This window comes from Corapipo altera, unplaced genomic scaffold (genome assembly GCF_003945725.1).
Source record: "Corapipo altera isolate COAL_440 unplaced genomic scaffold, ASM394572v1 50, whole genome shotgun sequence".
NCBI lineage: Eukaryota > Metazoa > Chordata > Aves > Passeriformes > Pipridae > Corapipo > Corapipo altera.
This window is the reverse complement of record NW_020884889.1, coordinates 7,155,104-7,226,826: the sequence shown is the minus strand read 5'-3', so window position 1 is coordinate 7,226,826 and position 71,723 is coordinate 7,155,104. Positions and strand designations below refer to the sequence as shown.

The window sequence follows — 71,723 nt, the reverse complement described above, 5'->3', positions numbered from 1 at the left end:
CCTATGAGGACCTCAATGACAGAGAATCAGAGAAGAGCAGAGGCCTGTCCATCCTCATTCCTACCCTATCCCTGCAACATTTTATAAAGCTAGGTCTGGTCCAACTCACATACTGTTTAATTTCATTTAATTTAACCTGGAAAAGTCTGATGCCTGATTCCCTGTACTATCTTTCAACATCTTGTGCACTGTCCGGGATATATTAAAAAGCCATATTAGCAGCTTACCCGAGTTACACACAGTAAATACCCAGTGGACTCCCTGAGCAAAAGTACACATGGAACAAGACTGAGGATTTGGATCATTGACAGATCTATAGTTGAAGAGCAATAAAACCCTCCCAGCTTGCTTCCTTCTGCTTCTTCCTTCTTTTTATACTTCTCCTCTTCTAAATGAAAGAGGACATCTTATAGGCTTGTAAAATTTTCCCTCCTCTGGGAAATTGCTAATTATCAGAGTTGCCACAAAAAAGAACAAGTTCTGCAGAAAGAGAGCAACATACCACAGTAGAGTGCTCCAGACTGCAGTTGAATTTTTTTTTTTTTTCTGAGCAAAACCCTGTTATTTCTGAAAGTCACACCTGCTAGAACATAGCGTCCCACATGTGAAGCTGTGATGGGCTTCTGTGCACTTCAGCTATGAGAAAGTTGGGGTATATAAGTAATGTAAATTCTTCATAAACACTGCCTTATAAAAATCTATTTTACACTGTGCTTTGTTCTTTTATGCAGCATTTTCTAGAATGTGCTTGAGAATATTAATTTTCCCTAATTTCTTGTCCTTACTGGGACAAAATATTTACACCACCCCACATCGAGCTCGGTAGCTCTCACAAAGAATAGTGTTTAATACACTGCTGCTGTTAATTTTCTGACATACCTAATTATATAGTTGAATATGTCAACATTAAGTTACGTCTCCATGACAGGCATTGATGTGGCTGTTATGTAACAAAGGAATACTCAACCCACCTTAAACCAAAGCTCAGGCACCAGCAGCCATTGATGAGCCACATGGGCTGCAAACCCAATCAGAATAATATTTATTGAGTCAGAGTCACTAGCCTGTGCCAAACTCTGGTTTTAACAACCAGAATGCTACTGGTTGTCAAGCCAGCTCATGACGACCTTGTCCAGTGTGTCAGCCTGCAGAGCACTGATCACAGCCCCCAGTCATCTCTGGCAAATGAGCACTGGTGGGCTTGGCCACAGAAGGATATGGTTTCATCACCACCCTTCTGTCTGCTTCTTTCTTCTCCTTGAGATGTTTCCACCTTCCTGGTAAGGACTGGAGAAAGGGATGGTGACCTAGTTTATAACTCAGCTGGCCCAGCTCACAGCTTAAAGCACTGGTGGAGATGTGCTGGTGCTAAAATGCTGGATTATGAACTCTGGTACAGACACACAACCTTTTGTGCTACTTTTATGTGAGTGTCAAAAACAACCACAGAAAATACTGGGAGAAGCACTGATCATATATAAAACTAGTGCTAACTGTGCTGGAGCTGGCCTGCCAGAGCCCGTGCTACTGCAAGAGAGGAATTGGAAGAAATACAAACCATAAACCAGAAACCTTTCTATTAATAAAACATCCCAGTGTAAAAAATCAGTTAAAAATCAATATTAAGTCTTGAGTAAATCAGAGAAAGTAGACCAATAATAAACATTAAAGACCTATGTATTAGTCCATATCTAACACAAAGTTACTTCTCCAAGTTTTTTTTCTGCATGCTACAACAGATTTCCTGCATGATCTTGGGCAAGATGCATAATTTGTCTCTGCTGTGATGTTAGAAATACCTCCCTACCTTACAACAGCTTATGTTGCGAGTCACTGAGTGTGAAAGGATGCTTGCTATATAGGATTATATCAGGTCCTGAAGAAGGGAGAAGACCTGCAAAAAGCAGATGAAAATGGGATGAGTTCAGTTGTCCTTGGAGTCAGCAGGAGCTGAGGGCATGGCAGACACTCTGGTGTTCTCAGCTCAGTCTCTTGCTAAGGAAGCATTTCCCTAACCAGCATCCAGGGAGCAGGTTTAGCAGAGGGGCAAGTATTTACACTCGTTATACTCCATGGACAAATTGATTAATTGCAAAAAAATGTTGTTTGAGTAGAAAATATTTCAATGGAGTCAGGACTGATTCTTCTCCCAAAGAATGAGTTTCTGGTAAGGTGTTGGGAAATGTCTAAGAAAACGTCTGGAAGAAGAGAAGGGGTGAGCATTAGCAGGTGACTGGGCACGTTACTCCTTACGGTGTTGCATACATTCCATTGAGTAAGACACAATGGGAAACACTGGAGAGTGCCAGCATTTGAGAAGACACCAGTACTTTGAATTCATCTGATGGCTAAATCAAGTGATATTTTTTTATGAGTGGGTTTTATACCCTTTAAAATTATTTCCAGCTGTTAGCAGTGTAATAACTATGGGTAGATCAGAACAAACAGCACTGACCATTTCTGTGGACAGACTAGAATCTTCTACCTGCAGCTGAGTTCCCTTCCCTGGCTGTTACCTTTATTGCCTTATGTATAGCAGAGAATCAACACTTCAGCTTTGCAGCACTCTTTGTCATGTCCAGGTAATTAAAAGAATGCCACTGCACCTGGTTGAACTATAAAAATGTCCTTATAAAAGTCTCAGCAGCATTTAATATTTTATTCATTGCTATGTTGTTGTGTTTTGCCTGCAGTAAAACAGCCTCATGGAAAGGAAGACAGTACCACTGAAGGCTAACAAACACTCTCTCTTCAACATGTTATGTTAGCTTTGTGCCTTTTTTCTCCTTCCAGTTTTGAATCCTTGTTTTTAACAATCTTTCTCATTTCAAGAAAGAAAAAAAAAACCAAACCCAACATTTCTTTTGCTAGAAGCAGGGAACCAGAACAGTCTGTGTTGGAGCTTTCATTTCTTTTCCATATGTGGAAAAGACTGTCTGAAAACTTTATTTCCCAGGGAAATATATTCCATGTTTTCATCTTGTAATGCCTGAATAATTGCCTTGCATATAACATTATCTCTCCTGTTAGTGACTGAGGAACCAGAAGGAAAAATAAAACTAAGTTTAATATATACAAAATAACATTGATAGTTTTATTACAGAAGGTGTAGGAAGCCAAACCACACAAGCACAGACATAGCTATTAAAGGAAAACTAGAAAGTTGTTGACACCAGCTGCTCAGAAATAAATTTTCAGGTCCCCCAAAGCCATGTGATTGGCCTACAGATTTTCAGTTTTCAAAATACAGGTCCAGTGTGTTCTTATTTGTCTTCACTTTTTGATATGCTGGGAAATCACATGAAACCAGCTTTATTTTACATATGTGGAGGCTGAAAACTTTTTGTTTAATAGAGATTCTTGAGTGCTACGACTCCAGTGTCTACAGATTTCAGAAAATCATCACCAAGACCACATGACCAGCAGTAATGTGCAACTTCAGTCTATTTTTCTATCAAAAAACCTGATGTTCCATCCATGCAATTCCCTGTGGGCATGCTATTTTTTTCCATCCAGAGACCTTGTCTCAGAAAAAAGAGCTCTGTCTAGGATTTGCAGACATCTTGTTGCACAAAGGGAAGCCAAAGCAAGTTGGGACATCATGAAATTCCCACTATGTTCTGTGTATGCTCAATTGCCCATAAGTGCATATGCAGTATGTCTGACTCATCCCCAAATCCTGGATGTGAGTATAGGAGCCCCAGGTGGAGATTGTGCCAACAGTGCAATAAGCAACATGACTAACATCTATCATATGTATTTTGTTTTCTCATCCTTTTTTCAAGGGAAGGACCTCCTGTCTTGGCAGGTACCATTAGAGCTCTCTTTGCATCTAAGAACACAAACTCTAGGAATTGCACCTCCCGTGGGAAGCAGGAGGTGGTGATGTTTGCAATGGCCATGAACCCCTGAGGCAGTTCATTATTTACTTTGGGATGTGTCCCATCCCCTGCCCAGACAAGCTGCATTGTCATTTTGCAGAATCCTGTTTACCCAAGGGAAGTGGCTGCCAGTGAGGTGTTTAGTCTGAAGCTCTGGATGAGGGGTTGTGCCAAGTCCAGCCATTTGAGCATCTTGCTGTAATGTCCAAAATTTACAACAAGGAAAAAAAAAAGGAGAGAAGGCTTAGAGGAAAAAAATTCAGAATGGTATTCAGTCTAACTGTACTGAGCTGTGTGAAGGTCAACAGATGAAATGAATATGCCAAACCCAAGCCAAATCAGTGGCACAGTCAACCATAGGCTGAAAGTGCAGAATCAGGGAACAGTCCACACCACTGTGACTTTCATCCAACACCAACCCATTGATACAATTTTTAAAAGCCTCAGCAAACACAACCTATACTTTCTCAAGTGGTTTGACATATCCAAACATGAAGTGATTGTGCTGATGTGAAAAGCAATCCTCATTCTAGATAGAAAGCAAAAAATCACTCATTCAGTTTTCCTAAGTACATTCAGTGACAGCACCAGTGTTGCCAATTCTGGCCATTAAGTCTTATAATATTTCCTGTTTTTCTGAAAACAAGAAATTATGTGCATCTCATGACAAATGAATGCCCTGAATTTCTAGCCTTAATGATTGCAAAGCAGGGCTTGAAGACCTGAATGGGTGTGCCTCACAACCTTAGAAAACCCAAAGGCAAATTGAAAAGATGCATTTTATTGTTTTTGATCATCCTTATGATTTTAAGTCATGCATGACTTTTCTTGGAGGCCTGACTCACAGCTTTTAAATGTTCATGTGGGGCTGCAGTGCCTCACAAAGAATGAAGGGCAACTGTAAGAAATGCACCCAGGTGACAGGTATGGGGCAACCAAGCAAATATGAAGCATTTTGTATTTCTCAGCAATTTTTGTTTCATGTTGGCAAACATGAGGAGTCTGACACTCCTGATGTTTTATGGGAACAGAAAAAGCTGAGGAAGAGCAAGGGGAGGGTAAGAAGGATTCCTGCCTAACTCAAAAAAATAGGTGAAAGTTGATCCTGAGAAAAAAATAAACTGAATCTAACTGCTACCGCTGTGTTAATGAAGGGTTAGGAGGGCAGAGAGGGAAGGCATGTGTTTATATCGCAGAGCTGGTAATAAGGGATTGTTCTTCTCACCCTGGTTCTGCCACTGACTCATTCAGCAGGGTTAGGCCTACATCAGTTCTCACTTCAGAGCAGATTAGACTTAACTACAGGCCCAGCTGCTGTCACATTTACTCGTGTTGAGTAACACTTTCTTCCCTGGTGACACTATTTGTGACAGAAGAAAATCCATAGTTCACAGAAGGTGAATGACTGAGCCCCATTGTAGTTACAGAAAAGAAGCATCTCCAGCACAGAGGTGCTCTAAGGCTTGGCTGATTAGGTCTATGCCTAAAGCACCTCTTCATTAGTTGAACCATATGTAGATATTGGGATCTGCATCTCTCCAGGCTTTCCTTTAGGAACAAACAAGCAGGAACTAAGGAAGATTTGCGAGCTGAAGTTTGCTCAGTTGGCAATCCACCCACTCATCTGAGTAGCTGGCAAGGTGATGAAGGGCCACCTCTACCCTCTTCCATGCTTAACTCTGAATCAACAACACAGAGGCTGAAGATCACAATATATTTGTGGAGTTGCTTCTAAAAATCCTTGTCCTTAAGTCTAAGATGCTCTGTTCCAGGACTGAGCTGGGTTTGGAGCCCAGCACAGACCCCATTTGTAGAACCTGAGCCTTGAGCACATAAGGCACATCAAGATCCAAACTCTTTAGCAATCACTGACAGCATGAGAGTGAGTCTCAGTAAACCCTTCCAGGAAGGTTTTTTCATCTTAAACAAATGTTTGGTTGAAAAATAAAGTTTTAACAATCTGCCAGTTGCACAGATCCCCAGGCAACATTTGTTCAGGAATTATTTGGTTAATACTGATGAGTATTATCAACATTAATATATATGTTATTTAGAGGTGCCAATTAATATGATATATCTGCTTTTGTCAATACTGGCACTGTGCCATGCCTCATCCCCCCTTGGAGGCATCCTTTGTAGAGTGGCTGCAGATCTGTTAATAAGCACTAAATTAGAAACTAAATTTTACAGAAACTACATCCATTTTAATTGTATTATTGTGGCTATATTGTCTAAATATCAGAAGTGAATTTTTTTCTTGATTCCTCCTCACATTTCAAATAAACTACTCATTTGTGGTCTTATGGAGGCCTGTGCGTTTTTACTTTTGATTTGAATTGTTTCACGTTTATGTTTGCTCAGTGATCTCGAAGAAAACATTGCCTTGCTACATTTTCCAACTCCCAAGTTATCTACTTCACCTTTATTGTCATTAGTCCAGTACACAAAAATCAGGCTGGACAGCTAAAGATCACATGGTATTAAATGCACACTTCAGGACTTATAGCTGCTGTAAACCCCCCACCTTTTTGCTCACTGGCTCAAGAACATGTTCCCCTTTTACTACACACCCATAACTTACAGCAATATAAAACCACATCACTGTTTTTCCTGATAATTTTGCCACCCTGCTATTTTACAAGCCAGTTGGTTGGTCTGTGAGTACATGCACCAGGTACTGTATCTTGATGAGGGAATTGGATTATCGCCAAATAAAACAGTCAGACTATTATTATGGCTAATACACCAGAAGTGTTTGCAATGGGTTTTTAAATAATCCTCTACATTTATATTGCACTATTCATCCTGAAGAGATCCAAGGTGCTGTGGAGGCTGATAATGGGTCTTTCTGCTCATTGCTAAAACATGACTGCTGCTAAGCTGGAGAAATAGTGACCATCCTGCACAAACAACATTAGCGAGCACAGCAGGTAATGAAGCAAACAATAATATTGCCATTTGAAATTGCAAGGTAATTGCTTGATTTGGAATTTGATGAGGACATAAGAGCTGATACGCTGTTGCTTGTAAAAATACGCTCCTAAGTATTTTGTGGTCGTTTCATCACTTTTGAGCGATGATGGTGCTTCCAGCATTAGGCTCCCTGTCACCACACTCAGTGCAGTATTTCCACCTGAGCTCAGGGACAAGGCTGTGACCTGGGCAAGGTTCATTTGTGAAAGGTTCATTTCTAGCAGCGTATGAGTTCCTCTAAAATATTTCCTAAGCAGCCCAGTGACTTGCGAAGCCCAGCTCCCCTTGGCTCAGGACCTGAGCACACACAGCTTTACTCACTACAGCCCAAACACGTGACACGTGTGGGAAGGTGGATGACAGGCAGCCTTCTGCCAGGGGTGCGTAGGTGCTTTGCTGATGTCTGAGTTGTAATGCAGATAATACCATTCTGTTTAACAGACAGCTAATCTTTCCTAAGTGTAGTAGGAGGATATACAACATTCTACTGGACTTAGATGATGCATCATCGGTGCATTCCCACAGTCTGCTCTAACTTCTGCTTTTAGGGCTGCCTCTACCAGGTATACTTGAAGGTTAAGAAGATCAGAATTGAACATAGGGACGGTGAGAAATTCTTCTATTATGTCACTTTTTAAAATTCACTTTGCTGCTACATGTAGTTATGAAAGGACTCAATTATTACCTGAAACAGCAAATAGTTCCTCACAGACTGTCCATATCATGCATCCTGTATAACCTATCATTATATGAATGGAACTGTACCACAAGGGAAGACAACTGACCAGACCTTTCCTTGAAAAATTATTGCCAAAGGCAGATGAAAAGTATCAAACCAGCATACACCTTGCTTATAGGGAAGATAAGGGAAAAAAATCACTTTAGAAGTAATGGTTTGTGTCCAAATTTGGTTCTAACACCAAATATTTTTGCAAATTAAAGATTACCTGGACTCTACAGTTGAGTGCAATTTTTGAAGCCAGGAGCCCAACTCAGACAAGAGTTTCCCAACCAGTGTCTTGAGACCTAGGGTAAAAAAGATGCATCCCTGGCAGTGGGATCCAAAGCCTGTGCCATGAATCCATTACAGTGAGCACTGATGTCCCAGGACATCTTTATCCTAACACCAGTCTCCTCTCCCTTCACTCTCAGTACTGGGAACTGAGATACTTGCACTGCAGTGCTGTTTTCTCTCTGGCTCCCGTGTATCAAGCACCGTAAGTCAAACAGCTTTAGATGGTGCTTGTTTTTTGTACTTAACTGCAATCATTAGGCAAATTATTTACAAGGGTGCACAGGGATTTAGCAGTAGGATTCCCATTAATATGGTCAGACATACATGGCTAAATTCTTGGCACAAAAATTTCCCTGCACAGTATTGCCTTAATAATCTCTTTAACTTCAATAGTTTGTTCTGTCTATATAGAGATGCTATAGACAAACTGAAGGTAAAGCTTCCCAGATTTTAATCACTCAAAAGTCAATATTCCCTTTCTTCAGGCTCCTTAAGCCAGAAGAAACCCTGTGAAGTTGCGTGACAAAAGGACAATATGCCAAATTAAAAGCACTGTAATAGCTGAAACCAATTGCTATCGATCAGTCCTCTGGAGGCTGATAACTCAACTGCTCTCTGAAAATAAATTTTTACAAATTCCTTAGGAGTCAACACTGATGCAATCACTTACTCACAGTAACAAGGGATAGCCTGTGCTGACTCAGTGTTATTCTTCATTTAAATATGTCAGAAGGTATCAAAATACCAAACTTTAATAAAAGAGAGGATGGAGACTAGAGACATCAACAGTAGTTTGTGTAATGTTAATCATGACAGCATATTTAGTCACCATAACCTAACTCAAATAAGTATACAAACACAGTCATAAAGACACCACCAGTGAAGGTATTTAGCTTTAATGGTGAAGTTGTTATCAATCATTTTGGTTGTTTAACCACTGATCCCCCTGCAAAACATGCCAGTAGTACAGAACAAATTTTGGGGATTTGATGAGGGGTCAGGGCCTCAGGGTAGAAAGATGGTTTACAACATTATTGCACCAACATTCAAATAGCTTCAGGGCCAACGCAAGAACCAAGAGGGAATGCTTCTGGGAGAAGGAACCACAACAGTTGTTCCAAGGCATGTGTGAATCGGAGTGCCCATTCTGGATTGTTACATCTCTGCAAAACCACTAAAATGGAATAAAAGGATAAAACTGTGGGGGACTTGTAGCTGGCAGAGCCTGTCTCAGCTCGGAGTTATGAGCTACACACAGAAGGTACTAACTGAAATTCTATGGTTTGTGTTACCAAAGAGGGCAGACTGGATGACCCATTTCTAGCAGCTGTACATTTATCAGAAGGAAGGAACCTATTTTGACTTCTTTGGCATCCAGTTGCAACCTCCCTATTGCAAACACAAAGCAGAGGCAAAGCATTACCAAGTCATGACTGCAACACCTACCTGGGGAAATGACTACACGGCAGCTGACCTAGAGCATAACCCATTTTTACAGCCAGCAGCTAAGAGATAAATACTGTACCTTTGCTTGTAAACTGAGCTCATTTGGTCTGGGCTCAGTGAAAACCAATAATCCTGCAGCTTGGAAGGATTATTGGTTGACGTTTTTACCAAGTCATTTTTCACAGCAGAACACAACTTTCCCTGTATTATTGAAGTTGTAAATGTTTGTCTCAGCATTCTTTTCTTGATAATATCACCACGAATTAGGGAATATGTTTGCTAAAACTGAACCCTATTCAAGAGTGTGAGCTTCTGGGCACAGAAGCTGGCTTTGTTAGCCAGCCCTGCTTTCTCAGGGTTCATAACTCTTCAGAATCGAGACAGTAGCTGTACAGGTTGGATCCTGCAGCTCCATTACTACCTCCCTCCATGCAGGAGGATGCACCATCAGCAAACCTTACACAAGTGCATGTGAGGCTGCAGGACTGGGCTGTAAATCCACAGAAAGGAAGAAAGAGCACAGGACTGCATGGATGTTTTAGGATGAAAACAATGTCTCAAAGAGGAACAATAACTAGAGATCCCCAATGCACCTAAAACGCCTCCTGATTTCACAAGAGGCCATGGCTAATGGAGGGAACGTTGTTTGGCAAGGAATTGATGCAATAAACCCCCAGTCATTTTCTTTGTTGGGTATCCAGCTGGACACCATGAACAGAAAACCTGACTACATCATGTGAGTGTGTTGTGTTTTTACCTTCCAGGGGAGATTAGTTTCCATTAGATTACAAGTTAATTAACAATAAATGTAGTTTATTGTTATTACAATTGTTTCCAATTTGCAAAACATTACATACCAGCAGAACAATCTCTTTATTTTAAGATGAGATTTTTACCCTCATATGAAATCTATAATTTTAAACTATTTTTGAGAGCTACACAACAAATTAATTTAGTACACTAAATTCTAAAGAATCTGACCATGACTGAATAGAAATCTGACCACAAATTGACTATCCAGAAAAAGTGATTAGCAAATAACAAAGGACAAAATAAAAAAGAAATGCTGTTCTACACCAATTTCCAATTTATACAAAATTAAGTCCTATCTAAGTGGTTAAAAAGGAAGAATGTTTTCAGGAGCAAGTACCTTGGATCACAGATCGATGCACAAGAAAACAAATTGCCTCAGAGTGTGGTAACACAGTTTAATAGAATAATTTTACAGCTTGCAAGCCATATTGTGAAAGAAAAGTGATTTTAAAAGATGAACTTGATAAAACTGCCTTTCAGATTGCCTCACAAGCACTCAATCTTTGGTGACTTAACCAAAACACATGTTCAACGAATTACGAGTTCTACATCTCTGGCATCTCTAAGGCGGATCTTGCTGCTATCTACAGTGTCATGTGGGAGAAAAATGGGATTCAAAAGGTATGCACACACATACATATAAAAGCCAAAAGCAGCCTCTACATTAGACTATGTATTAAAATTATCACCTAGACCTGGCCAAGAATAAGGTCCCAGCATGCATAAATAAACAGCTCCACTGACTTCCAACAAAGGATGGAAAACAAATATTAGGGCTCTGACTCACACACAGATGGCAAATGACTGGAGTGATGAGCCTTTGAGTCAGCTCCTACCTGCTTCAGCTCCATTTAGCTTGTGGCTACAGAATTGTCACCATCAATAGCCTGGGCTAAAACACCTCAGCAAGGTCCAGCCCAGCTGAAGCACCACTACAGAACTCTCTTTCCCTAACACACTTCCTTGGGAAAGCTGCTAAATACAGGCAACTGACAGAGACCTGAATGTAATTCTCAAATTTCCTCTGGTTTAGAAGTGGGGAACTGGGTCACAGAGAGACAAACAGTTTTCTCAAGGACAGGTAGGTATAACTAGAAAGCTAAAGTTGTGTTTGCAGAATCAGCAAATCTTTGGGAGAAGCCCATTCAATAGTAGAGGAAGCCAAAATTCTGTGACTTGAAGGGGTCTGCTAGGCTGAAGGAACACCAAGTCTTACACTGGCTATAATGACTCCATGTTTTGTGGTTTGCCACCTTTTGTAGCAAACACTGGTCCCTGCCAATACATCCAGATACCAATTGAGTTGTGCTCAAGTGAGACAACAACTCTCAATCCCCTGTAGGCAGCCAAAAAAATGAACTCCCTCTGGAAATGCAGTAGCCATTTATTAGCTCACGAGTATAAAGGAGAGATGTAAAGCAAATTAGTTACATTTGATGGGGGCTTTTTGGATCTGGATTCTGAGTTACAGAAGAGATTGGGAATGACTGTTTATTGTCAAGCCTCCAAAAGGAGATTGAGGGCAAAGGAGAAACAAGGATGTTGCTATTATTTACGTTGCTTGAGCACTGTCCATTGGAAATACATTTCTCATTGAGTGATTAACAGTCATCCAGCACAAAGAGCAAATAAAAACCTTGTCTAATTCAGTCAATCCCATTCTCTCTGCCCTTACTGCATTAAATCACATGAAACTGGCTGGTTTTTTTACTGTCACTTCTTAATATCATTACTCTGCTGTGATGTCATGTTTCAAAATCGGGAATAATTAAAAAAACACAAGAGATCTTTAACTAAAGTTCTTTGCTCTTGAAAATCGATAACTTTAGGCTTCATTTAGCTCCCTGTAGATAGATTCACATCCCTGCACAGATGAAGTTACCAAAATCAATAGAGCTTTGCAGAGGCACAGGGGGTCAGTCTGTGCAGAGCTCCTCTGACTTCATGAGCAAAGCACTCACTGCTGGGTCCAAGCTTCCATCTGCATTTGGGTTTAAAAAGGTTTCTCAGCTCTAGAACACACTGTAAAAGCCCTTGATTAAGTCATTATGATGCATAATTCCCTGGCATGCCAAGAATCTAGTCCCAAATTGATACAAAGGCAAGTCTGCTAAGGATGAATGGGTATTCTGGGGTTTTATTGTGAAAACTCAGAATTACATACCCTGAACTGCTGGTATGGAGTTTGCTCACTGTTAGAATGCCTCACGGATTAAATGCAATCACCCTCACTGTTGCCTAATGAAAGACTATCACAGTCCCACTCCTGCTGTTTTGTGAGGCTAGTGGGTTTTGTGTTGGCTCAGTGCTTCTCCCCACGCTCAGTGAGTTGGGGCAGGACACTCCTCCTGGCTTGGATGGGTGAATTCCCAGCACGGGACAATCTCCCAGTTGGGGCATTTCAGCGTTGCTTTATTGCCTACAACAGCCTGCCCAAATAAGTAAATGCCTTGCATTGAGGTTATTTGAAAGAGTCTAAAAGAATTGAGCTTTCTGAAAGAGCATTTTAGGGCCTGAGCAGGCCCTGGTATCAGCATCATTACTAAGATGCCTCCAGGCTTAATTCCCTCGATGAACCTGGGCTCTGTACCCAGCCATGGCAATGAAGATGGACAAATGCAATTCAAAGCACGGAGCACTGCAAAGGTCCATCATTAAAAAATGAGCTCAAAAGCAAATTTCTTTTTGCTTTGGTTAAAGATTGGCGGCAGGTCTGGATAACTAGTCATGGTAGCATCAGCTTCCTTCACACTTAGTTAACAGGACATCATTTCACTTAAAAAGATTGAGGGGACAGTATTACATGCTCAGACAGCACAGCGATGAATGCGCTATAAGTACCTGGGGAGACAGATTAGTTTGCTATTTCTGCTCACAGCCTTCTCCTAGGAGCACAGAAATGCCATCTCAGCATGCTTTTTCTGAGGATTAGAAAATCATAATAAACACAAGGATATACCATGGGAGTTACAGCTAATTTCTTGCTATAATTTGCAGCAATTTACACATAATCATTTGAAAAGACTGCACAGTGTCAACAGCCGAGTGTCTGCTGAAATGGTGCAAATCGAGAGAATGAGAAATGCAGTTAGGGCTGAAGAAACCTCCAGAAGAGTCATTTGGGATATTAGGTTCACAAGTTCTTCCTTGCAGTTGAATAATGCAGGAGATTTTATTTTACCATATGGAGCCCAGTTTCTTAGGCTATAGGTGGATGGAATGAGCTTCATACCAACTGCTTTTAGACTTCAGAAAAGTCCTACCAAACAGCAATGTAGTCGCTGTATTTCTCTTTCTTTTACATGAAGGGCTTTTTTTAATTATTAAAAAAAAAAGGAGCTTCAAACAGTAGGCACTAGCACCACAACATTTTCATGCACACACACATTTGAGAAGGTAATAAAACTGTAGTAAAACTATTGAATTAGGGTTCAGAAATATGTTTTAATATCAATATTTATTTTGTGCATATGAAAACTACTGAAATAACACTACACATTCACTTCTTTAATCATAATTTCTATTCAAAGATCTGGATTGATTATAGAAGAGGAAAACATCTATACACTGTACATTTGTATTTTTGTCCATTTTATAACTTAAAATAATTCAAAACAATTTGAAAGGGGAATAAAAACAAATGTGCCCCCAAACTGGAACTCTGCATGTAAAACAAAGATGAGTTATGAACCTCCACGAAGAGAGATTTATAGCAGAAATACTAGTGTCGCTACAAACTTCTTTCACAGGCTCATCAACAGAGGGGATATGGAAAAAGGGGGGTGTGTGTGAAATGATTTATTAAAAGAATACATTATCTTCTAAAGGAAAGATGTTTAATCTATGAATCACTAACACTTGACCCAGGGCAAAGGTCACTAGTAGTACCAGGAGCAGATGCAGCTTTGACTTAAATAAGGGAGAAGTACAGGGGCAGATGCAGAGCTGATTTAAAAGGGAGAAGCATGGAAGCAAGCACACTCCTGGGAGGGCTGATGTAGAGGACAGGAAAGCTCCAAGGCACCCAGGTAACTTGTAAATGGTAAAGTGAGCTTGAATTTTAAAGTGATTTATTTCAAAAACATGAGATACATAAATTTCTATTGGAAAATCGAATAGCAAAGAATTTAAAAGCACGCCTAACTTTAAACTGTTAGTAGTTTTAATTAATAGCTACTTTTTTTTTTTTCCAGAAGGCACCAAAAGGAACTGGGCACCTATATTTTATTCATGCTCAGTGGAAACTCTTTACCTAAATCTTGCTCATGTTTTGGAACTGTCATCCAGTGGGACTCTCTGTATGCTAAGTAAGCCTCAGATATGTCACTGAAATGCTGTCTCACCACATTTTGAGTATCACCACCATTCAAAGTAGGCTTAGGTGTTGAATGCCTGTCTCTCCTGGCAGCATTATGCCTTTGGAAGACACAGCTCTGAAACAAAGCTGCAGATCAATCACAAATGGACTGTGCAAGTGTTCATGTTGCACCTGCTATAGGAGGATGAAGCAACACTCCAGACCACCCTCGACTTGTGGGTTCAAGAGACACACAAAGTTTTGGTTATCATCTTCAGGCACAAGTTCTTGACTTCTTATTTCATGAATACTCACAAGCACATTTTTTTCCCTCCTTCTGGGAGCAAGTACTTCAGCCAGGAAGCTGACTTCAGTGTTTCTGCTGGCATCTGCAAGATCTTGCTAAGCTTCTACCAAGACTTTACTTGTTCATGCTCCATTGTTTGGGAAGCTTAGGGACCCTTATGTTTCTATGGCTCACTGCTGACAACTATGACTATTTGTTCAAATTCTCCTAATTCCAGATAAACATTTGGAAAGGCTTATGAGAATGCAGAACATGTGTCTGCACATATGCACATGATGACACGTGCATAGTGGAGCAGAGTGTTTGGCTGCCTCCTTGACTCATAATGATGACAGAACCTGGGATCCAGAAGAAAACAGGTTCTGACTTGGAATCAGTTACCAGCGGAAGTGACGAGGCAGCAGCTGAGCCCTGAGTAACACAGCAAAACCTGGCCATTCCTACAGTCCCCTCGTGTCTCTGGAGTGCTACAGAGGAGTCACAAGGGGAATTCTCATGCTTGAGCAATGGAGAACCACAGTGTGCATCTCTGCTTGATCCATCCTCCCAGCCTTTGCTGTGGGGCATTTTGGGAGCAGACAGACCTTATGTCATAATATTCAGCCCTCAGTTATTCGACAGCACCGCAGTTCAACAGTAAGTTGGAGTGGCAACTTGCTATAGTGTATGTTGGGGACCACTTTGGCTTTCCAGTTATCCCAGAATGTCTCAGTTGGCTCAGAAGATGCAAAACCAGCTGCATCCTCCCATTCTTCCTGGAGCTTGTCTTCAGTGCATCTCTGACACACAGATTGTAAACTGGGTCAAAGTCTCCCTTTCAATTGGCACAGAATTTGAGATCCAGGATCCTGATACTTTGTTTCTATCCTAGAAACATTAGGAGAAGGTCTAAAGGGTTTTTAAATGAACTACTCCCAAAACTTCTTATGGAGATGATCTTTCCAAACTTTGGACAGGAGGCTTTGGTGCTTCCCAGCTGACAGAATTCATAGACTCACAATCAGAATGGCCTGGGTTGGATGAACCTTAAAGATCATCCAGTTCCAACCCTCCTGCCATTGGCAGGGACACCTTCCACTAGACCAGGTTGTTCAGAGCAACTTAATCTGGCCTGGAACATTTCCAGGGATGGAGCATCCACAGTTTCTCTGGGAAACTGTGCCTCACCACACTCATAGGGAAGAATTTTTTCCTCATATCTAATCTAAACCTACACTCATTCAGTTTGAAGCCATTCTCCCTTGTCCTGTCACTCCAGGTCCTTGCAAATAGTCCCTCTTCATCTTTCTTGTTGGCTCCCTTCAGGCACTGGAAAGCTGCAATTAGGTCACCCCAAAGCCTTCTCTTTGCCAGGCTGAGCAATCCAAATTCTCTCAGCCTTTCCTCATAAGAAACGTGCTCCATCTATTTAATCAACTTGGTGGCCTCCTCTGGACTTGCTCCAAAAGGTCCATGCCCTTCCTGTGCTGGGGATGCCAGGGCTGGATGCAGCACTGCACGTGGGGTCTCACCAGAGCGGAGCAGAGGGGGAGAATCCCCTGCCTCCATCTGCTGCCCACACTGCTTTGGATGCAGCCCAGGACACGGTTGGCTTTCTCCTGGAAACACAGTATCATTTATTAATTTAGATCATTAACGGGGCTGAGTCCCAATCCTACCGTACTTCAGCTCGTTGCTGCACACAGAACCCCAGAGCACAGGATGGAAGGTGGTGGGGAGCTCCAGGGATGCGCCGCTCCCTCCCTGCTGCAGCGCGGCCGGCTGCGACTAGATGTCAGCACTCCACTGGGCTACCGCGCCTCTGCGAGCACCAGCGAGCCCGGGGCTCAGGGCTGCCGCTTAGTCCCGTTCACAGCAAAATACACGGGAAATAAAAGCCACCAAAGCCTCACGAAGTCTCATATCAGGGTTGTGCAGGACAGCTGGAAAGCTACACGTGAACTGAGCCGTTCTTCTGCAATAAAATCCAATACTGCACAAAAAAAAAATTCACCCCCATTTGGACATCAAAAAGGAAAGAAAAGCAGAAAAAAACCCCTGCAATAATTTTCTCAGGGCCTCAGACTGTTCCTCCAGACAAAGATCACAGTTCCCACAATCACCTGGAACTGGAACAACTCTGGGAAGGCAGATGCAGCATGAATAGCTCAACAAAGCTTTTGTCATTTGGCTTGGTTTTGTCTCGAATGCGATGAGATAACATCGTCTCTCACAAGTCAATTTTATGAGGATCTGTCAACTCAGTCCCCATCTGTTCTGGAAAAATAAGCCTTTTTCAGGTTAGGATAGAATGTATAGTCAAATCCACAGGGCACAGATTTAAATTAAAGCCCCTTCCTATTGCCAAGTAGTGAGGGGAGGGTTTGCATTTGAGCTTCCATGTCAACCTGGTTTCTATTTCAAGCCTTTTATTAACACTTAACACTTAAAGTATATTCAGCAAAGAGGAGCAGTGCAGTGTCTGAGAATGCAGTCTATGCAGCACTGGGGAGACAGAGCAGTTAGGAAGAAAAGTAGAGTTTCATTAAATTAGAGGTATTCACGTCTACAAAATATGAGTAAAGTCTGGTAGAAGAAAGGAAGGCACTGCCTAATGTAGAAAATGAGAATCAGAGCATTCGAGTGGCCATGATACAGGCAAGAGATCCCAAAGCTGATTTCTTAGAGTGTTCAGAGTTGACCATTATTGCTCAGGGATATGGGGCTGCACACTCTGGTCTGACTTTTTGTGTGTATAAATATATAAACTGTCACTGCTACTGAACATCCAACACTTGGAACTGCACCCTCCGCTGTATGCTACTGAAAAGGAAATGTGTCTAACACTGAAGGAGAGAGACCTGGGGCATTTTCAACAGCTCCATCCTGAGCTCTGGTCACCAGTGTCATAGCTGGCTGTTAGATGCCTGTTTAGAGCTGCCACCCTCTTCTGGGAGCTGAGCCCTGAGCTTTACCTCACAGTGCTTGAAGAGATCAAGAGACTCTAAGTAGCAGCATTGGCACCAAAATTGCCAAGGTATCAACACTGATTTCTTTCAATAATGGTGACATATTCATAGTCTTATTTCATCACCTCCTCAGAATTCTAAATGCTCCACTAATGAAGAAATACCTGCTTCTGCCTGTGCGCTGCCACTGTTGACAGTGAAGAAAACAAAACTGGTCTCCTTAGATATTGTTCACTGTTCTCATATTCAATTATTACTTATATTCTCAAAGAGTACAAAAAGCTTTTCATTAATCAATTACTAAGAAAGTCAGGAGTGATCTGTAACTTCACAAACTGTGCTGTATAGAAAGAAGATTCTTGTCACGTCTGCTTGAGTACCTCTCTCAGCCCTGTTTGCAACTATCTGACGAGGGGAACTGGCTGTGTAGAGCAGTGCCCCAGAAATTCCTGCCCAGTTGGGAAGAGTTAGGGACTGTCACATCTTTTTTTTGTTTATTTGTTTGCTTTCCTCATAAAATGTTGGCAGTTCGCTGAAATCACTGAACATAACAAAGGCAAAGTCAGCCTAACAGCTCTGCCAAAGCAGCAGCTGCAGGTATTGGATAGAGGACACCTCTGAACTTTCAAAATGAGCTTTGGTAAGAACGTGCATGCTTGAAAGAGTGGAGATCAAGCTTTCCATTCCCAGCCCGTTCGCAGTCCTGGCATCACATCCTTCCCTGGAGGCAATATCTAACATGAGAGTTTTCCAGCTCGCACTGCTCTCCTAAAACCACTCCCTTCCAAAAGTGAACACAGAACCAAGCCTTCTCTTTCTTTGCTTCCAGCAGAAAGTAAGGGAGCTATTTTCCTGCATCAGTGAAGTGATTGATGCTGTTCTGTGCTGGTGACAGCTTGAGGTTTCAAACCCCGCTGTGCATGGAAGACTGTACTGTGTCATTCTCGGCCAGACTCACCACATATAGAAGAAAAAGCCTGATGAGGAAACGGAAACTACTCTGGTCTACCCAATGGGTTTCTGCAAAAACTGATGTCAGAGGAGCAGCACACGCATTTTGTGGGGCTATCTAGGATTAGCAAGGTATTGACACCAGAGCTGTATCACAGTCCGGACATACTCTGCCCCAGTGTAATTTGGTGCCAGTGATACCCTGACAGCTGAGACTGGAGCCCTGTGCTGGCCACCAGGCATGTGGCTTTGCTCCTCTTCCATAGATCTGAGCATTAGGGAGTGCCCAGTACTGGAAACAGGCTCACAACCACTCCTGGGGCAAAGTAAAGCTGTTTGTGTGGGGGGCTGGAAGTACCTTTTGCTTTCAGAGAAGGAAGAGGAGTGAATGAGAGTTGGGGAAGAAGTAGAGGGATAAAGAAAAGGGGGTGGAAAAAGACAGGGGTCTCCAGACATCAAACTTCAAACTACTTGCTGCTCTGAAGCCTTTGCAATGTCTACAGACACATACTGACCCTTTAGCAAGATCAGGCTGCCTCAGCAGAAAGGTTTGTAATGAAAAAGCTGGCTAGATACCCCTGTCTCTTCTCCCAAAAATAATGGCTTGACAGAAAATTTGAATCTAAGAACAACTGTAGATATCATGATACTTCTTTTTTACCTGTCCTGAAAGATTCAGGTGGACTCAGGTGGATTCACACATCACTGGCTTGGCCCTATGTTTTCCATCCCATGTTCCAACATGCTGACTGCATTAGCATTGTCTTTTATACTAATAATGTCTTTTACAGCAGAACTCCCCATAGGGGAAAGAAATCTTTGAAGCTACCCATTCAAATCTTCAAAGAAGGACCTTGAAGAGCACTCACAGAGAGAGTGTGGGAAAGTCTGGAATAGAGGATAATGCCATAAAGCTTTCCCCTTTGTCCATCCAACCCTGTACCACTGTTGTACTACCACTTTTTGCAGTTATGTAAAACACCTTAAGTGATGAAGAAAGTTTATCCATTCTTCAATACTGATGGAAATGTCTACCAGTTTCTTCAAAAAGTTGTGACCAGAAATAACCCACAAACCTGCAATACAGATTGCAGCCTTAACCCTAGCAGAGAGGACATTGGAGTGGGGGAAGATGGGGGTGCTGGAAGGGAGCTGCATGGTCCAACAGCATGCACTTTTTAGGCATTTTTTAAAAGCCAAACTCCTAACCTCTGCTAGTGGTACATAGCAAAAGTCCCTAAGAAATGCCAATTTATACTACTAAAGAATCTGGTAAAATCTGGTAGATTTTAGTTGTGGAATCACACTATTTAGAGAAACAGTAAATCACTCAAGAAGACATATTTTATGCCCTTTGAGCAGACACTTTTTCTTTCATTTCCTCTGTGACATATTCCCCAACCCACACCATTAAGTCATACCTCTTACAGGAAATTCTGTGGTAAAAGCAGAAAGATTCCATCAAAAGCAGACGATAAAAAGTCGTCTGCATGTCCTGTGGCTGCTTATTACCAACCCTGATTAAGAGCTGTGCACTGCTCTCTGCATTTCCCATTGAATGGAAACTGCTGAGTTCTATTACGTTTATTACTTAGCCCAAGATTATCTGCAATATGTGCTCCAGGAATCACACCTCGGACCAGCCCAAACCAGGGTTGCTCATGTCTTGCGAAGCATTGCATCTTCTCTGCAAGATCAAACCGAGGAGGCTCTCAGACCACTCTTGGACAGGATTGATATCACCTCTGTAGCTGTTGCCAAGAGAATTTTCAATGGTGTCATGGAAGAAAAGTTTGCTGATGGAAATACTAACTGGGGACGAATTATGACCATATTCACATTTGGAGGTCTTCTCACCAAGAAGCTTCAGGAGCATGGAGTTCAGCTAACTGCAGAGGAGAAGGAGCAGATCTCCTATTTCATCACAGAGTACATCATAAACCACAAAGCTGAGTGGATAGATGCGAACGGTGGCTGGGTGAGTTTCTCATTTTCCACCAAAGTCTTGATTAGGAGATTGCATTTAATTAAGGGAAAATATTTTTATAGCCACTGTCAGAAACATTTTATTCGGGGCTTCATTTGGTAGTTCACCGTTTTATGTCTGGAATGTCTCATTGAGACTTACGGTGAGAGCTTCACTTCTGCTTTAAAAAGAAAAAAGCTAAAAGAAAACTTGCTCTTTAAAAGGCACTTTCTGATCTTTCATCATAGGATCATACCATAATTCAAGCTGAGAGGGACCTTAGAAAATCATTTGGTCCAGCCTTCTGCTCAAAGCACGTTAAACTAGGGAAACTATGAAATTTCCATTATTAAATCTAAAATTAAGTGGCATCCTAAGGTCAGTGTGGCAATAGAGGAGTCGGTCCAAAAATACTGGGGTTCAGTTACAGGGAAGAGTGAACAGGTGTGTTCCTCACAAATCAAGTCAGTACTTTTGCTATGGATTTCAACAAAGCCATTATTTAATCCCCCAAATCAGTTTTACTTAGAACCAAGGTCCAGTTAAGTACAATTGGGGTTAAATCTTTATTGTTTGGAGTGAAATAATCCTAGAACTTCCATTTATCAATGGTCAGTGCTGAGAAAAACACTTGTCAATAAGTGGATTATTTTGCCCAGCTGCTGAAATTACCTTCTGCCAGTGGAGGGAAGGGCCCTTTTGCTTTTGCAGAGTTTCATCAGACCAGTACTTTTTTCTTTTGCAGTTAGGGGAATCTGAGAATCTATGACACAAGTGTCAGTTATTTCCTTGGTACTTTTTTCCTTTTCTTATATGTAAATGTCACTTTCTCTTTCCACCTCCTCTCATCCCACTTCTCTTCTATCTCCTGTTTGCTATTAATTTTTCCCCCGGATTTATTTTCTAGTGTCTTGCTTTTCCTTTTGTTTTTCTGCTTGTTTTAATCCTTCTCTGTCTGTAGCTGTAAAAAAGAAGTGATAGTGGCTCAGGGCCCCTTGGTGCACCAGATTTATCGTGCAGGCTTCTCTTTCCATCTCTTTCAAATAAAGTCAATTTTATTCAAGAGAAGTATCAACTTCTGGCAACATTCTGTCATAATAGGTGGCTCATCATAGTAGAATAAAGAGGCTTAAAGGAAGATATTTCTAAGTATATTACTACATCAGAAACATAGTACTTGTATCTCCCTGGAAGATGTGGGCTCAGGTGATAGAGTTCATGTCAGTTTTCTATTTACACAGGGAGGGCACAGTCTTGACTTAGAGATAAAACAAACTTTCAGTGAGGTGCAGCTATTTTCAGCTATAGTTTTTAAAGCCTTATTAATCTTTTGGAGGTAGAGCTCTGAAAATCTGTCCCTCTACTCATAATGCTGTAGCACCCTGTTAATCTGACACTAGCACAGGGTGGTGGGGTTTTCCTACATGTTTTTAAGCTGTCCCTAACTGCTTTTTCTTTTCCACAGGAAAATGGCTTCCTAACAAAGTTTGAAAGAAGATCACTACTATCTCTCTCCAAAATTACAGCCCTGTTCATAGCTGTTTTCTCCTTGCTCAGAGAGTACTACTGAAGTAAAAGGACCTGCCATTTATGTGTAATCTAGGTATTGCCACAACCTTCACTTCTCAGCCTTCCTCCAAGACATATCAACAAGAAAATAATTCCCTTCCATAATTTGTTTTTAATTTATTTGTATTTATTTTGACTAAATACAATGTTTAACATGCTATCCTAATTACCAAACCTGAAGATGAGATGCCTCCTAAGAGGAATCCACACAACATCATGCAGCAATTCAAGTCTACCTTTCCAGGCAGGATTGAGATAATTTTCCACATCCAGACAGCTCTTGGAATCTCTCTTGAATCTCCATGAAAGGACATTGTTTTAGCGAAATACAATCCAATGGGTTAAGAAACAAGTTTTTATGTCATTTGTTTTGTAAATGAAATACTACTGTAATGCATTTTATTGCAATCCTTGTATAAGCCAAAGGGGGAGATTTTTATGAAGAAAAAAGGAATGCAAATTCCAATATAAAAGTGGTTAGAAGTTACTGACACAGACTAAGCAATTTCTACGGGAAGAACTATTTGTGGAAGCTAGCAACTTAAAAATGTGCACTCACTTACTGTTACTGCAATGGTATGTGTTTCTGTGCTGTATTTTTTAATTGCCCATAGCTACAGTGAATGTTCTTTCATATCTGTGTGATGTAATCATCTTGCTGAACTTTTTTAAAAATAGGCAATTATAAAATATTTTTAAAGTGAGAAAATTATGTAAATACACTAATATTTTTAAAAAATATATTAAAATATGCATTTTAAAGCCTTAGGATTGGTCTCATTTTTTACCTGAGTAAAATAACTCTTAGAAGAGCTATCATAATGCTACTGGAAAATCCCATAGTATGTGGGTTTGACCTGACATTCATGGATGTCAAGACTTTAATTTTCTCCAGTCCTTCTGGTAGCTTGTATAAGAAACAGACATCTCATGGCAAAATAAATGAATTGGATCAGCTCTGATGACAGTAATTAGTGTTTTATGTTGCAAAACTCCACAAATTCAAAGCAGTATGTAAGAGACTTCCTGGCTTTTACAGACTGGGGCAGTTACTGTTTTGACTCCAAGTCCACTTGCTTTCAAAGGTGAAACAGTAGTTCTTCAAGAACTCATTCTAGAAGTGTTTATTTCAGCTGTAGTGACTGTCCTAGACTAGGGTACTAAGGCTGGGTCTAAACACCCTTCTTTTGTAGACATGTTGGGAGGTGAATCAAACTGAGCCAGCAGTTGCCTGTGGCACACAACAGCACTATTCTCTGACACAAATCCTCTAGAAAATCCAGGCTTTATGACACTGAGAGAACGAAGCAGCCTCCTTCTGGTGAAGGGCTCTCCATCTTTCATTCTTCCAGCAATAAATTTTGCATCTTTCATCTCAACGTAAGGCATTTTTTGCAGTAAGAAGAATCATTTAGTGGAACAACCTCCCCAGGGACATGGTAGCGTCCCCACCACTGGCAGTTTTCAAGATATAACTGAACAGAGCCCTAGACAGTTTCATCTAGGCTCCCCTTCCCAGGAAAGGTTGGACCAGACAATCTTTCAAGGTCCCTTCCAGTCTAGGCTGTTCTGTGACTCTGTGGTCCAACCTGGTGGGTTTAACCACAGAATACAAGCACATGTTAATGTTTGTTAGAACCTCTGTTGCTCCTTCTCTCCCTCCCCACTGAAAATAAGAAAGATTATTTAGCATGTATAGCGGGACTTGTGAGATAAAGTTTGTTGCTGTTGAAGAAAAGACGGCAGCATTCTGAGGGCAAGGGGCAGCTAAAGGAAAATGCTCACCTCCAGAACACCTATGGAAGTTCCTGTCAGAAATGACATTTCAGAGCATGTTATGACATATATTTATTTATTTTCAGTCTAAGCCTTCATGATAAGAACAGAAATTCTTACTCAGTTTCTTTTTGTGCACTATTGCAAATGCAGATCATAGTGGCTAACACCAGTCTATTAATACCCCACCCACTTCCTTTTACACTGATCTAGTAACCTACTTCATACTCAGGAGTACAGTTCTTTATTTAAATATAAAGGGCCAACCATGCCTTTTCCAAATCCAGATGATACAATTATTTTACACTTGTCTTCATGGCAAGACCTGGGTTTAAATAAAAAAGCCTGGATCATTAGCAGTCCAGTGGGCTCCAGGTTATCTTCACCAGGAAAAAACCTTCCTTTGCTCTGCATTTAAGAGCAAGAAAAGCAGTGATGAGATGCACCACCCTGACTCTAAACATAATAATATGCCTGAAAACAGCAAGGCTACTGGTTAAGTCTTACAAAATCGTGTAGATATACTTTGTTAACTGTCACGAAGTTATCCACACATGACACTGAACAGTGCCCAGGTCCCAGGGCACTGCTGTTTAAGGGATCCTTACAGCTGTCAGGCAATACATGGGGGAACACAGTGCTGCTTCTAGAGCAAAAGGTGAGGTCAGAGAGCTGCACAGTGGGACAGCTGATGACTTCATCCATCTGCACTGTGGCTAAATTGAGATGTCATCAAATGCCACGTGGAAGAGATTTATGAAAAGAGATGTTCTCCTGTGGAAATGTAGCTTTCTGCGCCTAAAATCACAGAATCACAGAACCAATTAGGTTAGAAAATATCTCTGAGATCTTTGAGTCCAGCCTTTGACCGATCACCACCTTGTCAACTAGACAATGGCACTAGACACAAGATCATAGACACGAGATATTAGACACTGTCAACTAGACATATGTTGCTTCTTGAACACTTCCAGAGACGGTGACTCCGCCACCCTGGGCGGTTAAAGGTGGGTTGGAACACTCCATGTGCCAAACGCTGGCCTACAGTGCTTCCCTTTGGACACAGCTGCACGGCTGGCACACCGCCCCTGGGGGTACAGGGCTCTCCCTCCTCCGCACCCCTCCCTCGGAGCCCGCCGGGCAGATGCCGTAGGGATATGAAACTGCCTGGCAGACGGTGGTAAAATATCCCGCCGAAACGTAATTCCCCTTCCTGCAACAAAATCAGTGAAGGGGAAATCCTTCGCGATCCGCGCCAGGCTTAAAAAAAAAAAAAAAAAAAAAAAAAAAAAAGAGAGAGAAAGAAAAAAGGCTGCTGTTGGCAGGGCCCTCCAGCACGGCGGGGCCGGGGCCGCGGGGCCGTTGCCCTGCCCGGACCCGAGCAGCGGCCGCGGGGCCCGCCCGGCGCACTCGGCGCATGCAGGAGGCGGCGGGGGACGCGATGGCGGCGGCGCTGCGGGCGGCCAAGAGGGCGCTGCGGGGGGAGCTGCGGCAGCGCCTGCGGGCGCTCGGCCCCGCCGAGAAGCAGCGCCAGTCCCGCCTGCTCGGGCTCAAGGTGGGTGCGGACGCGGCCCCGAGAGCAGCGCCCGGCACGGCGCGGGGAACGCGGCCGGGACTTTCCAGGCCCCGCCTGCAGCGCGAAACCGTGACTCAGGGCGCCCGCCGGGGCCCTGCCGCCGAGCGGGGGGTGGGCTCCGCCTCGGAGCCTGCCCCTCGGAGCCTGCCCCTCGTCCCTCCTCGGCACTGCCGGGGACTGGGGCTGGTGGCGCCGCTGTGTCAGGGACTGCCGGGAGCAGCGCCGGTCACCGGGCTCGGGGGGAGGTGGGGACACATAAGGCGTGGAGTGCTGGGGACACTTCACCCACGGGATTGTGGGGCACATCACGTGCGAGGTGGTGGGGACACATCGTCCACGGGGTGTTGGGGACACATGACCCGTGGGTGTTGGGGATGCTGGGGGCAGACTGCCACTCACCCCAAGTGGGGCACCTCGGGGGTGGTGGTGGGTGTTTATCTCAGACGTTTCATATCACTTCACGTGGCTGCATGGCCGGCTCTGGCCGTACATACAAAAAAACTCAGCGACTGCCTGATTTGGCCTCTTGTTTTATGCGCTGTCATCTCCCTTCTGTATCTTACAGCAGTGTTTCTTCCGTGCAATTTTATTTCTAATATGGTTTTTACACTTTAAAAGATATCAAGCTGGGTTTGCCTAACTGGTATCCTACCACAGCGTGATGTGGGTATGTACTTTTGAAATGTCCTGTTTGTGTTTGGATTACACAGTTTTTATAGATATGTATTTTATCATTTTAATAAACACGATAAAATTTTATTTTGCAGTCACTGCATGTAATAGAGCACAGTCCTCATTTTTTTTTGCAGCACCAGTGAGTACTTCTGGATGATCTACATTTATATGGTTATTTTCCTGCCAGAGGATCTCAAATCACTTTATAGACTTCATTTACTACTAATCTGTAGCCACTTCATGAGTGGGATGTGTCACCACAGAAATGTTAGGTTGTAGGAAGTTTAACTGGAACTCACATAACCTTTTTTTTCATAGAGAATACTTTTTATAAATATGTATATATGACACGTCCTACGGTCATGATAATGCATTTTGGTAGTCATGCATCCTAGACTTAAATCTCTCAAATTTTAGCAAATACTGGCATCCTCTTGAGAAATGCAGAGTCCTCAGCCAACATTGTAAGCACCTAGCCCATGTAGTACTGAATTTTTAGGAACCCTCAGCCTTTGTCTGACTACTGCTGATAAATGCAGCACAGAGCACTCATTTCTGTTAGTGAGAGGACACTGGAAGATACAGCTTTTGTTTTGCTTAAAAGAAGCCGTCAGAAAATAGGACATAAATTGATGTTATCCTGCTGTTTTAATAATCTGACACAAATTGAAAATCCTGAGCTTGCATGAGACAGTGGCATTGTGCAAGGGGCAGACAGTAGAGTCAGCTTCCTTACAGGGGGGGTAATAGATCAGGCATGGAGAAGTTTTTGAGAAGGCTGAGAAAATATCTGGAATGATCTAAGGCCAAAAATGTAGCTTTGTAACGTTATATCAGTGCTTGCAGCTAATAAAAGTGAGCAGGTTATTTTATAACACCTGAGTAATATTTTTAGTAGTAAAATCTCGTTTCAAAATAGTCCTTATATTCCAAATGAAATAGCTTCACAGGCAGACCAAGTCACCAGTATTTAATTAGCTCCTGGATTATGATTCTTTTTTAATGTTTATGTTCATGATTAAAGTCGTGCTGTTTGCATACTCTGATTCTTCAAAAATTTCCATCAGCTAGTGAACAAAGGGCAGTACTACTTGTGAAGTGTGGAAATTTTTTCACTCTTCTCAGAAACTGCTCCGAGTCATAGTAGGAGCATATTCACAGTTCTCAGAACATCTGAAATTCTGTCTTCCTGCTCACATGTGGGTTTACATCTTCAACCTCATTTTTTTTCCTATACACAGCCTAATCAATGTGTTACTGGATATGTCAGAGCAGATGGGACCTGTGTTGTGCCCACAGCACACAGCCCCCCTCTGAAAGAGAGTTTGGGGTCTCAGTTTCTCTCTTCACCAAACCCATGAGAAGTTTTAGCTCTGGAGGCCCTCAACAGTGTGAATCACAGCCATTTGCTGGAGTCTGAAGTTTTACTAAATAGTCCAGTTTTTCAAACAAAAGCTGCCATGGAAATTCTGTTCTTTAAGAGCTTAATCTCTTGGTTGGAAAAATCCATGTGTTGGGCTGGGCAGATACAAAAAGAAGTAAAATATGGGTTTGAATTGTTAAGATGTTTCTATGACCAAGGAACATAGAAATTACACATCACTGTAATTTGGTCTGAAGTGTTTCTTTTTTTTTTCCCCTTGAAAAATTATATTTATCTCCTGACTGATTCACCTGGGCTTTAAGTGCTCTGTTGGAAAGAAAGAAAGAAAGAAAAAAAAAGTAGTGAGAATCATGTCTTGACTCTGATATGGGCACTTATATCTCAAAACAAGGCCAGGGCAAAGGCTAAAGCTCAGATCAAGTTACCCTGGCGTCATCCAAACACACAGCACAGGATTTGCTGCTCTCTGTTCTGTAGATACTAGAGAGTTTCTCAATTGTCTGATGTTTTTGACAGATTTTTGTAAGTGTGTAGAATAAGAATAAATCACATTTCAATGAGAAAGGACACATTTGTATTTGTTTTGTCCAAATGTAAGTAACAAAATATATAAGGTACTAAAGAACAAGAAGACAAGCTTTTAAAAGCTTCTTTTCAAATTTTAATGTGGAATTCAGTCTGGAATGGGCAGAGACATAGTGAGGTATGAGTCTGCTAACACTTTTTCACCATATAAGCGTTTTTTATTTTCCCTCCTCTATTCAGTCTTTTATAAGCCCAGCACAATCTCATGAAAAGCAAAAAATGGCAAGGCCATCTTTCCTTCAAGCTCTGAAAAATGTGCAGTAATAAGATCACCCATTAGAAGCGGGTGATGTTTAAAGTCATATATCTAAACTTGCTGGAGGGAAGACATTCAGGTTAACAAAAGAAAGAGGGGCCAGGTCTTGGAAGACTTTGTGCTCTGCAGTCATCTGCTCTGATGCTAATTTTCTTTTGAGTTATTATCATTGATGTGCTTCTTATTCTACCTAGGCCTGGATGAGAGATGGGCATGTAAAAAGGATGGAAGAAAAGGAATGTTAAAACCTCTCTTCTTGCATAAGCTGGCAGTTCTGACCCGCTGTATCTTTCTCCAGTGATGTTGGGCATTTGAGGATGTCTGTACTGTATGGCACAGATATTTAGGGCATCAGGAGGTTGTCTGCCTATTTTGATTTTGTTAGTGGTAGAAATGTTGGAGTAGGAAATAAAGCCAGTTTATTCTGTTTATGATGCATCAAATTTTGTATCTCTACTCTTTTCAATTGATATTTTGCTCCAGTTTTGTGTTAAATTTAAGTAAATTGATCTTTTCAAAAACTTTTTATAAACTGATTGCATCAATTTCCCATGTAGGTGATTGGCCATCCCAAGTACCAAGAATCCAAAAGAATTGCAATCTTCCTGAGCATGCCAGATGAAGTCCAGACAGAAGAAATAATTAAGGACATTTTTAAGCAAGGCAAAGAGTGTTTCATCCCCCGTTACAAGCCTCAGAGCAATCACATGGACATGCTGAAGTTATCATCAGCTGAAGACATTTCTTCGCTTGCTTTGACATCCTGGAATATTCTTCAGCCCGGTGATGATGACAGTACAAGAGAGGAAGCTCTTGCTGGAGGTGAGTATTTTCTTCCTGCATTGTGGGGTTTTTGAGCAGGAGCCTGGAGGCTCCTGATAGCAAGAGTGAAATGTTACACTTTGATTTTATACATTGTAGAGAGATGCTCCTTTCTCTTGCCCATTTTTCTCTACCCTGTGCCACCCCTGTGACATGCCAGCAGGGCAGGGGCAAGACTGCACTAATCCAGCTGAAAGAAGACTCAGCCCTCCAGATAAATCATTGTGCTCTGATTCATGGACATCCTCAGCACAGTCTCAGCAAGCATAACATGGAGGCTCATAAAGGAGACGGGCTTGCTGGGGGCTGCCACTGAAAGTCATGGGGTTCACAGGTTTAGGATTCACTCTGAGAACTTTAGTTTGTGCTGCCTGAAAGTCTGGGGACTTTTCAGGTGATGCCTGAAGACTGACATAAGAATTTTCTGAAATCTTTGATCCTGCCAATAGTATTGCATGGATGAATCACAGTGCTGATATGAAGCCTGCCCATGCAGAACAGCTCTCTGGGCTGAGACCTTAGACTTAAAATAAAAGGAGTTTCTTGTAGGCATGGATAAATATTGCAAAGTCTTTTCCATCATTATTCTCTCACATTTTTATTTTGATCTTATAATGCTGTCTCAGATACTGGATTCTTCATAGAGTTGAAAAGTTACAAGTTCATTTAGATCAAACTTGTGTTATGTGTGTTTTAATCCCCAAATAACCTCTCTTTCTTAATGTAAAATTCCCCAACTCCTACAAATCTGTAAACAAACTTACTTTTTCTGTGTTTACATTCATTATTTTCATTCTTTTTGTAAACACTTTAATATCTTCCTGAAATATCTACAGAAACGTTTAATCTTACTAATGGAAAACTCATGCTGAACTTGTGCTTGAAACCTGAGTCTGGGAAAATCTTCTCTAGATGGAAATTCTCCGTTCAGGCAGCTTCCACCCCTCACAGACTTACCAGCTTATAATGCTTGATAAAGGATCATAACATTTCTGTGACTCTATTTGATTGAACTTGGGCTTCTATTTGCTTTGGGATGCCAATGTACTTTCCCAGAACACTTCACTGTGTTTGTTTCATTTTTATTTTCAATCATTTCCTCTTTCCTAATTCAGAATCCTTTTTGTGTCTACATTTTAGCTAGCAAGGGATTTCACTGCTTCATATAGTGCTTCATACATCTTCTTTACATTTCATATTTAGCACAGTTACTTGTTTTCCTGAGTTTTGTCAGTAAATTGTGTATATTGGTGGGATTTAAGGGCTTTTGAAGGTACCTGAGCTTAGTTCAGGCACTCAGGACAAGCTTTTGTACTACTGATGAGCTGCTGTTAATTAAATCCAACAAGTCTGTTGCAGAGATCACAGAGTAAACACACAGTTTTAGATATGATATGAGTGAGGACTTGTGAGTGTAGAGTGCACTGAGATGTACCTGGATGCCAGGCAGTGAAGGTGGGGGAAGGCAGGAACACGTTTTGGTACCTGGCTAGTTCTGGACCTGCTGCTTCCTTCTCTGCACCAGAGTATGGTTATGGGCAGAGAGCAATGCCAAAAGAGCTACTGCAGTCTACAGAGAGATGCCAAGAGACCAGTTGTAAAAACTGGTGTACATCCATGTCAGACTTGTTCTGCCTAAAACTCAATTTTAGTCTGTTTGTACTGTTTGTACAGTAATCTTGGAATAATGCCATTTGGATTGGAAGTCAGTCCTTGGAGAGTGTTGGTAGATTGGAGAGAAAAAGTTTAGGGTTTTTACACAGTTGCATATTCAGACACACACTCCTAATTTGTCCACACAGAAACACATGCTTCATCTCAATATGTCTTTAAATTCCTTTTGCTGGTGTGGGTTTCTTTTTGTGTCAGTTATTATCTTTTTAAACTTTGTTACATTTGCAGGAATGCAAATTGCCTTGCTGCTACATCCATCCTCTATTGTTGGAATTATGCATGGATGACACATTTATCTCAGTGATGATATCAAATACGGTGGTGATCTGAGGCGTTTACAGTGTTATAAGGAGATAACATGGTGTTACATTAGTAATGTTCCCATTGCTGGCATAAGTTGCTATGTAATTTCCAAGAAATACCCTGCAGGTACATAAATAAGTCATGTCATTTCTGAGTGTATTCATTTTGCATGGCAAAAAGCTTAAATTCACACTGTCCTTAAAAGTTCAGGCATGGTTACTGTGGAGAATAACTCACATATAAGACTAGGTATAATTTTTGCATGGAGTTTCCCAGTCTTTTGTGGCACTCACAGGCAGTGTTGAATAGACACGAACCGCTCCTTTTGGAGATGATCCTTTTTCTGTTGGACCAGGGTTTACCTGTTTTCATCTTGGCAGTACATGTTGGCATAAACAGAGATCACTGCAGTTTTGTAGCACAAAGCCTGTGATCTTCTCTACTATTTGTGGGTGACTAATTGGCATATGAAAAGTTGCTTTCTTTAGGCTAAACGGACACCATAACAGAAAGAACAAAGGTGAAAGAAGTTCAGATATTTTTGGAATAGGGCTGTGTGTAGGTGCATGACTTGGTTAATTTCCAGGTATACCTGCTGAAAGACTTAAACAACTTCAGGAGTATACCAGAAGTACATTTTCTTCATAGGTACCAATTCCCATTTGTATCTTTGCCCATCAGGAGTAGAAATGTGCACTGGTATCGGGTTTTGCCCAAGGTAATAGTGCTGATGAAAGTTCAGGCAGGTTGCAGTACTTGTTTACAGAAGTGTAGATACCTTGCACAACTTTGGAAGGAGTAGATCAGATAAAACCATGCTCCCTGTTTGCTTTTTATCACTACTCCTACAGAAATTTCAAGAACACTTCCCCAGCAGCTCCAGTTTCAGTGTGGTTTAGGGAGGCGGTGTGATTCATCGAGCTGGACATGGGCTTCCTCATTTGTAATGTTATTTATTATTACTTAAGCCTGCTCTGAGAACTATGGGTGAAAAGCTAAGCTAACTCCTCTGAAAAAGAGATTATTCTTATTGGGACACAAAAAAAAATAAAAAAAAGATTGGGTTGAGTATCTTTATCTGGTAAAATTCTTGGAGATGGCTTTTTTGAAGGGAGGCAGGTAGCCAACTTTGGACTGGAAGGCTTGAACCTGAGCAAATATTGTACTTAAATGTTTGTAACTAAATGAACTGCTGACTAGTAGTTGGAACTGTACAATAAATGATAGACAACTTTTCAAACATTCACCTGGGTTATGGAGAGAGGGGGTTTGGCCTAGATATTTTTCTTGGCCAAAAAATGAAGTGTTTTTTGAATCTATGGCTCTGAATCTGCTTACTCTAATGGATTGGGACGTGCTTTTCTAAGAAATGCAAGAAATGAGATTATGTGTACAAACTTAATTCAGTTGCTTAATCTCTTGTCAATTCTGCCCTGCTCTCCAAGTACATTTTACACTGGCCTTGTCCATTGGATCTGGACTCATTCATAGATGAACCCAGATACAATGCTCTGGGCAATGAACACTACTGGCTATTAATGAATGCTGCTAATGAGTATCTGCTCAATCATTTTTTTTCTCTCAGGTTATAAGCTGCATTATATGCCTCTTTACTGTGCATTATTCAAACCTTGGGTTGCAGATGGAGATCTACATTTCTGTATGGGCTCTTCATCACTACAGTGTTCAGTGACTTAAAGATATTAAGTAGTATTTGCTGATGGAGAAGCAGCAGAGGCTTGGGATCCCGGTTCCAGCCTGAGTTGTGCAGAGGAGCTGCTGGCAGACTTGTCTCCACCTTGGGCTAGCCCTCCTTTTCCAAGCTATAATTTCTCAGCCACCATAATGTCCCTTTCCATCTCTTTGCTCTTTGCTCGGCCTCTCTGAATCTCCTTCTCCTTCTCTGGCCTTTCTAACCATATTCTCCACTTCCTTCTGCTCTCACTCCCAGCCTCTGATTTCAGGGGCAGTGGGGCCAATGTAAATAGCTTGTCCCTGCCAAAAGGGAGGAGATCATGTGCTTTGTTTTCTTTCACTTTGCTTCCAGACATACAAGATTCCGCATCCCAGTTTACTCATTTCCTTCCCCACTGTACTGGCTTCTTTCTTTTTTTCATTGGCTTAAAAAAATTTCTCTGTTTAATGGTACTTTTTGTACTAAACAGTACAAAAGACATAGTTTGGTGATTGTTTCTTTTGGGCAGTGCATGATTAAATAAGCTGTTGCCCTTTCTCCTCCTCTTGCTCCCTACCCCTCATCTCCTGTGCCAGCACAGATGGCTCTGCAGCCACGGTGGGAGCTATACTGGGAAACTAATCTTGGTTAGAAGTAACCCAGCACCAGTAGAAGTTTTTTCTTCTCTCTGACGGGGCCACCACACAGAGTTGGACTGATGCAACTAAAGGGCTGGTAGGAAGCTGATGATGAGGGGTTGTGTAAATAGGTGTTGTGCCAAAAAAAGTCTCAGTGAAACTTCAGTCATCATTTCCTTCCATGTTTCGGTTCCCAGTCTTGCCCCAGTCAGCAGAACTAGGAGAAGCCACTGAAATGAAAGTCCTTTGGAGTCCTGGCAGCTGGAGCAGGGCTGGCAGGAGAAGCTGAGCCTGCAGCTCCAGGTGCTCTGTCTTTGTTCCAACTCTGACTTAGGGAATTTTCCCTCCTTCTGTTTTCAGGCTATTCCTGCCTCTCTGTGGTAAGCTGCATCATGTTCCTGCTCTGATGCAGAGTGTTTTCCTCCTTTCCCCCACCCTGTTTTTGTTTGGAACTTTGTAACCCAGATGAGTGGATCTGGTTTACCATGTGGCCAGATCAGTGCCAGGTGTGTGGGGAGGGAATGAGTAGCCAGGATGGAGAGAACATCCCCTGTGGCACAGGCTCCCAGAGAGAGCTGTGGGGCCACCCTGGCAGCTGTGACTCCAGCAGTGGTACAGAGAAGATGGCCCCAGAACTCACCCTGACACATCTCTCCTAAGCCCATGCAAATGGCAGGTTTTCAAACATTTACAACACTGCATCAGCCTGGCTCAAATGGATTTGCACGGGGCTAAAGCCACATCATCATCACAGAGGGTACCAAGTTCTTGCCACAGGGCATGGAGCAACAGAGCTTTGGAAACCAGTGAACCATTTTGGCAGAAATAAAACAAACATAACCCCCCTGCCCACGCCTCAGTTTGGCATAAATACCTAAGATGGAAAATGTCAGCACTTGACAATATAGCATCTTATATGTAATGGGGAATGCTGAATAATCTGCTACTACTCTACAACAGCATAATGTATTTTTGCTCCCAGAAAGGAATATATTAACTTAAGTTGTATTTTGTAATTAGTTTCGAGACTTCTGGCATTTTCAGCACTGGAAGCTTTGGTAGCCTATTGATCATGGTATTTGTGTTCTACCTTGAAGATAATTAGTGAAATATTAACTAGATAATCCGTGCTCTGAGAGTATATTTATTATTAATAATAAGGAAAGCTCCGAATTTGAAGCAAAGTGAGGAGATGTTAACATATGTCTAGCAGCAACTTCTTGCAGCTTCATTTTCACATAACCTTTTGAATGTTGGCTTTTAAGGTTAGAGTAGTTTTATCTTTCTGCCCTTTTAACTTCCAGAACACTTTGAGGCTTGCTGTAGCATAAATTACAACATGCTGGTAGCAGAAACAGACAGGGACAGCTTACCTGCGTGGTTGTACTTGGTTTATAGGGGCTGTTTATGATGGGAAATGTGATCTTCTTGCAAGGAAAATGCTGGGTACCTCTAGGTTACAGTTCTAAACAACCTCAAGTACTTTGAAACTATTCCTGAGTGATCATTAACCCTATCTGAAACTTTGCTGTTGGGATTTGCCCTGCAGAAACATTTTTGTCTGAAGAAACTCTTTTTCACCTGTCTTTAAACTCCTGCTATTTATTCATACATTCAAAGAGTCTACATTTGCTGCGAGGACTGATGGCCTTGTGATGCCATTAGTATTCTTAGTTATTCCAAATTTTAGCACAGTTCTTCAGAAATGTGACTGAAGTGGTGGCAACACAGTCTTAAGAGCAATAGGTTTAACTTAGAACTGCAGAATAAAATGTGATGTGAAAAAAAGATAATGGGTTGCCCCCTCCTGCCTCAAAAAATGTACCAGAAGTGAGAGGGCTTTGAAATATGAGGAACATTAAAGTTTAGAAATAAAAAACATTGTGAGGAGAAAATGCTGTGGCTTAAAGCACAGGGAGGGTCTAATACACTTCTTCAGCTGCATTAAACGTTGTGTAGCTGTCCATGAAGACATAATGGGACCATACAAAATGATGCTAATCATTCAAAAAAAATACGTTGAGTAAATAATGCTCAGAGGTAACTGACTATTTAAATGAGCTCTATGCAGGTTGGAATGTATCTGGAATAAGTGGATATGTGAAAAGCAGAGATGTTAAATATAACTACATAGGAACCACCCCCCCCTAAAAAATACCCCAAACAAGATTGTAAAGTGATTGAAGGTACTATTAGATTTTCTTTTCCTCTGGGAGACTTGATTAAAACTTACAGTACAAAATATGTCAAGGGATAGATTATAATTTAAAATCTTTTTACACTGGTCGTAAAAAAAGAAAAACCTGAGAGCATGGCACGAAACAAAATTGAAAATCAAGGCTTAGCTCCTAATGTAATTTATTTTTTAATGAAATGATTTAAAGTTTGGAATGAACTTCTGTTTGGAGACAATGAGCCGTAGTATTTTGATATGCATAAGGAGAACAAATTCAGTGCAAGTGAAGCATTAACATTCTGGTGATGAATCTTCTTGTGGAGAGAGGATGTTTCCCCTCACAGTGCAGGATCAGAGCACTGGACATTCAGTACAGCATCCTGTGTTTTACAGGAGTCAGGAAATCTTACAACTTGTAGCTGTGTAGCAATAACTGAAATTTCTTCCTACCTTTGCAGCTGCAGTCCCCAGCTTATCCCTTTAAAAACAGGTTCTGGTTTCTCTTTCCAGCAGGCATTTGGAGCGTTCCTCTAAGCATCTAATTTTATTTGTATTAAGCCCTTGGCTCTGCTGCCTTCTGACAGCTGTGAGTTGTACTGGTTAGTTAGTTGTAATGTGAAATATTATGTTCCTTATTATGTTAATATTACATTATGTTCCTGCGATGTGTGAAATATTATGTTCCTTGTATTCATTTTAAATTTACTGCTTTCAGTTCAAGTGATACTTCATTCTTCCATGATGAAAACTAAATAAGGATATTTGATTTACTTTCTTTTTATTATTCATTGTTTAGTTACACCTGTAGTATATCTATTATATTTTTTGCCTATCAAACTTTGACTGTTTTCTTATTCTCATATAGAAGTTTTTCTAGATCTGTAAGAGTTCCAGCCACTGGTCTTTCAACCTTTACAATCTCTTTGATGTTATTTTGGAAAAAAAGATGCCTGAGAGAAAATTTTAAGTCCAAGTGAAGAAACATTGTGAAATACATGTAGTGGCACTGGAGATGTTAATTATTCCTGTATATACCCTAACACTGCCTTTTACATCAGATCACTTGCTGGTTTCCACACAGATATCCCACAATGATGCATCATTACAAAAATGCCTGTTCCAGTATTAAAGATCCATTAAATAGTTTTCTATTATTCTATCTAGCTTGTTCCTTAGCAGGTAGAGGTAGGAGAGTACTCGCTTGGAAATAAAACATTTCAGGTGACAGCAAGTTTCCCTCAGGGTTTTTCTGCATCCCAGCCTACAGCTGAAAGATGTGAGAGTCCATCCCAGTGCTGGGATTACTCTTTCCTGGAGCTTGTCTCAGCCCTTCCCCTAGTCTGCATCAGCATCCAAAACTCTCTGAAACAGCTTAATAATCAACATTCAATTTACTAGGTGAAGACAGACACTTTTAGCTGAGTTCCTCTCAGTGCTTCTGTCCAGAAACAGGTGCAACATGATGACAAAGAGACTCTTTTTTTGATAGGCTTTTGAAAAAATGCTCTGAAATGCAAAAATTCACGTATTTATGTGACATCACTTTGTAATGCTTTTTGGTGTCCTTATGTCCTGAATTTCCTTCGTATAGACTAAACTGTTAACACTGTGTGGTTTAATTGTAATGCCAATTGTAATCGTATCCTGCAGTGAACTTGGAGGGCTGAGAGCTCTGGAGCCGTATGGCTGTTTGATTTCATGAAGTTTATTAAGGCTTTAAAAGAGTGCTTTTCCTTTGAGTCATCTTAAGTGTCATCCATATTTGCCTTCTTGCAGAAAACTCAGCAAAACAACTAAAAAGGTTAATTCTACTGTAATCAGTTAAAGTTTGAAGAGAAGTGAAAGCCACATGAGCAAGGGCCTCGAATTCACTGCAAGTGACTCTCGAGGGCTTTGTTTCAAAGAGGGCTAATTTTGCTCCAATGAGTGTGAACAGTAGCACTGTCATTTTCTTCATATTGTTTCCTAGAGACAAGAGTCTTTAAAAGGCAGATAAGAGGTGAGATTCATTTCTGGAGTGTGGCAGGAGTCTGTACAACAACTCATACAGGGGAAATGCCAACATGCAAGTTTCTTTGGCTGCGGTAATTAATCCAAAAAGACTTTTCTGTCTCCCTTTATTCTCATCTTTGGAAAGGAAGAGCCAGCACCAAGCTTATCTCAGTGTCTTTGTGCACATAATCTGGAGAACAGGAGAGGAAGCTTTTTCCTGCTGCTCCACCTCTGTAGGGAATGTGGATTGAAGATGTGGTTTGATGAGACAGCTGAGCCCTACTCGCAGCTGGCTGGTGCCAGGAGGCATAGTCCTGCTGCCTTTTTCTTGTGCCCAACTCTATGCTCCCTTGATCTTCTCAGCCTTGGTACCATCTCTGGTACTCTCTGCTGAGCAGATTCAGCTCATGAATCTGGCAGAAAATTGCAACTTTTTTTTCTTTCTTTCTTTTTCTTAGGGTTGGTGTTCTGCCAGCTTAGTGGGCTATTAAATCAGGTCAGCACTTTTCCAGCTACAAAAGATTTATCTTTCTGGCACAGTTAATCCCTGCTGTCTTTGCTGAGGTTCAAAATACCCTGTCATTTCCCCCCTGTGTTGGGAAATTCTTGGACTGTCCGAGAGCCACTCGCTTTCAGGGAGCAGGAGCCTCATGCTGCTGTTTCACGGTGTAAGGATAGCTCTTGGTCTTCGTGTTTGGCATCACACTGAAATCAGCTCCTGCTTGTGCTGGCTGTTGTACACGTGAGATGGCAGTGAGTTTTTGGGATGTAATTGAGGGCAAATTCCTGTCCAGGAGTGACAGGAAGCTCTTTGCCGGCAGGTGTCAGTATTCCATACATTTACTGTGGAGCAGTGGTGTCATTTCGGCTGTTTTCCTATAATTAAAATCTCATCCAGACATTGTACTCACACACACAGAATAACAAGAGCTTCAGCCTAATTTCCCCAAAAATTCAGGAGTTGGAGTGAGAGAGGTGAAGGATTCGAGGGAGAGTCAGGTTTTTTAAACTGTGCAAGCTTAAAAAGATAAAATCTTGTGGTGGCAGAAGCAGGATTTCTCGGTTATGATGTTAACATATTTGACGGTGACAGTGAAGGTGCCATCACCTCCAAACCAGCTGACTCTGCATATTCAATAAACCCTGCCTGCAAGAATGCCTGATGTTCCCATCGAGTGGTGTCACTCCTTACAGAATTCAGGTTTATGCACTGACTTAGAAGTTAATGTCTTACCCATTTATATTTCACAGGCAATTCTGTGTGTTTTACGATGGGCTGTCTGCTGAGTGAGTCAAAGGGTGTTGGAAATATTGATAGTGATGGATGAAGTATTGAAAAAAACCCTGAACGATTCACGTCTGTCATATTTAGACTTAAAAATGCCCAGACAGAAGCATGCAAAAGAGTGAAAAAATGAAGTAGTGCACATGCACGTGTATCCAGTGGGAGTATTTAAATGAGTGCTCAGATAAACACTATGGGAAGTATCGCTGACAAGATCTTAAAGAATTTCACATAAAAACCTGCAAAGATGCACAAAGATCCTTGTATTTTAGGCTGCAGCAGTATACCCACATAAACAGTTCTCGCATCAATGCCTTGTGAGTTTCTCTAAAGGAGCAGATTTGCAGTCAGTATTTGCTGATTTAACAAGATATGTTGATGCACTGTAAAGCAGCTCAAATGCCATTTGTCCTCTCTTTGGTATTGCTGCTTGGTACATCTTGTTTGAGAGTATTTTTGTAGTTTAAAATCACAGGAGAACCCAGGTGCAAGCCTTGGCAACTAAACATTTTTAGTTGCCCATGTTTTCCCAATCAGACCATGCTCACATATCTGAGTATCAGGAGCAGATAAGTCATTTTTCCCAGACTGATAACTGAGCAGTCTTAAGCTATTTTTCCCTTTACTCTGAATTTGCAAAACCAGACATTTTTGTAGGTGGCATTGAGTGATTTTGGTTTATTTACAGGGCTTACAGAGACTGGATGAATAATAGTGAAATAGAAAAGTACTTCTAAAATTTTCTTTTAGGTAGGTATTTAGTAAATTCTGAAAATGAGACTCTAGACTCATCTTACTGTAAGTTAAACCTTAGGGGAAATGACTGTGATGGTTACAGCCTCACACAGCCTTTCCACATTGTGAAACTGGGTAGAAACACAAGTCTTAGCCTTATACAGTATCTTCTCTGATGACACATTAAAGGATATTCATCTGTGGAGCAAGATAGGTTTGTTTGAGCAGGGCTGACGAACTACAGCTGATGCTGTGCAGTGCAGTTGACCTTTCAGTTGCATTGGCACTAAATTTGCAAGATTTTGGTTTAAATGAATTCAAAATATGAGACTGTTTGCTTGAGCACAGCTCAGTAGCACAGGAGCTGATCCAGCGGCTTTATTAGAGTGTTTCTCAGGTTTAATAACGGGCGAGTGGCTGCCACTCGTTGTTTTAAGCCTGTATGACTGATGGCTATCATGTAGCTTCTCAGGGAGAAGTATAAATATTTTATTATGCTCCAGTTCAGCAGGGCAAGTGTGAACCATGGAGACCAATGGAGACCAATGTTTCATGCTGACACAAAGCACTGACATGGATGAGTAGACAGATAAACGCTGAGTTGCTCAGTGCTTGTTTTGTAGATTCTGCTGATGGTTCTATTTTCTGCAAAATATTTTATTGAAGTAATAACAGAAGCTGTCTCTGTCATGCTAGTGGACCAAGTACCTGGGGCACCAGGATTGCAGAGGAGATACTGTGCTTGGCAGCTGTATGGATGAAAAAGGTGGGTTATGGGTGTGCATAGATGTGGGCAAAATGTTCTTTAAAAGACAGAAGGAGACAAAACCTTCCAAGTGCCCACAATGCCCATACACAAATAAGATGGGAAGTAAAGCAATTACCCCTGGTCTTACCAGCATTTCTCCCTGGAGGAGTTGAGGCCTGGAGTACCTCATGGTGTGTCCCATAGCAGGAGACCATGGATGGAGCTTATGGGATTTGGATGTGACACTTTGATTTTTGATTCCTGTGGTCTGGCTAGTGTGTACTGGATAAAAGTGACCATTTCTCTGTCTCCTTCCAAAGCAATAGATGTCTGTGAATAGTTAGAAAACAGCAAGTCCTGCTGAAATGATGTGGTCCTGCACAATTAAAGATCTTCACGCGGTGGAAACACCTGGAGGAAAAGCTACTGGCTGCGGTTTAAAATGAGCTGGTTTTTTAAATCTAACATGAAACATAACTTTTAGTCCTGTTAGGTAACTGTTTGGGATCATAAGGAAGCTACAGAGTGAGCACTAGAGGAGAGCTATAAGACAACAGTAAGGAGCTGTAAGACAAAAGAACTGTTTTTTCTCAAACTCATGTCAGTAACTCAGTATATATTTCATGCAGTTCCCAAGGTTGGTGCAGAGGGGAGTTAGGGGGCAATGCTGATTTAGAGCAACTGAAGATCTGATTCTTCATGTTGTAACTTGGGTTTCCAAGGAGATGAGAATTCACACTTAGCTTCTGATATTATATCATGTAAGCATACGAGTTTCCTTTCTTTTAAGGAATTGCATTTGCACTTTAGCAGACTGACTGGGGCAAAGGCAACCAATGCAGCTGTTTATGTCTGCAGTCCTCTGTGTTACTGAATGTGCATATCATTGGTTTTGAAGGAATGACTTTTTTCCAGATGTTTATCAGTTGCAGCAAAGGGTAATGTTTTTTTTCTCCTTGCTCATTTCATTGGGATTATAGCAGTATGTGTCTTCTCCAGGACTTTGTGGGCATGAGAACTTGTTTCCTCTAGAAGCAATCCCAGCCCTTCAGGAACCACGTGCCTCAATATGGTCTGGATTAGGCCTGTAGCAAACAGAGCTGGCATTTCCCTTTTTGACCTTATACCAAAAGACATGTTAGAGCAGATACGCTGTGCTCGAAACCAAGGGCAGGTTTTTTCCAAAGGGCAGAAGACTTTTTATCTGGAAGGAAATAGTAAGTGTTAGCAACCTCAGTAGCGGTGCTGGGGCCACCTGGGGCGTTCTAGGGAGAAGCCATAAAGGGGAAAGGATTTGTTTTGCTGCAGTATAAGTGAAATATTTACTTTCGTAGAGTTGTTTCTCCCAGATCTGATGATTAACCCAGACCACAGTGTTAGGTACAGTGTAAATACAGAACAAGATGATGATCTGTGCCCTGTAGAGTATGTGTTGAAAGCAAACACCTACCCAAAAGGTCTGACTATGCTGCTGCTGACAGTAATTAGTTACAGTAATGACTTTGTCAATAATTAGAACTTTCTGAGTTATTCCAATTCATTGACTCATACCCTGCATGTCAACAAGACTGATACTTGGATATCAAGATTGAGTGATTGAGTTTTTTCCTCTGTGCCAGGGTAGCAGATACAGAGGCAGCAGATGGTTATTGCACCCTTTCCATTCTGAAACGTAAAGTTTTCCTGCAAAAGGGTTTGTTGTTTTAATCCATTGTAGTCTTTGCTAGATCAGAAAAGGACCAAAGTAAGCTTTCATTCTTTGTAAATGAACAGCTCTCAGATGTTTTTCAGGTCCACAGAGGTTGTGCACAGACTGATCTGACATTGTTTATGCTGTGCATAGCAACATTAACACTCATTTCCCTTAAACAGAAGGCTGTTCTTGTCCTGGTTCTTCTGGCTGCATCTTGTGTAATTATTTACATCCAAGCAAAGCAGGGTGAGGCTCTGACGACCACGGCAGAGCAAGGTGTGTGTGCAACAAAACTAACCACTGAAAACTCCTTCTTCCCTGAGGTACCAGGCTGGGAGGATCAAGCCATCCTTGCTGCTGTGAGGAGCAGCAACAGTGGCGCATAGAGCTGATCACTGTTGACCTCTTGTAGGCTCGAGCTCAGGCAGTGTCTGTGTTGTGAGCATGGTTTTTATGAGCACATTGCCATTACCGGCACACAGGAGTTGCTGCAGCTCGGCCTCTGCCTCATCCTCTGTCAGCGCTTTTGAGGAGAGAATCAAAAGAGTCCTAGCTCCCACTTTGATGGGTCCCAGGCACTGTGCTGTGTCCACAAAGCAAGTGGCAGCAAGGGATGAGAAGGTGGGATGACAAAGTATTTCAGTTTCATCTTCCATTAGGACTGTCAAGCTGTGCAGGGGGAGATGAGTGACCCCACACAGCGGGTGGCGGTGGGCTCTTCTCCTTCGAACCTGGGAAGAGAGAGGCCATGCAGGCTGCTCCTTCAGAGGGCAGAACAAGTCCCCAGCAGTCTTTACATGACCTGTATCTGTGCAGTTTGACAGACTCTTCTATAATTAACCATTGTCAAGAACACTTCTGAAAATGCTGGCTGGCATTTCAAAATAGGAACATCAGATTAGGGAGAAGGAAGGTAATGAGGTGCAAGGAGAAAATCCTTCCCTGGGGAACAAATCAAATCTGATATCATCACGAAAGGTAATGAGAAATGCACTGCCAAACTGGGGAAGTTTACTGTGGATGCCTAGAGGAAATGAAACTGTGTATTCCTATTTAAAACACCGAGAGGGGATGCTGATGTTTTGGTCTGCTGGTTAAGTCAGGGGACGTGCAGTTTGCACACCTGCCTCTTGCATGTAGTTTTGCCACATGTTTCCTGAGTCCTTGGGCAAATCATTTCACTTCTATGTAACATAAGATATGTCTACCCTGATGTAAGCGAGTCAGTGCAGAGTGTGCCTTACAGCCACATGACAAGTTCAGAAGCTATGACAGCATCTACACTGCTAAATAACACAGGGCTAAGTGGCACAGATGAGTCCTGTCCACATTACACAGAATTTGGCCTCTCTTCTTTTTTGATCTCACATGATACCTCTGTGGCCCTAAGGCAATAATATTTTGTTTTAATCTTTTCTGCAGTTTGTAGTATTTTAATACTACCAGACCTTATGGCAGAGCATCACAGCAGTATTTTTGTAGCATCGGTTTGAGGATTTATGTTGCATATTCTGGCATGTGGCAGGAAAATCTGTGTCTGCGTCTGGAGGAGTAAAGCCAGGTTTGTTGGTGTGGGAGAACTGCACACTGTTGAAGGAAGCAGACCTGTACCCTTCTGTCTTTACAGCCTGTGGCAATCCTGTCCCCTGGAGCAGTCATGGGTGTCACCTGGGCCGGCAGTGCCAGACAGTGTGCTGACAATTAAAGTATTGACCACCTGTGATGCTGTAAATCAATTTGTTTTCTGGCCGTGCTGCATTTAGCAGTATAAGTGAAGCCTGTGTGGCCGTGTCAGCAGGTCTGTGTGACCACATTGATGGATAAGTCAGGGTATATTGTTTCACGCATGGTGCTCCACAGTTGAAGGACCTGTGGCCACTAGAGCTCATATCATAGATACAGTGAGTATTAGGTGGCTGTCATCGTAATTACTAACCTTACAGGTATACCCAGTAGCTTAAAGTGTGTCAGGAGCATGGATATTCTCTACATAGAAGCCGGAGCAAAACACTATTGCTTGAGACAGTGTTTTTCAGCCTTTAGCAATTTCCAAACCAAATGCAAGTTTTCCAGGAGAAGCACAGATTACCTATAGCAAAACCCTCTTGACTGTGGATGTGCTTTCCTGGGCTTCTGGCATGTGGTCACAGGACCCTTGGGGATCCAAGAACCACCACAGACACATGGGAGACAGTGGACATTACAAAGAGAGGGCCAGAAGTAGGTGGTGAATGTGAGACTTTCTTAGTGTGTTTTAGGAGGTGCTAAAACCTGGTGCCATGTTTGATGCCCAAGTATCTGCTCTGTGTTCTCAGGGACAAGGATGCCATTTCACACAGCAGTCTGTGGGAGCAAGGGGAGTTGGATGTGAGGACAGAGCAAGCCTGCAGGGCATCCTGAGTGTCACCCAGTAGTCCTACAGGGCTGGAAGAGCTTGGGAGCATGAGGACCCTGTGCCAAGAGGGTCAAGATGTTCTTACCCTCATCTGCCATCCTGTTGATGTACCCTCACTGCTGATAGCAATCTTATGTGTCTGCAATCTTGGTCTCATCTGAGTGTCACCTCTCTGCTCTTCCCCCACGCTGCCACAGCTACAGTAAGAGGTTTTATTGCTCCCCAAGTTATGTGGCCTGGAAGCATTTACTACATGCAGCTCTATGCCATTCATTCTAGATCCTGATGCAGGACTTGGGGCCAATGCTGCTTGGGTTAGGGCCTTGGGCTTGGGCTTGCCCTTGGGCTCCTTGCAGAGTTAGCTGTGTCATTTTTGTCCCAACAGTCTTGCTTGGCATTTTACTTAATCTTGTGCAGTGTGAGTTGCATGGATGTCAGACAGCATGTTGCGAGTCAGAGCAAGGCAGTCAGTATCTCAGTGCTCCAATAGGAGAAAAATATAAGGGTAACCATTACAGTATTTGCAGCATAATTTTTCATATTGAGATTTGCACAAGCTTGTTGGAGTTATTCAGCATAAAAGCCCCATGATTATAGAGGAGCCAACTCATTAGAAGAGCCTGTGTTTCTCCAGAGAACCCAGAAGAAAGCACAGTGCTTTAATGCATCTGAATTTGCTGGAGAGTGTCTGGTGCTATCAGTTAAACTCCATAGAAAATATATTTCTTTCTTTTACTGTTTTTGCAATTTCCCTCTTCCCTTAGTGTTTCCTGTGACTTGTCTTCTTGCTGTCTGGAACACAAATGTAAGGAGAAGTGGCACCTTTTTACCATGCAGATTTGCCCCCAGTGTCCATTCTTCCTGCCACCAGTAGTGACTGCAAATGTTTCCTGCTTTTTGTCATGAGAGGCATCTGGAGTGAAAACAGCTAAAAAAGATCATAAGGCAGAGTGTGTTTCGTTCTGTGCATCCTTAGTGTTTGGTACTTACTGGTTTCTGGGCCACCTGAATACCTACACAAGGCTGATGTGAGACAGATTATGGAGAGGATAAGTAAGAGTAGGAGTAGGAAGAGTAGGAGTAACTTGGGGAGGATTTGACCTGCAGAATCTATTACTGGTCTTGCTAATGGGGAGATATCAGCTGGTTTCTAGGTCCTAGTCCATAGGCCTGACAAGTGACAAAGAGAAATTTTTAACTTGCAAACTGAGGAGATGTGACATGGTACGTCCAACATGATGTACGAGGTGATACCATGAAAATGGCCTCTTTTCAGGGAGGCCATACTTCTGCCTTCAGGCTTCTTTTTCTCTTTGCCATTTGGCATTTCACTCATTTTACTGCCCCATGACTCAAAAGTTGACTGTAGCGTGGTGAAACACTCAGGCTCCTCTTTGTTTCTACCAGTATTATTCTGTGGTCTGGCCTTTGGCTAATTCCGTCCTCTCACTCCTCTGACCTCCTTGTTTCTTGACTGTATGATGCTGGATTTGCAAGATGGATGTTCTCTAAGCATTTCACACTGTGTTGCCTTGCATATTTTATATCAATGTTCTAATTAAGTCATCAGTTCATGATGGATGAGTGTTCATGTCACTGACTCTTCTCTGAACAATGAAGAGTGGAAGGAAATCTCCAGGAGCCTGGGAAGTGTGTGCAATGGAGTTGGTCTTATGGGAACTGTTAACATGCTCTTCCAGGCTGAGTTTGGAGTTGATACATGATCTCAGATGGGATTCCCTGGCAACTGAAAAACTGCTCAGCTCTGGCTTTTTCAGTACATGCTCCCACACATCTTGAATGGTGAGCATCATTCCTTGGCTAGATCTAGTGAGAGCAGCTCAGTCCAAAATAGCAGGAAAGTAGGTTTGGACATATAAAAAGCAGAAAAGTACCTCAGGTGAAAGAGCAGAAGCTGGTCACAGAAAAGCTGCTCAAGGCTAAGTACTGTTCCTCTAAGAAGGCAGAAGCAGTGGACTGAGACACAGTATTTGCTTTCTTTCCAGACTCGTGTCAGCTGTCTTTTAGTCTGTGCTGGCTTTCCACTCCCTGCCCTTCTCTCCTTAAGTGTCTGTCTGCTTCAGCAGCAAGAAGTAAAAGACTTCCTTTGCATTGTGAAACTAGTAAGTGGGACATTCCTGGGTTCAGCAGTCAGCACCAAGCCAGCCAAGCTCATTTGTTTAGGGGGTGTCCTTGCAAGACTTCTCACACTGAGTGTACAAGCCTTGCATAAGTGATGGGGATCTGCACACTGGCAGCCTCCATGCCTGGTGGTCACTCAACGTGGCAGATGGTTTCCTTTGCCTTGGCAGTGCTGTGAATCAGCTCCTGAAACCAGTGTGCAGCCCAGTGTAAATTGTAGCTCCCTGGCGTGGTGCCGATCCATTCATAGGCCATGAACAAAGCAAGGTGATCAGCAGCTCATGCAGCTTGTTCCAATTTTTTAACTCATTCTGAGTTCCAATCAAGTGCAATCTCACAAGACTCTCGGGGAGCCCACACATCCCTCCAGAAGGAGGGATATTCAGGGCAGGCAAACAGAATGTGTGTGTGCTGTGCTGGAACAACAGTGAAAGTTGCTGAAAGCCAAGGAATAAAGTCCTTTGGGAGAAAAGGAACCTGACATCACAAAGAGACAAGCCTTCAAACCTTCATCTTGATGTAAGAGGGCAAATACCCACTTTCAGAATATATTGTGTTAAAGGCTCTTTGGATTTGGGAGGTTGAGAGAATGTTCATGACATCTTACAATGGTGTCAAGATGTCTTCTCTCTCTCCTATATGTCTTCTTTTCATTCTTTTTTCCTTTTCTACTTTTGTGTCTGATATTGAAGTTGATTTGATTTTCTGATTCCTCCTGCATTTAATTTCCCTGAGTGCAGTCTCTGCCTGGATTTAGGGTCATAATCATTAGTATTTGGAAGTGTGGGGTTAAAATGATAAAATAAATTTGTTAAAATGTAGGAGTTTTTTTCTTCTAGCTTTTCAAGACCTAATTATTTTGCAGCTGATCTAGTATGAAATTGATAAGATGAAAATGTAAATTTACAGGTTTAGTATTCAAAGTATTTTTCATCTGATCAAAGAGAGGGAAGCATTTTGCAAAACACAAAGCTTCCGTTTTTGCAAATGTCTGAAGTTATGTGGTTGTAGTCAAGCCATCAGGAAATCCACAGGGTATCCACTAATGTTTATTTCATTTTTCTACAGGAGGTCTTGACCTTATCTTCATGCCAGGCCTTGGGTTTGACAAAAAAGGCAACAGATTGGGAAGAGGGAAAGGATATTATGATACCTATCTTGAAAGATGTATGAAACATCCCAGTGGAAAGCCTTACACGATTGCCTTGGCTTTTAGAGAACAGATTTGTGAATCAGTGCCTGTGACAGAAAATGATATTCCAATAGATGAAATCCTTTATGAAGACTGCTGAAAGTGTCTTGATACCAACCCACCTTCAGAGCAGCCAACCAAAGACATCATATCTATCAATCATGGGGTTTTTAATTGTCATATATGACTTTGGGAACAATAAAATACACTATTTGTGTTTGAAAAAAAAAACACTGTAAATATGATAATAGTAGTGAGGATTACATTGATTTGCTTCTAATTAGCAAATGCCTGGTGTGAATTCTTATTCTGGAATCTATAGAAACAAGAATGTGTGACTGTTAATACATAAGGGACCATTTCTTCTTATAATATTGTTGAGGTACAAGCTTCATGATACTTAACAGTTTTATTATTTTAGTTTAAAAGTTAAATGTCTACTAATGTCAGTTCTTGATCCATTCTGGAATTAGATACTTGTTATGGTAAAATTCTCAGTACTGAAATATTGTGTACATCCATGAGCAAAACAAGAAATTGCCAGATAAGTCCTAGAGTAAGCTGAAAAAAAAATGATGATTGGAAAAAAAGCGTAATTAATTTTGGTGTATACAATAATTTTGGCTGTTTACTTGCCTCCTTTTAGTTGTCTTAATATAAAGGGAGTATCTGTTATTAAAAAAAGGCTTATGTCCATAACTTTGGTATATGATTCTTTCTTTAACTAAATACAAGATTGTAATGTAGTCTAAAATGTGACCAATGAGTTCTCCCTCTGTAATGAAACAGCTCTTTCTTTTTTTGGTAAAATAATATTCAAAATTACTTTAAGTTCTCTAATTCTGTACATGGACCATTCATAATGTCCCAGAATACTGTGTGGACTTTGGGTGCTATGTTAAGTGATAAAGACATGCTAAGAGTTGCAGAGAGCAGGTTTTATGGACTGAATAAATTTTTGGGTGGAAGGTTGATTGTTCTCTGGTTCTCCAGACCATCATGGAAATCAGGAAGAAGATAGTGAGTTTTCTCTGCACACTGTCCTCGTAGCAATAGGACACAGTATTTCCAGTCAGGATCAATCAAACTGTCAGAATTTTGTGTTCCTTCCTTGGTGCAATTTCACCTTTTCTATGCATGTTTAACTCTTCCCTCAATCAATAAATCAGTGCATTTATTTTCACCAGACTACTCTGTGTCATCATTAAAAAATCCATGAATTCTCAAGGACCAGCAGCAGAGCGGAATGACCTTAAGACTTTGTGTTTTTGTGAGCAAAACCATGTGTATGGCACGTACAAACCTTTTCATCAGAATGCTTGTGTTCGGTTTGATTTCCATTTTGCTAATACAGTAACTAATTAAACCCTCTTGCTCTGGGGTGAGCATAAGCTTAACAACTGAGGTCTCTCCAGCCTGTGCTCCCTGGTGCTTTTCCATCCTGTGTTAAGCAAGGTCCATCTGGCTGAAGATCCTTTCAGTGTTTGCCTGCTGGGCATCCCACCAGTGTGTACAGGAAAGCTGCAGCCTGAGCAAGACAGCTGGTAGCAGCTTGCAGGATGGGCTGCTTAGTAAAATTATGGTGATCAGACTTGGGCTTCCATTGTTCCTTGTCAGACTGTTTCACTCCACCAAATGAAAGGTGGGTTCACTGGTGCACAAAAAGTTGGGCAAGCACAAGGTGAGGTGACAGTTGGGGTGCTGTTGGATACATTGGAGTGTCCTCCAGCTCCTTTCAGCTCTGAGTACTCCCAGCTGTGCTGCCTTACAGGAGACAGAGTCTTACCATTCCAGACCTCTGGGGAATAAATATAATGAGAAAATTGGAGGGTTTTTTTCCCCCCCAATCCCTGTCCTGGCAGTATTTTAATCCCTTCTTCATTTCTAAACTTCTGTTGTCATATGGAGAGCAGCAAAACAAAAAGCTGGGGCGGGTTTTGCATATGGCAGACCTGTTTTTGGGTTTGTCTCAAGGCTGTTTGAGTTCACCTACCACATTAGGCTCAGCACTGCCATATGGCATGGCCTGCCATCTACATCAACAAAGCCATGCTGAAGCCAGTGCTTGCCACAGCAGAAACCTGGATCCTGCATCTGATGGGTGTTTTAAGTGCATATATTAAGTCCAACACTTTACAGCCCTTTGGATCAGCTTTTGATCTTGCTGTCTGAGCTGTGATTTATTCATTACAATAAGGGCTACTTGGCTCGTAGGTGTTTCACTATGGATGATACCAGGTGAACCACTGTGTATGGAAAGGCCAGGATATGGGGAAGAGGCTTCAGAGCCAGCACTAACAGCTGTACAGAAACAAAGGGCTTAGAGAGAGACAAGGACTTGGTTTTGTTGTGTGAGAGTTCAAAATAGGAGGGGGGAAAGTAAAAAGCAAGAGCTTGGATGCAAAATACAGGCCCTCATCCAGCACAGCTGCAGATAGGCACCAAGCTTTGTCCTTGTGGGCTCACTGGAGTTGCTGAAACTAATTGGTATAGAAAAAGCAAGTGAGCTTTGAAGGCTTTCAGGACTTGGGGCAATGAGTGTCCACAAACTTCTTATGTCTCAGATCACTTTTCAATACATCATTGAGCCATTATCTCCTGCTTTCACTCCAAACTGCCCTTTTGGCTACATCTGCAGTGGGAAAGGATGAGGAGACTATTTAATGTACTGTATCATTGGAACAAGAGCTGGTGCTTTGTTTCTTGCCAGCCTCTCCTGAGTCAAGAGTTGATCATGACAGACTCATTGGCCAGGCTGGGTGAGCTGCAGGACCCTGGCTGATGCAAATAGCTCTTAACATTTGGCTGGTGGGGATAGTAAAACAATATTTATGTATATTGTCTGGAGAATCATGGAGCTAAATAAATGTGACAGTTTTCATTTGACATCCCCAGCCTTGCTGCTGTCGCTCAGGGTTTTCCTTTTTGCCACATAACATGAAATCACTGTCAGTTTGATAGTATATAGCAGCGCTCCTGAAGCACAAGGGTTAGGGGGGTGGTGGGTGCAGCAGGATTATTTACGTTTGCTATGCATGAAGTGGCACTCGGGGAGCAAGGCAGGCTGCCAAGACAGAGAGAAATCGGGGCTGTCTGGTTGCTCTCTTGTCTCTCTCCATGCTGGATTGTCAGGGTAGGATTTATAAAAATTGTTTCAAAACAGTATCATCTTTCCTCAAATGGACGTGCCCCCGTCTGATGCAGCGAATGCCATTGTTGCTATTCTCATGACAAAGCGTCTATCAATCTCCACTTTGTTTATAAACAAATCTGCCTGCCCTGCATAAGAAATAGTTAGACTAAGGAAAAATACCATTACTGAAGGAATAAGTTAATTATATTTCAGGATCTCAGCAGGGAATGCTATCTCAGAGTATTCAGTAAGATCTGACCAGTGGAGTTATAATTAAAAAATGTCCCCAGGGAGGAACTTGTAAATTATTTACCATAAGGGGCTTTTCCAGGCTCTTTTAGTTTAATTGCACACTCTGGAAGAGAAAGGCCTCAGAAACAAATTAACTAAGAGGTTGAAATGGCTTTGTTAAAATCGTGTTCACAGCCAAGCAAGCAGGTGACTGTGAGCAAGGTTCAAATATAGGACAAATCTTTGAAAGCTGACATTACTCATGGTTTAAAAATCATATGGAAAGCACCAAAAAGTCTGTGCATAGAAAATGCACTCTCTGGTTTTGTCCAGTATTCCTGCTGACCTTGAAAGGCTTAGTACGTAGTCCAGATCTAACAGTGCATCATGTCCTTGTTGCCATTTGCTCTGTAGGGAGGACCTGACATTTGTGGGTTTTTTGATAGAGTACAGAGGAAACCAGTTGGACTTGATGATCTTAAAGGTCTTTTCCAACCTTAATCATTCTATAAGTCTATGATTCTAGGCTCCAGCAGCAGGACATGAAAGATTAGAGGTGATGGAGAGGCAGAATAAGAGGATGCTGGGACGGTATGAGTTTTCCATCACTCTCACCATCTAGGGCATTTTAGCTCAAAGCATCCTGGTTAAGCCTTAGTGGAAAGTGGTCTGAGTGTGGCCCTTGGTGCCAAGAGACAGGCACTCATGCTGTTAGGTATTATGTCCTTTTCCAGTTCATGGGTGAAGACAGCTGGTTTGACCTGTTGGTCATGTGTGGAGACTTCGGAAGTCAAGAGGCTGTAGCTCCTTGTTTGTCTCAACCACTGACTCATTGCTTGGCCAAGAAGGAGGCATTATCTAATATCTGTTTGCTGAGGAATAAGGCAGCCAGGAATACTCTATCTGCCTGTTTGTTGATGCCAAATTCTGTGTTTGTAATGGCCTTTCAGCTGCAGTTGCCCTTGAATTTATTTACTTCTGAAAAGCCCCACATCTGCTGTGGCACCCTTACCAAAGAGCCAGGCACAGCTGCTGGGGCCATATACATACCTATAGCACATCTCTTTACCTTGGGTCTCCTTTTTCTTTCAAATTTATTGCACTTACATGCACTTAGGTGGAAACTACTCCAGAGTTAAAAATCTCTCTACCCCATGCATATGTACAGTCTTCAGCAGATGCCATGTTATTGTAGCCTGAAGGCACCATTATCACATCCTAAACAATAAGTTCTCCACCTTCAGGCAAACTGTGTGAAAATCTGGAGATGAAAGCTGCTTTGGTCGTTCATCAGGCAGATGAGATCTCTGCTTTTATTTTGTTATACTGTAAATTTGCTACTTAGTTTTCTAGTCTCTCTGAAAACTACTGAATCATAAAAATGCTTGTAGCAAATGCCAGCTTGTCTGTCACCAGAATAATGCATTTTAAATGGTTTATCAGCTCCAAGAGAAGACTACAATATTGTGAAGATGATTTGGATATATAGTTAGAGAAGAAAATATGTTGACATCTTTCAAATTGTCTTGATCAGTAGATTTTATTTTGTATTTTACTGTAGTGCATCCAGTAGTACTCGGGGAGGAAAGAAAAGATATCCCTAAATTTCTCAAAGGAACCTTATCGATGGGGAAAACCACAGAAGAGTGGAATAGGACCTAATGTAAAACGAAGGATTTTTCTTGAAAGGGCAGGACTATAAGGTTTGAATATTCACAGGAGAAGTATTGCCATTTAATTATTAGGAATGGTGAGTCCATATTAACCTTTATGGAAAAGTACTATAGACTGCAATAAAGCTGAATACTTTTCTATGGCCTTTTGTTATCACCTTGTCAAATTTAATAAAATATTGCTAATAAAGAAGTTATATTAGAATGGCTAAAAAAATTATTGGAAAGGATAATTTCCTATTAAATAGTTTAGATTCATGGAGTGATTGTTACTAGACTGTATTAAAATGTGTATGATTTTTCATTCTGTATGCAGCTGGAAAATGTAATTACAGATAAACCTGTTGTTGCCTTGCCCATGGTAGAGCTTCCCTAGCTGGTTTTGTGTCCCTGCCATCCTGCATACCCAGGGTAAGTCGGAGTGGAGCTTAGGACTGCCTGAGACTGATCCAGGTGGGATAAGGCAGGATTGGGATGGTCTCATGTATATATTTTGGCTGGAGTAGGATAACAGGGGGTGTATTGAGGTAGGGGAGGCAGGCAACACCTCTGACCAAACAGGCAGCATCTCTGACACGCTGCTGGAGGGAGTCATCCCAGAAGTCTCTCTGACAGAGCACATTCCCTGCAGGTCATGTGAGCTGATAGTGCTTCGGGTGCACTGATGGTGAAGAACAAGGCTGCCAGACTTTACCAGCTGTGAGGGCTTTGCTTCACCAGGGCTGGCCCTGCAGGGCTGGCTGCTTGCTACCTGCAGCCCTCACAGAGAGAGGTGGCAATCTCTTCTCTTGGACGCTCCTGAGTCTTGTGCAGCTCCATGTCTGAGCTGGCACATCAGGCAGGGATGGCAACAGAGGAGGAAACTGCTCCCGTTTTATCTCTTTAAGATCTGTAGTAGGGTCAGGCCATGCAGAAGCTCTGACAGCTGCAGAAGCTTAGAGGTTTTCAAAGAATCATAGAATTGTTTAGGTTGGAAAAGACCTTTAAGATTATCAAGTCCAACCATTAATCCAGCACTGCCAAGTCCACCACTAAACCATGTCCCCTCACACAATATGTGTATCTAAGTGGTGTAGCAAGTCACTGACTATTTCCCCTTGAATTATGGGGACTTCAGTCTGCTCCTTATTCCTGTCTTTCAGCTCAGGGGCTGAAACAACTGGTTTCAGTCACTATTAGAGACTGAGGCAAAGATATTTTTGAGTACCTCAACCTTTTCCTCATCCTCTGTCACTTTTTCCCTCCATGCCCAATAAAGGATGGAGATTCTCCTTATCTCACCTTTTATTATAATGCATTTATAGAAACACTTTTTACATCTTCCATGGCAATAGGCAGATTAAGTTCTAGCTGGACTTTGGCCCTTCTAATATTCTTCCTGCATAACCTCACAACATTCTTGTGGTTCAACCAGGTTGGTCTTCCCTGCTGGCTCATTTTTCAGCATGTGGGGATGGCCTGTTCCTGCACCTTTATGATTTCTTTCCTGAAGAATGTCCAGCCTTCCTGGACTCCTCTGCCCTTCAGGACTGCCTCCCAAGAGACTCTGTCAAACAGACTCCTAAAGAAGCTGAAGTCTGCCCTCTGGAAGTCCAAGGCAGCTGTTCTGATGACCCCCTTCCTGACTTCTCCAAGAATAGAGAACTATCATTTTCTGATTGCTGTGCCCAAGACAGCCTTGAAATATCACATAACCATTTACACAATTTCTGAAGTGGGGAAAGCCCATGGTCCCCTGGGAACATCACTCTTGGAACCCACCAGCCCTTTAATGCAGTTTGGGGCAAAAGTGAAAAATACAGCAAAAGAAAACAGGCAAATTTAACAGGAAGCTGGAGTTGAGGTGGGAGTTTGGGAAAGTTTAGATACAATCAAATCATGCTGAAAAAAGGGAAAAGGAGATTACCCTCTGCGAGCTGAATTGCAATGACTTGGTGGGAGATGAAAGAGCTTAGCTCAGACCTCAGCAGTTTTGCAGCCACCCTCCTGGGGACACCTTGCAAGAGTCAGTGGCCAGATCCAAACTGCTCTTTTACAACTGTGATAAACACTTTGCGAAGGCTGAAAAAGCAACTTCCGCTTTACAAAAACTGAAAAAGCAACTTTGCAGCTCGTTATCTGGGAGGCACTTGCTTCCCTAAGACTTCTCCTACCTGAGGAGTTTAATAAACCTCATCCACTGTGATGCTACCAGACATGCTGCTGTCTCCCTAACACGAGACGCTCATGTATGAACACTGTTGTTATAATAAATTAAGAGCACTGGGAAAGGCCCTGGAAGTTGGCCATAAATCTGGTGGTAAGCACCAGCGAGCAGCAGGGGCTCGGCTCTACATCATTAATAAAGATGTTGAAGAGGCACAGGCGGCGTGTTGCTGTGGATGTTGTTACTCGGGGCTCCACCACAGCACAGCTGAGATTTGATACGCGCAGGACGATCAGTCAAAAACTCTTTGCTGTTTTAAAAATGATACAGGTTACTGTTGGTAAAAGCTGTTGCTGGTGATGACGTTCCTGTTTTATTTAAAGAAAGAAAAGTCTATCTCCATTTTTCAACGTAACACAAATTCCTGATGAAATTCCCCAGCTTGTTGAACAGTGCTGCAAACACTTCGTTTTACATAATTTGCACCAAAATTAAAGTGAGGTTTAAAGCTCTGTAGGACACTGGTCTTGTCTTTGTAAGCACAATCTCCAGCACAACAGTCTCTGGCTGGGATTAGTCCCAGCAGAATGCAGATTATTCAAGAACAAGAATAAAGAGGTAAGAGGAGGGGATTTTAGTGCAAGAGGCTTAAATCTGGTTTTGCATAAGGGTTGTGGAGCAGCAGCAAGACCATCCAGGCTATTTTCTCACCGCTTGAATAGTTCAAATTCAGCCTGGATATGTAATTTTCTGGCTTTGCCTCTGTTTTCCCTGATGGGTACCCAAATTTTTTGAGTAACAGTGTTCTCCTTCAGCATTTGTTGGATACTCTATGGTGCATGGACAAGAAGTCATAAGGGGCACGGCAGCTGTCTTGCTTATTTTGGCACCCAGAAATGAAATGTTTTCCTCTCGGGACAGCAGTTAGAGGTCTGCAGCTGCCTGGGTATCACTGGGGGAATGAGAAGCAGAAAGGTTGAATGGCCAAGGAGGAGGGAAGGGACCAGCTCTTCTGGGGGCTGTCACAGACTCATCTCCTCTCAGTTGGGAGACTTTATATGCAGACCCATGGGAACACAAGTATTTGTGGATTTTTTGGGGGGGGGAAACAGAATGCAAATTAGATTTCAAAACAAGCATTTGTCTAAAATTAGAAGCCATGGACCTGATATGCTGTAGACTGTGACAGGAGAAGGGGCTAATTGCGAGCAAGATTTTACCCCACTTGATTATTGTTGTGACACACAGATCATTAACATGATGGTCTAAACATGAAACAAGTTGCTTAAATATTAAACTGTCAAGTGCTTTTCCTGATCTCTAAATCGCTACCTAAAGTAGGGGGGATGTGTGTGTAAAAAAAGAGTTTGGGCTCTGCCCCTGTCTGATGCCACATTGCTCCCTGTCAACGTGGTGACTGCTGCCAGGAGACTGCAAAATGGCACTTTCAATCATCTGCTTTGGCTTTGAGTGTATTGAATAACTGATCCCATGCAAGCTCTCACATGGGCATGGAGACTGTTCCCACCAATATGCCTCCCTCATCCTCAGGTTTCTGGCATAAATGGCCCTCCCGGGAGATTTGGGGCATTTAGATCAAGGGAAATGGGAAAGGAGAGAGGCCATTTGCCAAACTAGCATTCCATGGTTTTGGGAAGATACCTTAAGTGTCAGATTTTGCACTTTGAAACAGCTGTCTTCAGGTAGAGGAGGAAGAGGCCACCAGACAGGCCTCCTCCTGCTGCAGGAGGGTTGAAAAGGTGACCAAGTTCTGCACTATTTTCTCATTTTATTAGCCCATAGAACAGTACAAACATCCCCTTGGTGCTTAAAATACAGTAATGCATCTCCCAGAGAGGAGGAACTTGGCTGCAGCTGAGCACCCTGCTTCTTTTCAAGGTCTCCATGAAGTGACCTCTGTTTTGTGTCACCTTAAAGATGGGCCAAGAGCACTAAGTACACTAAACTCCCATTACATACACTTCTACCATGCTGGATTTTATTTTTCAGATAGCTGTTGTGCCGTGCAAAAGGCAATGTGCATAGAAGATCCAGTATAGGAACTGTTTTGCAAGAGAATAGTGTTGTTGGAGGACAAATACACACGTATTAATGACATGCAGTAAAGGGATTATTAAAGGCAATGAGCCCAGGGCACTTATTTAGGAAACTGTTTGTTCAAGGAGGAGACTCTTAACAACTTTGGCTTCATGATTTCCTTCCTGTGTAACACATAAGAGAACAGCTCTTGAATTCGTGGGTCATAGCCCTGTCTGCTGAAGAGCTTGAGAAGGAACAATGTAAAATGAGACCTAGGACTGCCTTTCCCCAAGAGCACAGCAAAATTAATCCAGAGCTAGAAAATACAAATAGAAAATGAAATTTGTGCTGATAATTACTTTGGCAGCTGTCACATATGCATGGTGTAAAGGATCAGCACAGACACAGCTTCCAAAATGTCCATGCCTGTGGTAATGGCTGTGCTTAAGAGGAAGCTAATTAGAATGCATTACACATTCAGTCCCCACAGTTCACTATTCTTTAAGTAAAGCTGAATTTGGGAAGAGAGCCTTATTTCTGATATACGTGGATGGTGTTGCCTGCAAATCCACTGATTTGCACCATAGCCATTTGTACCAAACTGTTTTCCTTGGTAGCTCACCAAATACTGCAGCTTTCTTCAACACAGCAACAAAACTCAAGAAAAGATTTTTCCTAGTTCTCCTTACAAATGAGCACATACAAATATACAAAGCAGTACTTAGACAGAAGAGAGATTTTTAAGGTTACCTAAGGAATTTAGTCCAACGCTTCTTTTTCAGTCTTACCTCAAACACTACCTGCTGTCAGAGTAATATGTAGAATAATGGAGTGAGGATAAGTAGATCTGTTTCTCACACACACATCTCAAAACCAGACTCAGAATGAGTTAGAAGCTTTTGAATAGTACTTTGATTTCAAAGTCACGTAAGTATTTGCAGTTTTACCCAGTATCAGGTTGCGCATGCAAACAGACTAGTTTCAAACAGCACAAATATACTCAAATTCTTTTGTGCTGGAGGTATTTATCCACATTCAATTACTGTCAGAACACACTGTGCAACTGCACTAGAATCAGATAAAAATATGCAAAGCAGGTAGCTTGAGGCTCATTTATACTAAAATTCCTCTAGCTGTTTGAAGATACTTTGTAATGTCAGCATACTCCCACCTGAGCATATTCTTTATTGTGAGCATTGTAAAGTGGCCTTCCTGGATGCAAAAGTGGGATCTGAATACATTTACTTCAAGGATGCAAGCTTTTTTTTCCCCCTCTTCAGTAGAAAAATTACCAGAGAGGAAAACTAACCTAATTATTTTCTTTCTTTCTTTCAAGAAATTATGGGATTTATAGAGTGAGAATTGTGAAAAATAAATTAAAATCTGGATTATCCCTCTCTTATTTCTTGCGCTCATCTTTTATCCTTTCTTGTCCTTGTTGTTGTTCCCACTTCCCCCTCCATGTTATCATCCTTGCTATCCTTATCAGCATTATTACTTTTGTTGCCATCCTATCACAGGTTTATATTTTCAGATGGAGGGCACAGGTTTTGGATAGAATCCCACCTTTTGGGGGCCATGGAGATGCATGGGGGAAAAAAGGCAGATAAGAGCAGTAAGTCTATAAATCTCCACGTCTATAAATCTTAAAATGGATTACTGATGTCAGTGACTCTTTAATGGAAAGAGTGACAGTCCATGTAGACGAAAGGCAGTGTAATTCATGGAGGCTATTAAATTTGAGAGGCTTTTTCATTCTCATTTGTCTTTCAGTGTTATGTGTCGATCGCTGGGAGATTATTCTCTGGGGAGAGATGTGCCCTACTCACCAGGGCCTGAGAAGAGCCTGTGTTTATCTGGCTGGCATTTGCTGTGGTGGGTAATATATTCGCTCCTCCTGCACCAGGGAAGAAAACCCACAGTGCTTGTAGGGGATGGAGAAGAGGGAACACAACTGGCTGCCATACTTGTGATATTTGAGAGCCTCCTGGTTGCAGCCACTGTGTTTTTAGGATTAAAAGTATCCAGAAACCCATCAAAGGGCTGTATGAGACTCATGGCCAAGTCTCCACATCTGTTGATCAGCTGGGATGTGGCTGTGCTTGGTCAACCCCTTCACAGCACGGCATGACTGTCACAGGACACGGGCCACCTTCACTGTATGGGATGTGATGGTTGGGCTGTTTTTTGGGAACAAGACTGAGATCTTGGCTGCAAGGTCAAGCCACTGTGGAAATATACACCCAGCAAAAGCAGCTTCTGCTTATATATACTGATGCATCTGAATAAGAGTTCAGAACAGTGAGCAGGCACCAGGGGACTTTATATCTAAAAGCACTCACTTTGCCAAGGTAGCGTTCACTCATTTTGGTCATGGACTGTGAAGTTACCATGTAACATGTTCCCATGGGAAACTGAAGCCCACCTAAGTTTCATCAAGTCATTACTTCAGTTGCTTCTTTGCCTTCGAAGAAACCAGGAGCAGCATAGTTTCACTTCACTGAACAGGAGGATTTACTGTAACACAGTCGTTTCCTGCAGGTGATTGACTGTTACCGCTACCTGCAACAGCCTGGAATGTGTTGCCTTTGCGTCCTTGCTGTTTGTACAATTGTTCATTTAGGGACTGAGACACTCGCGGTGCATCCAATTCCTCCCTCTGCGAGTGGATGCAATCCCCATCAAAATCAATTGACTGAAGTCAGACCCTGCATCTTCAGTTGCTAAGGAAAGAAAAATCAGTGTTGCTCACGAGAGGACCACTGGTGCAGAAAGTCACTTAGCTCTAGCAGCTGCTTTATGGCAGCAGAGATTCAGAGATACAAGCAGAGGCTGAAGAAGGATCCTGTGTTACACAGGAGTCCTGGAGACGTGCACGGGAAGAAATCTTGAGTAGAGGTTTGCTCCTTGTCTGACTGTGGAAAATTCCCATTCATTTCTGAAGGAAAGCACATGAGTGTAGTGTATTTGTTTACTTATTTATATAGCTAAATAGATCAAGGACATTGCTGTCAAACTACTGGCATCTGGATCCATATCCTCTCACTGCAACCAGGGAGCTGACAGGGGCTTCAGTGCTCTAAATTACTTATTAGCTAATTAGCCGATTTCTATGAATTATTGGCTTATTACTATTAGCTAATTAGCCCCTGGCTGGCCACTGCAGCATCCCCATCTCACCTGTGCCCCTGCAGAGATGATGACCCGCTCACTCCCAGGTCTGTGTTCAGCCCAGGTCAGTGGTGACCCTGTAAAGTTGCTTCCCTTTCCCACAGGGAGTGGGTGAGTTGGTCGCGCCCCAAACACTGGTGTGTGGTACCTTTGTCACAACACCCCACTCACATTTTGGCAGCCTTGCTGTTGTTCTGGGGATGAGTCAGAGGAACTGTGCTATCTGGTCAGGTCTAGGAGAGGCTGAGTTTCGGTGCTGAGTCACTGGCAAAGTGACTATGGGCAGCCTGGGGCTGTGTTTTGTATTGTGCCTCCTGCTTTATAAAGGACTTTTGCGTATTTTTACCCATCTAAAAGGTCACACATCCCTATGCATCACCTTATGGATGTTCCTCCAGCATATCTAGCCAAGGGTGAGTTTGCTTGTTTGTGGTCCTCACTGTTTAACATGAGGGTTTCATCATGGTGCATAACCCTCATCCACATTGTGGCTGCCTCCAACGAAGCTCTGACAGCAAGACAGATTCCACTTTTTCCAAATAAAACCAATATTGTTATTGTTATGTATTATTTATACTGTGAAAAAATATTGAGGAGAAGAAGTGGGAAAAATTAGCTCATTCTTTCTAAATCTGCAAGCAGCTGAAAGACAAAGAATATAGAATTAAAAAAACCTCCCTCAGCTAATTTTGGAGCATGTTTCATCTTCTCAAGAGCCACTCATTTTCTAGCTAATTCTTTGTAAACCTTTACTCATTTCGTTGCAAGTTTGGTATAATTTTACATTATACCAAGTTCAATGGGAAAAAAGAAAAGGAGTGATGGTTTGAATTATTCCCCATCCCCCATCCTGCAAGAAAAACCCAGGTTTGAACTTCACTTTTTAGTATGCAAGGACCCAGCCAAGGACATCCTTGCTAATCTTTCAAAATGCAGCATTGTGCTCCTTCAAAGTGTTAAAAGCTACTTGGATTTTGACTGAACGTGTAACCCTGTGTTAAACTTCTAATGATTAACAAGACAGAACTTGGTTATGAAGACTAAAATACAAAAAATATAAATCAGTAGCCTGGAATGAGCACTCATCCTCTTTTATTTTCATTAAATCCTTTTTAAACTAACTTTACCATTTATCTTTCATGAGATTTTCATTACTTTCCTATCCATTGATGACAAGATAGAACAGTCAGTTTTATTGTTCATTTGTCTAATCTTCTCTTCACTGTGGGTTATTCAGGCATTTGAGTGTGATATTTCACTGCCAACCCAAGCTGGTGTTTTAGTCCATGTTGTCCCTTCTCCTCCTCCTCCTGTTCTCTGCCGTTCTTCCAGTTGGAAGGACAAAATGTGCAACTTCAAAATAAAAAAAAAATTTAAAAATCCCTTGCAGTGGTGTTCTAAGCTGGAACAAGTAATGGAAATTATAAAAGCAGATTTTGTCAGCCCCGTTTTCCTCCAAACACTTGCATCCCTAGCCCATATGGATTTTTCCTGTCTTGGAATGATCTACTCGTTCTCCTATCCGAAGATGTAGATCCGCTGCTCCGGATGTCCCTTGGGGTACCATTTGTGCCCAGTCTGTAAGAAAGCTGAAGCTGTGTTTGTCCAGTGGTGTCTCACTGGCTAAATCTTTCTTACCTCCTGTGGGCAAAAAAGTTTCAGGGGTTACCTGGAGTTTATCTTGCATGAATAAAGTAGCAAGGTCTGATTTGTTAATGTCAATGAGATTTCTGACCTTGGCTCAGCCCTAAATCTTTAATTTTGTTAATGCATGCCTCTGAAATCCCTTGCAACGATGGCTCCTGTTATCTAGAAAATATTTGAAGAACAATAACAGGGTTTATCTAAGTCAATTGTACAGTTATTTGTGGGGACTGCACTGTAACTGTGCTGGAAATAATGGCAATCTGCAGTTATTCATGTCAGCAGAGCAATGATATTCCCCAGCCGCTCTCCAATTAACTTCTGCCACTGCTGCATCCCAGGAATGGAGTAGGCAGGACACATTGTTATGGAAAACTAGGCATTTTTGCAACCAGCCCCCAAATAGTCATTCTGTTTAGGCAAGGCTGGCTAAGCATTAGCAGTGAGGATCCACAGCTATTTTTTTGGGAGGAAGCTCTGCACATTATTGATGGGGTCACGTGTGAGGGAGGCTTACACTAAAGGGAAGAGTAATGGGATAAAGAGAGAGAATGGCAAATTGGCTGGCTGAGAAATGACCTGTGTTCAGCCCTGCTGCATGGAGTGCTGCTGGCTAAGGGCTGGGTGGAAGGGTAAAGGCACAGCACGCAGCCCTTCGGCAAAAATATGGGAAAAGCCATTTTTAGTGAAAATGCAAATACTGATAGCAGTTAAAAAGAACAAGTCAAGGTGCATAGGCTGTTCCTTCTGAGGTGGGGTTGAAAGGAGGGTAAAGATTAATTACTTGCATCTTTAAGGAGTTTTATTAATTTTATTGGGGAACAGGCAACTGTGATTGAAGCAGTAAGAGGTGAAACCCACCACTGTAAGCCAGGCACAGGGGCTTTGGGAGCCACTCTTCAGCTTGAGCACTAGGGGAATTTACAAGTGATTGATCCCTTCATACAGCACAGGTTTGGTTAAAACAAAGTGTGGCAAGAAGGCTAGATTTGCTGTGGATGTTATTACCAGCAATAATTCCCTCACCTCCACTCCTGTCACCTCCCTCAGCAACAACCAACTGCTGGAGCGGAGCAGAGGAGATGCTGAGCAGTGACATGTGGCAAGGATAGCATGTCGAGTCCTGGGCCTGGGGGATGGAAATTGGGACAGACAGCTCCCAGCAGGAGTCTTGGTGGCTTTTTAAAGCCATTTCTGGGCTCTGGAGTAGACAGAAATAGTGTCACATGGCTGCAAGGAAAACAGATGATGCTGTTTCTTTGAAAACAGATGTGCATTCCCGATGTGTGCTCTTGTTCCTGTCTCAACAGCTGGATTGCATCCTCGTTGCTATCACTCACTATTGCTGCACTGAGCTATTGCACATTCAGTATGAGGATTTTAATTCATTTTATGGCAAGACTCACCCATTGATATATCTGCATATGTTGGTATCGGGCTGGTTTCCATACAAAGCTCCAGTGCTAAATGCTGATGGAGAAACCCGAGATGAAAGGCTCAGTCCCCTCAGGGACACCTCATAGATATTGGGGTACAGGCTCTTCAGTCCAATGAACAAGGAATATTTCACTGCATTTTCAAGCTTGGCAGCTTGTTTCTTATAATTCCTTGAGAGGTAGTAATTAAATATCATTGCATTAGAACCAACATGTCCCAAGTAGAGAACAAACTCATACTCATAATTATGTAGCCGTCACATTAAACAAACAAGCTGCTCATTAAAAATAGATGCAAAAGATTCAATTAGATCTAATGCTGTATTAAGGATTTGATGACATGCTGGTTCTATTTCCATTGGTTCTAGGCAATAATGAGGCAGCTCTTCAGAGTGACCCAAGAGGAATATGTTTCTTTTTTAAATACCTGTTTTCTTTCTTAATCTGAAAACTACTGTGAAGCACCTTTTCCTTTAAGTAAAGAGGGAAGGAAAAAAAAAAAAGGAAAGGAGCTTTATTGTTTTCTAGCATTCCATCTGCGTTCAGAGGCATAAAAGAATGAGGGACCCCAATCTTTATTCTATGTGCTATCTTTAATACCATTCAGAACGATGTAATAGGAAATCAAATCCCTGTAAGGGAGATTATTGAATGTACAGAAAAGGATGATTATTGAATGTACAGAATTTCTTCTAACCATTATCTGCATCTCCTATATGTGCAGGCTGTAGCACCAGAAGAACTGTGTGATGGTCACTTCGATCCATTTCTCCTGATGAATCCGTTGCCTTTGGTCCGTCCTACCCACCCGGCTGAGCACTGGCTGCAGCTTCAACTTAGCTGTAGATCTTTCTCTCACAAGCTGGTTTTATTTAAACCCCGGTCTGTGGCCTTGCCCCCTCTGTTTTGGAAGCAGGTTACATTTTGCCAAGTGATCAGGATTACACTTGTTCCATCGCTGCTGTCCTTTCTCTGAAAAGTCTGCCCAGGGGACAGAGCTGTAAATTGTATCCCAGCTCTGTCTTAATTTATCACTTGGGCCAAGGAGTGAAGTCCTAGCAAAGACTGAAACAAAATCAAGTTTGCTTTTTCCTTGAATTTCTCTCCTAGCTTGCAATATAGCCACTGTCAACTTTTAATTATGCATGGGCAAATTATCCAGTTGCAAATGAACTCTTTTACACCAAAAATAAAACAATTTTATTCCTGTCATTGACCTTTTTCTACATTATCCCTCTAGTTTTTGCTGAGATTAATATAGAAAATAAAACATTTATTTCCACAATCTGATTTACATCAATTTTGTTCAACTGTGCTTCACTTTATTTGGGTTTGTTCAGCTCCCTCCCTGAGTCTGGATAATCACAAGTTGACTGACTACAGCGAGGAAAGACATATTAAAATTTATAGTTGTAAAATAGCCTGATGCAGCGTCTGCTGTAGATGGCAAAATAGATCGGATTGATTGGGCATTTGTCTCTGAAACAGAGGGTGGTTTTGATGTATGTGCATAATTTGTAAGAGAATTTGCTTCTCCCTAGTAGTGCTGTGGTTGGTGCAGCATAATTAAGAATTTCATCACCAATCTGAAAAGTGCCCTTTGGTTTTGAATGTGGTTTGATTTCACAGAGAAATCGCCTTCTGGGCATGATGTATTTGGAACCCCAAGAATCCCACTACCTCTGGTATAATTGCTATGATGGAAATTTAAGAGCTGTGGGCTTATGAGGAATATTATTGTAACAACCAATTTCTTGACTCCACCTTGTAAATCAGTATATTCCAGCAAAGGGCATAAGCCTGAAAAGCTGTAGGTTGAGATGTCTATGTTAATCTACTGGAGATACGAATAAAGGAATATATTAGGTAGCTTTTCAGTTCAACTTCAGCTCCTGCTACTGTGCCCAGTCTATAGATAGCTGTGAAATCTCTCTTGCTTTCCAAGGTGAGGTATAATGTGGGAAATAACTCTGCAATGCTGCCAGTGCAGAACAGGAGACGGTGATGAGGTGGAATCGCTTTGCCAGCCTGGTGCTTGCTGTGTTTTTACATTCTCAGGAAAATACAGACTCCTTCAGAGTATAACAATAGCTGATTTGATTTGTAAAATATATAAACTTGTGTTTTCAGGTATAAAACTGCAAACTGGAAAGAAGCAGACTGTCAGTCTCTGCTGAAACTTGAAGAACATATTTTTTTCCACTTTTGGTCACATACTTTTCCCTACCCAGCTCATTACCTTTTTTGAATCTTTTTTTTCCCTTTTTTTTTCTTTTTTCTTTTAAATGAGTAACAATCCTTGAGTGCCATTTCACTTTCATGTCCAGAAAGAAATTGCCATGAAAGGAGTAGAAGAAATCTATGGGAGCATTTCTTCTCATAAGGAGAAAATTGTGACCATCCTTAGCTGGGCCACTGTTGGCATTTCCCTTCACACCAATCTCTGGAAGCTCTTGACCAGAGGAAAAAGATATGCAAAAGGTGAAGTTTTCTTTACTCTTTTTTAGAGCCTTTCATCCCCCAATGGCTGAATTTATTTCATCCATAAAACAAGAGTCTTGAAGGATCCCACCTTCCTGTGCATGGGCTGGGTTGATTTGTATTCTGCTGGTGGTTTCTGTAAGATAACAAATACAGGAAGAGAACATCAATCCTGATTTCTTTTCTTTCTTTATCTCCCCTCCTGTTCTCTGTTGTGCCATGACTGCTAATAGCATTCTGGTTTAGTGGTGGATGTAATAAGATATGGATGCTGGATATTGTTTTTTTATACCTGTTGCACCTATACAAATGCTGACAGCAGGCTTCCCTCCTCCTCTCTTGCTTCTCTCTGAATTGAATTCATTTACCACAAAATTACAGAGCTGTAGTCACAAATCCATCAGGTCAGAGAGATACTTAGAAGAAAGATGTAGTCCACTCACCCCTCCTATATGCTCTTACATTGTTATCACTCTGTCAATGCTCTTTTCTCTTTTTTTTTTTTTTCTGAAAAAGAGGGACAAATACTCCATTTTTTCACTTAAATTTCAGATCATTCACCAAAGTCGTTATGTGTAACCAACTTTAATTATTGATAAAGGTGAGACTTTCTGTACTTGTAATAAATTTCTATACTCATAAAAAGCCAGGGATTCATAACACCCAGAACTAAATTATTTATCAGTCAGAAGGGTGGCTGGATCCACAGTACAGGGTGTTTCAAAGGACCTCAGCTGACCAGAGGAGTCATCTGCTTCTTTCTGTTCCCTAGAGCTTCCTAACAGAGGAAAGTGGTGGGAGTTATTCAAGCCTGGATAAAACTTTGAAAATTATACATTTACCAGGAAAAATACAGCGTGTAGACACGATGGGAAAGTTGGGAACTGGATGTCCCTCATCCATCAAATGCAAAGAGCCACTCAGGGCTGGTAATGAAGGTAAGCACCTTCTGCTGCTGCTCGCATTTTGCCCAAAACCCCAGACTTTCCTGTCTCTGAGCCACCTGAGCTCAGGTGATGCAGCCTGGCTGTGCTCTCGGTGCGGTGTGGCTGGGTGGGTGTTGAAAGGCCAGCCCAGGGCTGCTGGATGTGGGCTTCAAAGTGTCCTTTTGGAGAGGGAGGGGGTGCAGATTGATCCCTACAGTCAACAAACTATCTCCAGTGGGCCAGTCTCCTCACCCACCCCCATCCCACTTGTCTCACCAGGCAGCTCCCAGAGAATAATCCCTGCTAACACTCCACCACCTCACATTTTTTACCTGTCATGTGCCCTGACCCAGAGTCCATCTGCCTTCACAGCAGGGATATTACCTGGAGCTCCAGCCGAGAGCCTTTGCCCATGGAGAACCCATTTTTTCCATTCTATTGATGAAATTGCAAAGCAAGATTTTCCACCTGTGCCTAGGAAAGCAGAACTGAGAAGAAAAAAAAAAAGGACAAAAAAGCAGACAGAAGAAGAAAAAATTTCCACTTACCAAAGCTGTTAGGCAAATCTCATTGCACACTCATAGCTCTGCCTTCCGTCAGCAGCAGGGCTTCAGGAAAAACATCTTCACAGCAGGCATTAGCACAGGTGATCTAGTGCAGAGAATCAAGGGGAGGAAGTTTTCTCCAGATTTGTATTTTTATAAGTAACTGAGATTTTCAGTTTGTTTTCATGATGAAAGAAGTGAGCAGAGAAAAATAATCCCAGCTCCTTCCATCATGAAATACATATTGTGGCAGAATGTTGCATGCCTTGTGTCAAAGGATCCATAGTATTGATTTCTTGAAATGAAAAATAAGTTTAAGGTAGAGTGCTTGGGAAAAAAAGATCAATAAAATTTCAAGTGACTGAATAGAACTATCAATTGTAATGACAGCAATCAAAAAGCCTTATCCAGTTCCATAACATTTCGGTGTCTGGACCTTTATTTTCATTAAATTTGTCATTGACAGAATGCTGACCTTACCTTACCAACCTGTCTGAAATTAGATTACAATTAGTGCAGCTGAAAACGCCTGTTTCATTCCACACAGTGTTCATAAGCAAAAACTGGAAAACATGGAGCAGAAGTGTAAATGTCTGCAATGCACATCGGGATGCAACAACCCAGTCAACTTGGAAAAATATTTGAAAATATCTTCTGAGATTTAAGAAACAGCCTCAGGCTGCAGCAGCGCTGACTTAAACCATCTCCCAGGCTGTTAGCAGGACAGCCAGAAAGTGGGAAACTCTCTCTCTTCCAAAACCTCTCAGTTTTTTTGGTTGCTTTTCCCTTTCATTCACACAAGAATTGAATTATCAACACTCAATAAATAATCAGTCCGTGTGGGACCACAGACTGCAACTCTTTGGGGAGGTTTCTCCCTGTTCTTCAGAGTCAGGATATGGGACTTGCATCTGAACTGTGCCCATCACCATCATCACCATCATCATGGGGCTCCAAGACAGCAAGTCAGAACTCAAGGCTGTGCCATCCCTGGGGCCCTCATACCCCATGGGAAGAATCAAAGGGCCATTTGTTTCCTTGGTGTTTTCAAGTACCTTCCACTTACCTTGGCCCATCCAGCTGAGTGTCATGGGAGCGGCATCAAACTCATTTTGACCCCTCTGCAGCACTGAGCATGTTGCCAACATCCAGTAAATAAAAACCATCATTAAAATGATAGAAAGGAGGCTGCTGGGATGCTTGCATGCCCTGTGGAACAAATGCAGAAGATGATGGAGGTGCATGAGGTGGGAGGAAGGGCTCACAGTGCCTCATGGGCTGTGGCAACCCAGTGGGCACAGCCCTGGTGTGACCCTCTCCTGGCACCCTGTGCTGCATAAATATTAAACATTACCAAAGGCACTAACAGGGCAGTGCTGGGAAAGGGATGTGTGGGGAGACAGGCCTGAAGCAAGCACTCTGCTGTTAGGGGTGTCAGGTTTGTGCACCAGTTACCATGTGTAGGAATTCATTACTCATTATTATAAATCACCCTATCTCACTGTAAATCATGTAAACAGCACCATCCTTTTCCACAGAAGATGTCCCCCACATGATACATCACTGCAACCCTTGTGTGACTGGTGACTTTTCTGAGTGCCTCAGGGAAGAGCAGATGTCAGGCAGGGACTTGTGGGTCTTCTCTCTGCCCATTGCTTCAGAGCCTTGTTCCCTCCATGCTTCTCCCTCCTTGGCAGCTTTCCCTGCTTTTCCCCCTTTGTTCTGTGAAACGAGGCTGCACTGCTTGCTCAGCAGTTCCCAGGGGACATGTGTGGCAGGTTCTCACAGCCAGAAGAGCAACCACAGCTCCCTCCCTACCACACTCATCCCCCGAATGCTCATCCCCTCTCTTGTTGCCCAACCACAGAGAGCAGGGACAGATGCAGCCGGTGCTCTATTCTAATAATATTTGCCCTCTCTGTTTTCTGTCTTCTTTCTTCAGATTTCTTGCTCCCTTTTTTCCTCCCCATGATTTTGGGGTTTTTGCTGTTGAAGTTTCCCAAAGCCTTCTAGGGTTCACCTCATCCTCTGCAGCCCCAGAGCATCAGGTTCACAGATGCTGCTGACCCTCACTGCTGGGAGTGACTCTCCCAGTGGACACAAGAGGCTCAGACCTCCAGGATGGCTTCCTCTCCTGCTTACTGATAGAAAACAAAAAAACATCATCTCTGCCCCAGGAGTAGACAAGCTAACCTGTCCTTGCATTGATAAAGAGCTGTTCTTTATGTCCAGAGTGTGCATCTTGCAGCTGATGGGCAACAGCAGGTGCATCTGTACATATTTTTCAGGATAAAGCCTCTTGGCTACCCTGAGTCACTGCATGGTACAGTGGGATCCATGCCTATGGCTGAGGACCATGCCAGGGATAGAAAAGGGGGGGAAAAGCCTACATTTTCCAAACCTCTTTTTTATTTGTGTGTCTAGGCTAGATTCTGATATGACTGCACAAATGGGTTGAAGGCAGAATACTTGCCTTTGTTTTGTATAATTTCAAGACCTTTCTTATAAGGTACAATGCAAAAGAGCTGCCCCTCAATGCACGAGGCAGTGTCTCTGATATGGAATGCATCAGATGCTCTTCTCTGGGCTGTTATCAAAGGCGTTGTGTCCTCCAGCACCTAAAGATTCAGTCATCTCAGATGGAGAATTTTGGCCTTCTCTTCTTCCAAACATTGACACTGAATTTGTATCATCTTCCTGGAAATATTTCTTCATATTTGAAAAAAAAAAAAAAAAAAATCAAGACTCTAAATAAGAAGCTTGTTGGCAAGTGATTTTATCTTTCCTAAAGCCTTTTGACCTTTTCAAACTTTCGAGTGTTTGATTTACTTTGTGGTTCAAATATCAGCTCGAGCTGATAATTTTCAAGACTTTTTCTCTTGTCCCAGGTCATTGAGTTTTGCACTTCATCTTCAAGAGCACCTTGGCTTCCACTATTCCCTTGGAAATATACAGGCTTGCATTCGGCTGCAGGGAGAGCAAGTACAACCCACCCCAAAGTACTGGAGTCGATTTACAGGAAAAGGGCCAATTTTTTCCTTTATCACTTCTACTGTTGCAGAGAGATGAATTCTCCATGGCATAATAGCAGAACAAAAATAGATTGCTTCTGTAATACACTATACAACAGCCTGGAATACATCAGCCTTTTTCCTCAACTGTTCTTTGACAAATGAAACTTTATCTAACCACATTCACCATGCCATTCTCCTCCTTTTTGCTTCATTTTTTCCAACTAGACTCCTGAAAGTGCCAAAATGGTGCTTGTGCAGTGGCACAACCGTTAAGATTGTGCCTTACCAATACTACTGTGATGCTGCTACCAGAGATAGGCAGAGGGACTCAGTGACATTGTGAACACTGAATTTCTTGCTGGATGGACAGAGGTTTCCATTTATGATAGTGCCGATGAACAGTAGGGATGCTTGGGCTCTGGGTCGGGTACCAGCCATATTTCCCTTTATTTTGGGCTGTATTTGTTGTCTTGGATAACCCTCAGCAATTTTTGCACCAAGTTTCCTGTTCTGTTCAGTCTTGATGCAGGAAAAGTATTAGGGAAATGTCCTTGTCTATAGAAAACCTTCTAATTAAAACAACTGCTTGGCTCTGCGCTATTGAAAGCAAACAACTCTGAGGGGAGCATTTGCTTTATCTGTACGTGGAGAAAAGGCAATAAATGCTCACAATCTGGCTAAAAATAGATGTCAAAGTGAACTCCCTATTTTCAGGTCTAAAGAATCTAAAACCTTTTTTATAAAATTATGCTATTTGTCAAACACATTCAGGCTCCAGGGAAAAGCTGTTCCTTTTAATTTGGGTGAAATGTTCCATTCAAATCGAGGAATTTATGCTTTCACCCTCCCCCAGCACCTCAGCCCAGTGTTTCTGTAGAAAGTGTTATTAAATGAGACTAGAAGTAAGCCAGTTCTTCCATATATCAGGATTTTTTATCAAATATGCATGCTTTTCTCACTTTTTCTTTAATTTAATCTAATCCCCATTACTTTCACAAGCCTTTATGGATGCTTTAAGGGCTGTATGCTGAAGGCTACAAGCCCAGCCAGTCTCAGGAGAAAATGCATCTGCTCCTGTCCCACCTCCTTTCTGCTACTGTCCAAGGACTTCTGCTATCAAATTCAAAGGAATCACCCGTAATGGCAACATTATATAAATGTATTTGGAGAGCCTGGTTTTGGGAATGTGGGGATTGCTGCACAGTGTGACAGGCACCGTGCTCCCAGCACTCCTGGTGCAGACCCAAGTAAAGCAAACAAAATGTTCTAGCAGGAAAATGGGTATTTTATGATGGGTGAGACTGACAGTTGGACAGCCCAGCTCTGCCCTGTGACGTGCCAGGGTTCCTGGGTGACCACCCTGATAGTGGCATGTGGGATTTGCTATGGCACAGG

The 71,723-nt window shown here is 42.1% G+C and overlaps 2 protein-coding genes across 4 annotated transcripts; both read left to right on the top strand.

Annotated features, from left to right (window-relative positions):
- The first annotated feature begins 15,364 nt into the window (after positions 1-15,364).
- BCL2A1 (BCL2 related protein A1) lies at positions 15,365-22,893 on the top strand. Of its 2 annotated transcripts, XM_027644529.1 has the most exons (3): positions 15,365-15,525; positions 20,256-20,609; positions 22,063-22,893. In XM_027644529.1, the coding sequence occupies exons 1-3, from the start codon at positions 15,436-15,438 to the stop codon at positions 22,165-22,167; spliced, it is 549 nt and encodes a 182-aa protein (XP_027500330.1). In that variant the 5' UTR covers positions 15,365-15,435; the 3' UTR covers positions 22,168-22,893. The 2 variants fall into 2 exon arrangements, with proteins under 2 accessions (XP_027500330.1, XP_027500333.1); XM_027644532.1 differs by lacking the exon at positions 15,365-15,525 and having other exon boundaries at positions 20,107-20,609.
- A 2,490-nt stretch (positions 22,894-25,383) lies between these two features.
- LOC113947721 (5-formyltetrahydrofolate cyclo-ligase-like) lies at positions 25,384-49,071 on the top strand. 2 transcript variants are annotated; one of them, XM_027644580.1, is made up of 3 exons: positions 25,384-25,497; positions 28,976-29,240; positions 47,765-49,071. In XM_027644580.1, exons 1-3 carry the CDS (start codon positions 25,384-25,386, stop codon positions 47,986-47,988), a joined length of 603 nt encoding a protein of 200 aa, XP_027500381.1. In that variant the 3' UTR covers positions 47,989-49,071. The 2 variants fall into 2 exon arrangements, with proteins under 2 accessions (XP_027500381.1, XP_027500382.1); XM_027644581.1 differs by lacking the exon at positions 25,384-25,497 and adding an exon at positions 26,159-26,185.
- Positions 49,072-71,723: the final 22,652 nt, after the last annotated feature.

Bases quoted from the DNA above. Each gene is read 5' to 3' on its own strand.
- BCL2A1 (XM_027644529.1), top strand. From the start codon at position 15,436: ATGTCTCAGTTGGCTCAGAAGATGCAAAACCAGCTGCATCCTCCCATT. The intron at 15,526-20,255 runs GTAAACTGGGTC...TATGTGCTCCAG, and splicing joins GCATCTCTGACACACAGATT to GAATCACACCTCGGACCAGC. The intron at 20,610-22,062 runs GTGAGTTTCTCA...TCTTTTCCACAG, and splicing joins TAGATGCGAACGGTGGCTGG to GAAAATGGCTTCCTAACAAA.
- LOC113947721 (XM_027644580.1), top strand. From the start codon at position 25,384: ATGGCGGCGGCGCTGCGGGCGGCCAAGAGGGCGCTGCGGGGGGAGCTG. The intron at 25,498-28,975 runs GTGGGTGCGGAC...TTTCCCATGTAG, and splicing joins CCCGCCTGCTCGGGCTCAAG to GTGATTGGCCATCCCAAGTA. The intron at 29,241-47,764 runs GTGAGTATTTTC...ATTTTTCTACAG, and splicing joins AGAGGAAGCTCTTGCTGGAG to GAGGTCTTGACCTTATCTTC.